The 72,089-nt window shown below is 37.9% G+C and overlaps 1 protein-coding gene, 1 long non-coding RNA gene and 1 pseudogene across 3 annotated transcripts; 2 read left to right on the top strand and 1 right to left on the bottom strand.

Moving 5' to 3' along the window:
- The first annotated feature begins 47,932 nt into the window (after window positions 1–47,932).
- Window positions 47,933–50,607, top strand: LOC145122440 (zinc ion binding protein). 2 transcript variants are annotated; one of them, XM_079058088.1, is made up of 4 exons: window positions 47,933–48,105; window positions 49,337–49,532; window positions 49,614–50,165; window positions 50,259–50,607. In XM_079058088.1, the coding sequence occupies exons 1-4, from the start codon at window positions 48,035–48,037 to the stop codon at window positions 50,448–50,450; spliced, it is 1,011 nt and encodes a 336-aa protein (XP_078914214.1). In that variant the 5' UTR covers window positions 47,933–48,034; the 3' UTR covers window positions 50,451–50,607. The 2 variants fall into 2 exon arrangements, with proteins under 2 accessions (XP_078914214.1, XP_078914180.1); XM_079058054.1 differs by lacking the exon at window positions 47,933–48,105 and adding an exon at window positions 48,311–49,079.
- A 136-nt stretch (window positions 50,608–50,743) lies between these two features.
- Window positions 50,744–56,763, bottom strand: LOC145113622 (pectinesterase QRT1-like; annotated as a pseudogene).
- A 275-nt stretch (window positions 56,764–57,038) lies between these two features.
- LOC145104605 (uncharacterized) lies at window positions 57,039–62,803 on the top strand. Its single transcript, XR_013707112.1, has 4 exons — window positions 57,039–57,335; window positions 57,458–57,684; window positions 61,963–62,017; window positions 62,565–62,803. It is a non-coding gene; the product is annotated as an uncharacterized LOC145104605 (long non-coding RNA).
- The last annotated feature ends 9,286 nt before the right edge of the window (window positions 62,804–72,089 follow it).

The raw sequence follows: 72,089 nt of genomic DNA, 5'->3' as shown, positions 1-72,089 counted from the left end.
GAGAGATACAAGGGACAATGAATCTCTATTGCAAGCATTAGCTGAAACTCGAGTTGAAGTCATAGAGCTTCGAGCACGCCTGACAGTGTATGAAAGGCATCTGCTTGCTATGGAGCGTCAAATGGCTGAGATGAGGTTTCATCTAAATGATACCCGTCGCCATTAGGAAATACTCTATTCGTTTCCTATTTCACTCTTTTGGTTATAGTTAAGTCTATGGATAGGTTTTAGAGTTATTTTTCAGGTTTTTCAGTAAGACCACGAAAATTTTATTTTCGATAGGTCTGTATGATGTCGATGTTTCTCTCAGAATTTGGTGTATTGTAGACCTGTCTAGGGTCAAGTTTTCCAGACTTATGTATTCAATATGCCAATTTAATCGACATGCATTTTCTTAGTAATTGAAAAATAACCATTCACTTTCATATTATTCAGTTACAAGTTGTACTTGTCATAGACTTCTATTTCCAATTCATTCCAAGATTCATATCGAACTATATGTTTTAGTTCAACGATATCACAATTCATATTCACTCTTGATATCTTATCATCTTTGTATCTTTTGACTTTTATAGAAAAAGATGCCTCCTTGTAGAAATCCAAGACGTCACAATGTAAATGAACCGCCAGTGTTGTTGGATTAGGTGTCTAAGCCCATAACTATAATTGGTATGTACTTGAATTGATAGCAGCATAGTCCTTTTGGGTTGCCGTCAAACCTAGTAACTGGACAAGGAAATTATGAAAGGAGAGATATTGATTTATTATAAGATTAATAAATTAATATAAATGATTTATTAATATGTTAAAAGATTAATATATTAATTAGAAATCATTATGTTTAATTAATAGTTAGCCAGAAATTAATCAGAATTAATTTTGGGGTTAAAAGTATTAATTATAAAGTGCAGGGACTAGTTTGCAATTATCTAATAGTTGAGTGGAAGGCTCCAGAACCTCCTTGGAAGGGGGTGGACGAAATCTATAGGGGAAACCCTAACGATTTCGTCCAAGGGGGCTTGGATAAGGCCTTTGGATTAGCTTAGGCCCCAAGCAAAGGAGTATTAGGGTTTTCCCTAAACCCTAGATCCCTCAGCTATATAAGGAGCCTCCTGGCTCCCAATATTGGCCACTCCTTCCTTGGTGAAACCCTAGGGCCGAAAATTACATACTCTCTCTCTCTCTCTCTCTCTCTCTCTCTCTCTCTCCTTCTAGTTTCCTTCTTGCTAGCTCTTGGGTGTGATTCCATTAGAGGCGTTACAATTGTGGTGCTAAGCTTCCAAGAAGATCAAGATCAAGAGGATTGTCAATTGTTTGCTATAACAATTGAAAGGTATGTAACTCTTAAACCCTAATTAGTTAATTTCAAAATTAGCCTCCTCCTCTAGGGTTCTTGTTTTGCAATTCAAAGTTATATGTTCAATAGTTAAAACATAGATCCAAAGTAGGTTGCATGTGAACTTAGGAATTGTTTTCTAGTTTATTTGTTTTACCTAAAACCCATCAGTGGTATCAGAGCCAGGTTTGTTTTAAATTGAATTGCTATAATAGTTGAATTGCAAATTAGGGTTTATAGCTATTAAACCCTAAAGGCCAAAATTTTCGATTTTTAGGGTTTTGGTTCAAAGGGTTTTCGAAAAACCCTAGCCTCCATGAACCCTAATCGAAATTAGGGTTAGGGTTTTGAAAACCCTAGCCTCCTCCCTTGAATTTCGAAATATGCTAGTCTTTTTAGGGTTTCTTTGTTTTGGATAATAGTTGCCTTATTGGATAATTAAGAAAAATAAGGAAATTATCCTATTCCCTAATTTTCGAAATCTAGAAGGGATATGGATTAGGATTAAATTAATTGTTTAATTTAATTAGATAATCCTTACAAGATTTAATAAATTAGTTAAAAGTTAATTAATAGATAAATATAAAATCTAGTTATTTGGTTTATTTTAAATTTAAAATTATTGGCTTAATTTTCGAAATTTATATATAAACCCTAAAGTTTTAAAAAGTTTAAAACACACCTTATATATATATATATATACATATATATATATATAATTAAAAGTTAAATATTATATATGTATAAGAATATGGTCAGTCAAATCGCTAGTATGTCTCATTCACGAAGCTAGTCTATAAGGGGGGTATAAGGAAACTGCCTATAAAATGGTAGTTGAATGGGTGTCCACTCTCACCCACCGCTTCCTTGATTAGTGGATGATCGTTAGCAGAACGGGTTTGATAGGACAACTACATCTCATTAAAAGTATAATGTTATTAAATAAAGTACTAGAACATTATTTTTACAAAATCCCAACTCTAGTTACTTTAGGAAAAATGTGAAAATTATGCTAATCCATGAAATTGCACATTATGCTTTATTGGTCGTTAGTGGAGCGTGTGTGGATTACCAGCACACTAATAGGCACTAATAAAGAGTAGTAATGGGTATCTCATAATTATCATTTTGGTGGAGCGTGTGTGGTTTACCGGCACATCAATAGTTAATGATAAAGACAATGAGGTTACCAAGCACATTTGCATGGTTATTCACATCTTGTTTGTGATCCTCGACATCCCAGTCACAAATAGAAGAGCATAATCCGAGATTAAAACATGCCATTGAATAGTTTCAATGTATCTCAAAAGGAATTAGGAATTTCACTTCATTTATTTCGTCTAATGGTGGAATTGGTGAATCGTCATTCACCTACCTTTATGAAATTTACACTTGGATCTCGGCATCCCATTTCTAAGTTGTGAATCTTCATAGTTGGATCCTAACCTCGATATTATATCTTTGGGTTATTATATTGAGGTATCTTGAAATCTAACTAAAACTTTCTTTCATCTCAGATGTCTACTCCTGGAAACACTTCTGCTTCATCATCCTCCAACCACAACTTCTCTTTGCTCAACATTTGCTCCAAAGTCGTTATGGATGGCTCAAACTATAACGATTGGATGCGTAACATCAAGATGGCGCTTCGATTTGAGGACAAAGAATATGTCCTTGAAAAGGAGCTCAAAGAGCTTGATGAGTCTAAAGCTACTCCTGAAGAATATGCTGCCTACAAGAAACACTATGATGATGCTACCAAAGTGGCATGCATCATGGTCGCAACCATGTCCCCAGAACTGCAGAGGTACTATGAGGACTATTGGCCCTTTGAGATGAACAAGGACCTTATGGAAAAGTACCATAAGCGAGCTCGTCAAGAAAAGTTTGAATAGTCAAGTCACTCATGGCTTGCAAGATGAAAGAAGGGGAGTCGGTTGTATCTCATGTGCAAAGAATGCAACGCTACATAGAGAGTTTGGTCAAGCTCAACATTCACTTTGATGAGGAATTGGCCATTGACATGGTCTTGAACTCATTACCTGATTGTTATGGTCAGTTTATCCTAACTTACCATTTGAACAACACTAAGCAGACACTGGCCCAATTGCACAACTTGTTGCAGACGGATGAAGCAGGGATGAAGGGTAAAAGTATAGCCTCCACACCTGCAAGTGCCCCTGTCTTGGCTATTGGACACGGAAAGGGGAAAAAGAGGAAAGGTCCTCCTAAGCAAAATTGGAAGAGCAAGGCTCAAGCTGGGTCATCTACAAATGGCCCAAAGGCTAAGCCCAATGCTACCATTCCCCATGTTTCTGATCCAAAGGATGCTGATTGCTTTTATTGCAATGACAAAGGGAACTGGAAGAGAAGGTGCCCAAAATATCTGCAGGATATCAAAGATGGCAAAGTGAAGCCATCTTCAGCAGGTATTTACACTATTTCTTCTAATAACTCATTATCTTCTCGTTCATGGGTCCTTGATACAGGATGTGGTTTTCACATCTGTTCTGATTTGCAGGGGCTAAAAGAAAGTGAGGAGATAGAGCGAGGAAGGATAAACTTGATCATGGGAAACAAGAAGTCTTCACCAGTGACCAAGATCGGAGTTTATCAACTTTTGCTTAGTAATGATGTTAGATTAGATTTATTGAATTGTTGCTATTCGTCTGAGATGACGAGAAACATTATTTCATTTCATGCATTGTTCAGACAAGGTTTTAAATATTCTTTTAATGATTTGAATGGTTCAATTTTTGTTTATAAGAATGGTGTTTTCGTGTTTGAAGCTTTACCTTGTGATGGTGTGTATGAAACAGTGACTTGTGTAGACAAGGCATGCTTATGGCATTGTCGTCTTGGACACATTAACAAGAAACGCATAGCCCAAATCCAAAAGGATGGAGTGTTGGAATCATTTTACCTAAAATCAGATGATATGTGTGAATCTTGTCTTTTGGGAAAGATGACGAAATCACCATTCACAGGGTCTTGTGAAAGAGGTGAAGGTCTGTTGGATCTCATACATACAGATGTGTGTAGGCCCTTTAGATCAACTACAAGGGATGCTAATCGATTCTATGTGACTTTCACTGATGATTATAGCAGATATGGTTATATCTACTTAATCAAACATAAGTCAGAAACCTTTGAAAAGTTCAAAGAGTTTAAGAATGAGGTCGAGAATCAATTGGGTAGGAAGATAAAGGTACTTAGATCCGATAGAGGCGGGGAGTATCTTAGTATCGAGTTCAACGACTATCTGAAAGAATGTGGGATAGTCTCACAATTAACTCCTCCTAGGACACCACAGTTAAATGGTGTAGCTGAGAGGCGTAATCGAACCTTGTTAGACATGGTTCGTTCTATGATGAGTCGTGCTTCGCTTCCTATTCACTTTTGGGGGTATGCCTTAGAGACAGCCGCCCACATCCTCAATCTTGTCCCTACAAAGAAGGTTGCCAAAACACCTCACGAAATGTGGACGGGGAAAGTTCCCTCGTTAGCACATATTAAAGTCTGGGGTTGTGAAACTTTCGTAAGATGAGAGACTCACGACAAGCTAGCAGCTAGAAGTGAGAAATGTGTTTTCATTGGTTACCCAAAGCAGTCTTTTCGATATTTGTTCTACAGACCTAGTGAAAACGTGGTCTTTGTAGCACGAAGAGGAGTCTTTCTAGAAAGAGAGCTCATATTCAAAGAGGACAGTGGGAGCACCATTGACCTTGAAGAAATTCAAGAGTTAGCCAATGAAGGAACCTTAGATGACACTAGCACTCAACCAGAGGATACAGTTCCTGTTGAACCAGTTGATAACTCATTACCTCTTCGAAGATCCACTAGGGTGAGTGTACCACCTGAGTTGTATGGTTTTCATATTACTTCAGATGGTGACACATTCATCAGTGATAGGACACTGGTAAATTTAGATGAACCAGTTACTTATAAGGAAGCAATGGCAGGCCCAGAGGCTTCCAAGTGGAAAGAGGCAATGGACAGCGAGATTAAGTCCATGTATGACAACCAAGTTTGGAATTTGGTTGATAGTGCACCAGGTCGTAAGACAGTTGGGTGCAAATGGATCTTCAATAAGAAGACAGACATGGATGGAAATGTGCACACATTCAAGGCTCGACTGGTTGCAAAAGGTTTCACTCAAACCCCAGGGGTTGACTATGATGAGACTTTTTCGCCAGTAGCCAAGATTAAATCTATTAGGATATTGCTCGCCATAGCTGCCTTTCATGACTATGAAATCTGGCAGATGGATGTCAAGACTGCTTTCCTTAATGGGAAGTTGGCTGAGGATGTTTACATGAATCAGCCAGAGGGTTTTTTTGATGCAAAGTTTCCCAATAGAGTGTGCAAGCTTGAGAAATCCATTTATGGATTAAAACAGGCATCTCGCAGCTGGAACCTTTGCTTCCATGAGAAAGTCAAAGAGTTTGGTTTCTCTAGGAGTGAAGATGAGTTTTGTGTGTATATCAAGGCTAGTGGGAGTATAGTGACTTTTCTGGTGTTATATGTTGATGACATATTACTCATTGGTAACGACATTCCAACCTTGAAAGAAGTTAAGTCTTGGCTTGGAAAGTGTTTTGCCATGAAAGACCTTGGAGAAGCTGCCTATATTCTTGGGATTAGAATATTGAGAGATAGAAAGAAGAGACTGAGTGGACTCAGTCAAAGTACATACTTGGATAAGGTACTAAAGAGGTTTAGTATGGAAAATTCTAAGAAGGGAGAGCTACCTATCCAAAGCAATACCAAATTGAGTAAGACTCAATGCCCAAGTACAGATGAGGAAATAGCTGACATGAGTCGCGTACCTTATGCTTCCGCTGTTGGATCGATCATGTACACTATGACATGTACTCGCCCTGATGTGGCCTTTGCTTTGAGCATGGTCAGTCGCTATCAGGGAAACCCGGGTAGAGCTTATTGGATAGCAGTAAAGAATATACTCAAGTATTTGCGAAGGACGAAAAACTGGGTCCTTGTGCTTGGTGGCAATGATACTTTGAGAGTAGATGGTTACAGTGATGCCAGCTTTCAGACGGATAGAGATAACTCCCGTTCTCAATCTGGCTGGGTATTTCTACTGAATGGAGGAGCGGTTACTTGGAAAAGTTCCAAGCAAGATACGGTGGCTGATTCTACTTGTGAATCAGAGTACATAGCAGCGAGTGAAGCGTCAAAAGAAGCAGCTTGGTTGAGGAACTTCATCGGAGATCTCGGAGTTGTTCCAACCATCCAGGAGCCTATGGAACTGTTCTGCGATAATGAAGGAGCGGTTGCCTTAACTAAGGAACCCAGAGATCATGGTAAAACCAGGCATATCGACAGAACGTACCATTTCATCAGGCATAGAGTAGAAGAAGGCCATCTTGTAGAAAAGAGGGTGTCATCTGAAGATAACCCAGCAGACCCCCTCACAAAGGGTCTGAGTAGGGCTAAGCATATTCAGCATGCTCGGAGCATAGGACTGAAAGATGACATTAGTTTTAGTAGTTAGATTAGTCTAGTTCAGAAACTCGTTACAAAGTAAATGTAATTGACTTTTGGTGATTAAATAATAAAGTATTATTTATGAGTTTGTTTACTGCCTTTTGTCAATTGTTTATTATTGTGTTTCATATTTTGCATGTTTTTACTTCCCGAATAATATGATTATTCAAACTCCACAGTCGCTCGTACTTTTGGAAGTAAGTAGTGAATTAAGACTGTCATGAATTGGATTGCAGATTGTCTAAGGATAGACATGGCAATAGAATTGGTGCAATGTTCATGAGTACTCAGAAATTGAGATTTGAGTATTGGATAAACCCTCGCTCAGAGTATCACTTCATGGGATTCATCACCAGTAATACTGAGACGGTAATATCTTATAATCTTGAAACGAAGATATATGAGTTGTAATTTACAAAGTCGGTTATACATTGGTGATACGAAAACGCATCTGTAACTTGGTGTTATAAAACGTGTTGTCATGTATAATTTGATGAGTAAAAGATACAATCATATGAGTCAATGTTTATTTGTTCCTTTTGCCCTAACCGGAAAAGCGATATCTGTGGGCCCCTCGATGATTTGGTGTTGACTTATGTGCTGGGCCCAGCCAGGACTATATTGATGTGTTCAATTAGAAGTCCTACATCATCACAAATCAGAAATTGGGAAACATAGATTCTGGACAAAGAGATTGATTACATTCCATGTCTTATGTCTGGGGATATCTTGCAGAACGAAGGATTATATGATCACTTATCTTAGGACATGTAACTGACTGGGTCAGAGTTCAGCAACGGCTTTTGGAAGCTATAATTTGTTGGTCAAATTTAGAAGTCATAATAGCAATTATAGTTACAGACTTATCCAAGTGGGAGACTGTTGGATTAGGTGTCTAAGCCCATAACTATAATTGGTATGTACTTGAATTGATAGCAGCACAGTCCTTTTGGGTTGCCCTCAAACCTAGCAACTGGACAAGGAAATTATGAAAGGAGAGATATTGATTTATTATAAGATTAATAAATTAATATAAATGATTTATTAATATGTTAAAAGATTAATATATTAATTAGAAATCATTATGTTTAATTAATAGTTAGCCAGAAATTAATCAGAATTAATTTTGGGGTTAAAAGTATTAATTATAAAGTGCAGGGACTAGTTTGCAATTATCTAATAGTTGAGTGGAAGGCTCCAGAACCTCCTTGGAAGGGGGTGGACAAAATCTATAGGGTAAACCCTAATGATTTCGTCCAAGGGGGCTTGGATAAGGCCTTTGGATTAGCTTAGGCCCCAAGCAAATGAGTATTAGGGTTTTCCCTAAACCCTAGATCCCTCAGCTATATAAGGAGCCTCCTGGCTCCCAATATTGGCCACTCCTTCCTTGGTGAAACCCTAGGGCCAAAAATTTCATACTCTCTCTCTCTCTCTCTCTCTCTCTCTCTCTCTCCTTCTAGTTTCCTTCTTGCTAGCTCTTGGGTGTGATTCCATTAGAGACATTACAATTGTGGTGCTAAGCTTCCAAGAAGATCAAGATCAAGAGGATTGTCAATTGTTTGCTATAACAATTGAAAGGTATGTAACTCTTAAACCCTAATTAGTTAATTTCGAAATTAGCCTCCTCCTCTAGGGTTCTTGTTTTGCAATTTAAAGTTATATGTTCAATAGTTAAAACATAGATCCAAAGTAGGTTGCATGTGAACTTAGGAATTGTTTTCTAGTTTATTTGTTTTACCTAAAACCCATCAGGTGCCACCTCCGCCACCACCTCCTCAGTTTGACCCCGCTATGTTCCAAGCGGCGGTCACGGCAGCTGTAGCTGCTGCCATGTCTCAGATCCATACTTCTGGTGCTAGTGGATCGGGAGCTGGTGCAAATCCTTCTAACCATGGCAAGAGTCATGGGCACTCGCGAGAGTGCACTTATAAAGATTTTTCCAATGCCAAACCCAGGACCTTTAATGGAACTGGGGGAGTTATGGCATTAAGGCAGTGGATAGAGAAGACAGAAGCAATTTTCGAAATCTGCTCCTGTCCTGACAGCAGCAAAGTCAAGTTCGCTGCTTGTACTTTTTCAGAAAGAGCTTTGACGTGGTGGAATGGTCACGTTAAGTCACTTACTCTGGTAGTGGCTAATTCGATCAGCTGGGAGAACTTCAAAGGTATGCTTATGCGGGAATATTGTCCACGAGGCGAAATCCAAAAACTTGAGAAGGAACTCTGGGGTCTTTCAATGGTTGGTTCTGATATATCAACCTATACCAGTAGATTTTGTGATCTAGCAATTCTGTGCCCAGAGATGGTTGCTCTGTAGAGCAAGAAGATTGAGAGATATATTTGGGGACTGTCGCCCCAAATTCAGTCAAGTGTTTTAGCTGCAAGGCCTGTTACTTTTGACAGTGCCAAAGAGCTGGCACAATCTCTTATCGACCATGGAGTCCATCAACACTCAGTGGTTGCTACACCAGAACAACCAAAGGGAAACAACAACAACAACAATGACAACAACAACAGCAAGAAGAAGGGTCGGAACAAGAGGAAGGGCAAGTTCTCACAGGATTCGTCAAAGAAGCAACAGTTGGTTACAGTTAATGCTGCTATTGTACCTACTGCTGTTCCTGTTAATCCAGCACCAGCCAATCCATATGATGGAAACCTCCCCAAGTGCAACAAGTGCAATTTTCACCATAATGGAAATTGCAGGGAAATGCAGTGTCGTAACTGCAACATGAAAGGGCATACTGCCTGATTCTGTAGAGCACCACCCCAACCACTTAACCAAGTACATGCTGCTGGAGTGGGTCAAACATGCTATCAATGTGGTGAAGTGGGGCATTTCAAGAGAGATTGTCCTAAAGATGGAAATGCAGGTGGAGTGGGGAGAATTTTATCCTTGGGCCAGGAAGAAGCAGTGGCAAATCCCGCAGTAGTTACGGGTACGTTCCTTCTCAACAACACTTATGCATGCATTCTATTTGATTGTGGTGCTGAGAAGAGCTTTGTGAGCCATAATTTCAAACAATTGCTAAATCAAAACTCCCAACCATTAAAAGAAACATTCACAATCGAAATGGCTAACGGGAAATCCGAATCCACCAACGAAATATACATAGGATGTACTCTTACCTTGAATAACTTTTCGTTCTCAATTGACCTGATGCCGGTCTCTATCAAGAGTTTCGACGTCATAATAGGTATGGATTGGTTGTGTCCTAACCGTGCTGACATCCTATATTATGAAAAAGCCATTCATCTAAACTTGCCAACTAATGAAACTCTTGTTATTTATGGCGACAAACCCAGAACGAACCTCCAGATCATTTCTTGCATTAAGGCACAAAAGTACCTTCGCAAAGAGTATTGTGCTTTCTTAGCTCACGTGGTAGACAAAAAGCAAGAAGTGAAAGATATCACGAAAATTCCTGAAGTCTGTAACTTTCTCGACGTTTTTCCCGATAATCTTCCAGGAGTGCCTCCCGAACGACAAGTCGAGTTCAGAATCGACTTAATTCCAGGGGCTAACCCTGTTGCCAAATCTCCTTATCGTCTTGCACCTTCAGAAATGCAGGAATTATCCAGCCAGCTTAATGAACTCCTTGGAAAAGGTTCCATAAGACCAAGCTTCTCACCCTGGGGAGCACCGGTTTTGTTCGTGAAGAAGAATGATGGATCATTCCGTATGTGCATAGACTACCGAGAGCTGAATAAACTTACCATTAAGAATCGATACCCTCTGCCTCGCATTGACGATCTGTTCGACCAACTTCAAGGTGCGAGCTTCTTCTCAAAAATAGACTTAAGATCCGGGTATCACCAGTTATGGATTTTGGAGGATGACATTCCCAAAACCGCGTTCAGAACTCGTTATGGTCATTATGAATTCGTAGTGACGCCATTCGGATTGACGAATGCACCTGATGTGTTCATGGATTTAATGAACAGAGAGTGTCGTCCATTCTTGGACAAATTCGTCATAGTCTTCATTGACGACATCCTTATCTACTCAAGAAGTGAAGAGGATCATAGCCAACATCTTCGTCAAGTTCTGCAAACTCTTAGAACAGAAAAAACTCTATGCGAAGTTTTCAAAATGTGAATTTTGGATTAGGAAGGTTGAACTCCTAGGTCACGTGGTCAGTTCTGAAGGAATACACGTCGATCCTTCCAAAATTAAGGCTATTGAAAACTGGTCAGCACCCAAAACACCTACAGAAATCCGTCAATTCTTAGGTCTTGCTGGCTATTATCGCAGATTCATATAGAATTTCTCTCGAATAGCTAAACCTGTTACCACTCTGACGCAAAAGGGGGTAATTTTTAGCTGGGGAGAAAAACAAGAAACAGCATTCCAAACGCTGAAACGAGCCTTGTGTAGTGCACCAATCCTGTCTCTCCCTGAAGGGACAGGGGATTTCGTAGTGTACTGTGATGCTTCAAATCAAAGGCTTGGATGTGTTCTTATGCAAAGAGGAAAGGTGATATCCTATGCCTCAAGACAGCTAAAGACACATGAAGTCAACTATACAACACATGACCTTGAGCTAGGAGCAGTGGTATTTGCTCTGAAGATCTGGAGACATTACTTATATGGCACGAAATGCACAGTATTAACGGACCATAAAAGTCTCCAGCACATCTTCAATCAGAAAGAGCTGAACATGAGACAACGACGATGGGTGGAGCTACTGAACGACTACGATTGTGAGATTCTTTATCACCCTGGTAAAGCTAACGTTGTAGCTGACGCCCTTAGCAGAAAAGAATACTTGGGACGCCGAGTAAAGTCGTTGACCATGACAATCCATTCACATCTGTCCACACAGATCAGAGAGGCTCAACTCGAGGCCTTAAAACCTGAAAACGTGGCAGGTGAAACTTTGAGAGGAATGAATAAAAACTTCAGAGTCAGGGATGATGGAGTCTATTGTTTCATGAATCGGATCTGGACACCAAAGTTCGGTGGTTACCGAGATGTGGTTATTAATGAAGCACACAAAACTCGATACTCTATTCATCCAGGTTTAGACAAGATGTACCTAGACCTCAAGAAACTGTACTGGTGGCCAAACATGAAGGCCAAAATTGCTACCTTTGTGGGCAAGTGCCTTACTTGTGCCAAGGTAAAGGTAGAATACCAGAAACCTTCAGGTTTATTGCAACAACCTGAAATACCTGAATGGAAGTGGGAGCGGATTACAATAGATTTCATAACCAAGTTACCCAAGACATCAGGAGGTTATGATACTATTTGGGTAATCGTCGATAGATTAACTAAATCCGCACACTTCTTGCCAATCAAAGAGACCGACAAAATGGAGAAGCTAACAAGAACTTACCTCAAGGAAATCGTTAGACTGCATGGTGTGCCAATATCTATTATTTCTGACCGAGATAGTAGATTCACTTCTCGTTTCTGGCAGTCTTTACAAAAATCTTTGGGAACTAGGTTGGACATGAGTACAGCCTACCATCCACAAACTGATGGACAAAGTGAGAGGACGATTCAAACTTTAGAAGATATGTTGCGAGCTTACGTGATAGACTTTGGTAAGGCATGGGATACTCATTTACCCCTGGTCGAATTGTCTTACAACAATAGTTATCACACTAGTATAAAGGCTACACCTTTCGAAGCTCTCTATGGCCGCAAGTGCAGATCACCTCTATGCTGGGCTGAAGTGGGTGATACGCAGTTAGCTAGAAGTCAAGTTCCTGACAGTACTCTCACTGGTCCGGAAATCATTCGTGAAACCACAGATAAAATCATACAAATCCGGGAACGACTTAAAGCTTCCAGAGATAGACAGAAAAGCTACGCCGACAAAAGAAGAAAACCTTTGGAATTCCAGGTTGGTGACCGCGTCATGTTGAAGGTCTCACCCTGAAAGGGCATGATACGCTTTGGAAAGCGTGACAAGTTGAATCCAAGGTATATAGGACCATTCGAGATTCTTGCTAGAATTGGTCCCGTAGCTTACAAACTCCGACTACCTCAAGAACTAAGTAACATACATCCTGTTTTCCACGTCTCAAACTTGAAGAAGTGTCTGTCCGACGAGACTCTTGTTATTCCACTCGACGAAATCGAGATCGACGAGAGCCTCAACTTCATGGAAGAACCAGTAGAAATCATGGACCGGGAGGTTAAACAAACAAAGCAAAGTCGTATTCCTATAGTGAAGGTTTGCTGGAATGCCAAGCGGGGACCTGAATTCACTTGGGAATGTGAGGATCAAATGAAACTAAAATATCCTCGTCTTTTCGCTTAGTTATTTGTAATTGCTTAATTGATTAAACTCTAATTTCGGGACGAAATTCTCTCTAACGGGGGGATAATGTATCATCCCGTTATTTTCGTATTTGTAAAGTCAACACAAGTCAACCGAAGTCAAATTAAAGTCAACTAAAGTTCTTTTTATTATTTGGATTTTTATTTAAGGTTATGATAATAACCTTTATTTGCTAAAATCTTTATAATATCCATAGTTGAATTTAGAAGGAAAAGGCTTAAAATCGAGAACTTCGCATCTTATTCTTGCCTCGGACCGTATACACTTCGGACCGTAAACTCCTCGCAGGCCGTAAACGAGGCTTCGGCCGTAAACATCAAACCGACTTCGGACCGCAAACTCCTCGGCCGTAAACCCTCGCATACATATATAGAGTTCCTTCATTTTTCTTCATTTCTCATATCCTTCAGTCAAGAACTCTCAAATTCTCTCAAGTACCACCAAGAACACTTCTAATTTTCACCAAATTTGTAAGTGATTCTTCCATTCCTACGTTGATATCCTTGCTTAATCTAGTGAAACTCTATGATTTCATCCATGAAATCATCTCTTTTGGTTATATCTTCAAGAACACCAAGAACACCAAGAACACATACTAGTTCTTTAGGTCGTGAACACCTCATTCAAGCTTCAAAACGTAAGTATACATCCTAATACTAGTTATTCTATAGAAATTCATAACTCACAACCTTGAAATCAATCAATTCCAAGAACAATGAGAGTTTACGGCCATGAGCATCTCCCTTGGCCGTAAACTCCTATGAAGAACATCTTAGGCCGTAAACTGTTGGGTTTTGAGCATTCTAACACTCCGATGGTGTACATGCAACCCTATAAACCTTGGATCTATGTTTTCTCTATTATACATGCAAATATTAAATATTCCAAGGTTTCATCCTAACTAGCATATTATGAAGCACCTATACTACAAAGTTCTAGTTAGATGACATACCTTTTGATGTAGCTTGATGTCTTCAAGTTTTAAGAGCTTAGCCCCAATAGTGTGGAAGCCTCAAGTGGAATCACAAATCACCAAAACACCTTGGAAAACCTTTAGAGAATATGGATACTTGGCTCACACTATGAAATCGGTTATTGCCCTCTTTAGTGTATCCACACTAGCCACTAGCATAATTTCATGAACCATAAGACCCTTTATATAGTGTGGAGGATTAGGGTTAAACCCTAATACCCATGACCTTTCATTTCCTAGGATCCATGGGTTAAAGCTCCATGGATTATCCATGAAGACTTAGCCCAACCTAAATGAACTTGGCCCACTACACATATATATATCTAAGAGTCCATATTTAATTAGTTCCTTTTGATCACATAATTAATTATAAATTAATTCTTGATCAATACTAATTAAATAATATGATTATATATTAATATATTAGAACTTATAATATATTAATATAAATCATAAATATACTATTCTCAAAAGACTATCCATATAAATTGTGTCGGTGAAGTGCAACCCAAATGGACCATGCCGGGTCGGGTCAAGTACATACCAAATATAGTTATGGACTTAGACATTAATCCAACAGTCTCCCACTTGGATAAGTCTAAAACTATTATTGAGTATGACTTCAAAAACCAACTGGCAATCATAGCTCTTAAAGCCACTGTCGAACTCTGATCTTGTCAATGAACTCTGACCTTTGTCAATGACTTGTCCATTAGATAAGGGATCATATATTCCTCCATTCCAGATATCATATGGACTGAGACATGGATTATCAATCATTCTCTCTGTCCATTTGTTGTTTCCCGATTTCCGATTTATGATGACTGACTGATTGAACAAATCAAATCAGTCCTGGCTTGGCCAAGCACTCACATGTGTCATCACTAAATCATCAAGGGGCCCACAGATATCGCTTTTATCCCGAAGGTAAAAGGAATGGATAAACTTCGACTCATATGGCTTGTTCTACTACTTGTTGAATCATACACAAAGGCACGTTTTATAACATCGAGTTACCAAATGCGTTTTCGTGCAATCAATGTATAACCAACTCATAGTAACAACTCATATCTCTAGGTTTGAAGAATATAAGATATTATCGTCTCATGATCACTCGTGATAAAATCCATGAAGTGATTCAAATGAGCGCGGGTTGAATCTAGTACTCAGAACTTATGAGCACTCATGAGTGTTGTAGCACAACTTTGTACACCAACTTGGACCTCTACAAGCCAACCCATGACAGTCTTGATTCATATCTACTTCCAACATATGACCGACTGTGGATGGTTTGAATAACTTAGTCATTCCGGAAGAATAACCTAGTTATTATGGAAGTCAAAACATGCAAAGTGAAACACAAGAATAAATGAATCAAATATGGTATCAAACCCTATGAATATAAATAGACCACTTTTATTTATCACCATACTGATTACTCATTATTCATTGTTTCGGTTTTATCAACTTTATACCTGAATTAAAAACACTAGTTGTCCCATGCTCCAAGCATGTACACTATGTTTTTCTAAACAATAGCTTTGCCATACACCAAGTATGCACTCTATGTTTATCTATGATCCTTACTTTGTGAACTAGATCGATTGAACATAATTTCAATGATTCTCTTTTCACACTTCCAAATCCTTGTCGTAAATGTAAGAATTCCTAACATTTATCGAAATCTGTTTAGATTTTAAACTTATATGCACTGTTCCTCTTGTAATGATTATGCACAAAGCCACAAAGACTTGGCAACAATCATTACAGAGTATTCCAATGGAGAGAAATTCCATGGAAACGATGTCTCAAATTCAAAGCGCATTGCTTTGAACATGCTTCTTGCATTAAGTTTCTTTAACCTTACACAGAGTGCTTCCACCTATGAAGACAACTCTATATTCCCATTTTGACTACCACTTCTGAACAAGAGTTGCCTTTTTTCAGACTATGTCAATATGGTCCTTCCAATATTAACAGTATACTTCCAACTGTCCTTGAGCAACCAATCTTTGGTAAACCTTAGATTGTCCTAGACAATTGCTTAATCACTTGAGTCATATCCAATTCTAGACATTTTCCTCCATAATGCCGCAAGGCATTTGGAAAATTCAGAAATGATAAATATTATAGCACATGTAATCGATCTTGTACCCAAAGCAAATGGGACACGATTCATGATGTCTCACATAAAGACATGATTCTAGACCAGTCTTTTGCTACAATATTTTTATTTGCCATGTTTCCAAAATTTGACCACGAAGAGGGATGTCGTAATCATAATCGAATTTTGAGAACACAATATATAGAGTTTTTCCTTATATTGAACCAATTCAACATGAAATTCATATATATATTCTTGACTAAAGATGATTAAAATCTCAATCTAAGCTTAAAATCCCACTCTAAGCCTTTTAGAATTGACATGAAGTATAATTTCCTCTCCCTTAATTATAGCAAAACAACTTTTTCAACCCCTGCAACCTCACGAATTGAAACTTTTGTTTTCTATAATTAACATTGCTAATATGCAATACTTATCATAATTATCATGCTCCCACTAACATGATGATTATTAGCATAACACTTATGCTCCCACTAGCTTTGACATGTATCCAGAAAACAGCTGGACCTCTAGAAGTCAATACTTTATTGACATTCTTACTAAAGTTCAGATTTCTGATACTAGATTGCTTTGATAAGGCTTTATCAAAATTATACACCTTATCTTAGATAGCTCACAGGTGTGTCTAAACAATTTCAGAACTATGAAAAGGGATGTCGTAATCATAGTCTCAATTGTTTAGACCTTTGCCATTTCTCATAAGTCCATGTTAGTGTGCCGGTTAACCACGCACACTCCACTAACGACTTTGAGAACTGCAAATATCACAATTGCTATCTACTTAAAATCTACTTAGTGAAATAATTTCCTCACCATCAATTTCATGAATCGGAGAGAAACCTTATGACACTTAGATTTTATGGTGTATGTGTTCTTATCCATGTGAATTTGTCAAACCATAATCACAAGACTAGGTTAGTGAAAAATCCTAACTCATATGGATTGAACTTGTGCAATATTAACCTCTTGCCACCTAGCAGCACAAGGGCCTACCATTGCTTCCAAGTAGTTATGCAAACAATTTAGAACATGTAGAACTCAAATATATATATAGCCAACTTAACTGGAATGGGCACAGAAATGTCAACACGATAGGTTATAAACCTCTAGTTGTGTGCTAGTGATGAAATACAAGTTTTATTCTTGATTACTTCTTGAAACCCTTTCAGGATCTTTTAGACTCCCACTGTCTCCTTGACCTATAATACTTTCTTTCCAAATATTCAAGAGATAGTGTGGATTCTAATCAAGACAAACACTTAACACAATTGGCCTAAGTTGGTCTCTGTTTTATCCAAAACATCACAACTTACCAAATTCAAATGTACAAGAGTAGAAAACCTTTTACTCTTACATTTCACTAGTGTTAATAAACCTTCTTTAAGATGTATCACTCAAGTTACATTTGTGGTGGGCTTGATCAGTGCACAAGAATGTGTACTCGATCCCTTGGTTATTTACTTGACTCACACATCCATGTGAACAAGTAATTAGTCTTAATTTTCCAATGCCTGAAAGTTCTCATTCATCATACTATACAACTTGCATGATTCGAAGTTTCTATCCAACTGAAACTTGGGTGATGAGAATCTTTCCTTATTTGGAAAATTTAGACACTACCACAAATGAAAGAATCAAATTCATATTTTCACTCTTGCTATTAATGGAATCATATAAGCAACAATTTTTTTTTCCTTTTCACAAATGCCATTGTAAGGATATTTTAAAATAAGTAATAACAAATTTTTTTTCTTTTATTTTAAAAACTTTGCGGAAAAACTATCCTTACAGTGCAAAAGCACATGAAAAACTTTGTTGTTATCTATTCCTAAGCAATATATCATAACTCCTAAGCAACAGCTCAAAATTCTGATGACAGAACCATGCGATCGAGATCCATCTTCGCGATCAGAATCAGCATATACTTTCTTTAAGTTTCTTCACTTTTCTTTGATTCTTAAAACGTCAACATGTGACCCAGTCACATCATGTAACAAGAATCTCAGAATAGAAACTTAACAGAGTTAGATAGTGGACTTTACCTGAAGTAGAGTCAATCTTCTTGACTTGATCAACCTTATGATCTTTCAGGTAAATAGGCTGCTTCGCAATCAATGGCCCTTCCTTTGGCAAGAGAAACATAGGGACTCTTTGGGAATGGTACATGGGACTATCGCAGACTTAGCATTTCTCTTTACCATTTGGTCAACCTAGTTGACTATGGTCAATCCCTTTCCTTGGGAAGAGAAGGCTTTTCTAGATATCCAATGTTACCATTGTCAATGTCCATGGTAGTTTGGGAAGTTGATCTACTAATCAAATTTGCTCTCCCAGTGCTCCAAATTATTGCTGATTAAGCAGCACCAAGCAAATAGATAAGATCATTAAGGGTCATGTCATAGTCTGTTTCATAGTAGTCCCAAAGGAATTCACTATGTGACTTAGAAAGTGATTGAACCACGAACTTTCTCAAGAGTTTGACACCGAACTCTCCCGGCTTGTCAATATGTGACTTCATCTCCAAGATGCGATCACACATAGACCTTGCTTGCCAATAGGGCTTGATTGACCTTGAACTTGTGGGTTAGGGAGAATAATTGGAGGAGGTGGAGGAAGTGAAGTTCCAAGAGATTTAGGAGGATCACAGATGTCTGAAACAGACATCTTTTTGGGAGATATTCAAGATAGTTGATCTAAAGTCCTTAATATAACACCCAATATGAAATATTAAGGCTAGGACCCAACAAACTATTTTATAACTTGGAAGAGGGATGCCGTAATCCAAGCTATAAAATATTTGAAGGTAGGTGAATGACGATTCACTAATTTCCACCAAGATAAACGAAATGTATTATTAGGTTTTAATTGGTTTTGAAACTCCTAGATTCTTTTGAGATTCATTGAACTGTTCAAAGGCATGTTTCAATCTCGAGTGTGCCCTTCAGGTTTTGTGACTGGGATGCCGAGGATCACAAAACAAGGTGTGAATAACCATGCAAATATACTTGGTACCCTTAATATTTACCCCTCAATCGATGTGCCGGTTAACCACACACGCTCCACCGATACTATGATAAATATTAAGTTACCCTTTGCCTACCTTGTTAAATCAAGCTAGTGTGCCGGTTAACCACACACGCTCCACTAACGACTTAAGCAAAGTGCAAAGTGTAATTTCATGGGTTAGCACCAAATTCACATTTTCCTAAGTAACTAAGATTGGGTATTATTAAGAGTTTAGTTACTTAGTATTTATCATTAATACTTTTAATGAAGGGAGAATTATAGTCCTTGTCCTACCCGTTCGGCTAACGACCCTCCACCGGTCAAGGAAGCGGTGGGTGAGAGTGGACACCCATTAAACTGCCATTTTATAGGCAGTAACCTTATACCCCCCTTATAGACCGGCTTCGTGAATGAGGCCTACTAATGGTAAGACGACTTTACTCTTATACATATATATAAATATTATTAACTTATAATATTATAAAGTATAAGGGTTGAATTTTAACTTTTAAAATTCTTAGGGCTTAACTTGGAATTAAAGGATTCATAAGTGAAAACTTTACAAATTCCAAAACTTGAGGGCAAGTTTTTGAAACTATTCAAAACTTTTCATTTCATAACTTATGAGTTTAATGATTCATTAAAATGAAGACTCTTCATTTTTATGTAACCTCTTATTCTTTAATAACACTTTTAAAGAAGTGACCCTTAAACATCCATAACTTGAGGACAAGTTATGGAGTCATAATACTATTTAATGAAAAAGACTCTTCATTTTTTTTATGTAACCTATGACACTTTTATGAGTTTTAAGATTCATAAATGTGACCTTTTATGTAACTTGAGGACAAGTTACAAAAACACATTTTATGAACTACCTCTAGATTAATTAGGATTGAAAACAACTAAAACACAAATTTTTTTTTCCATTAATCTAAACTAACTCATAAATCAAGGAAACATAAACACTTTTGGTAATCCATAACTTATGGAGTTAAATGCTTGTTTTATGATGAAACTTTTCATGTTCCATAACTTAAGAATAAGTTATGGAATTCTTTAAAACATTAACACCAAATTTTGTAACTCCATAAAAACTTTGAATCAATTTTTTTAAAACCTTTTCATATCCATAACTTATGGAGGTTTCAAAACACTTAAGATCACAACTTAAAAAAAAAACTTTTGAGCTTCAAAATTTTATGACAAAATTTGTAACTCCTTAAAACATTTAGATCAAACTTTTAAAACTAATAAAATAATCATATCATTTTATCTTTTACTAAATTTGACCTAATTCAACTCATATAGCAAATGATTCAAATTTTACAAATAATTAGTTTTTCACAAAACAAGTAATTATCTTAAAATTTGACAAACTTCATGTTTTTTTTCTTTTTTTTTCAACTTTAAAAATCAAACATTTGCATGAATATAACAGAAAACAACCTGGTTCTGATACCACTGTTGGGTTTTGAGCATTCTAACACTCCTATGGTGTACATGCAACCCTATAAACCTTGGATCTATGTTTTCTCTATTATACATGCAAATATTAAATATTCCAAGGTTTCATCCTAACTAGCATATTATGAAGCACCTATACTACAAAGTTCTAGTTAGCTGACATACCTTTTGATGTAGCTTGATGTCTTCAAGCTTTAAGAGCTTAGCCCCAATAGTGTGGAAGCCTCAAGTGGAATCACAAATCACCAAAACACCTTGGAAAACCTTTAGAGAATATGGATACTTGGCTCACACTATGAAATCGGTTATTGCCCTCTTTAGTGTATCCACACTAGCCACTAGCATAATTTCATGAACCATAAGACCCTTTATATAGTGTGGAGGATTAGGGTTAAACCCTAATACCCATGACCTTTCATTTCCTAGGATCCATGGGTTAAAGCTCCATGGACTATCCATGAAGACTTAGCCCAACCTAAATGAACTTGGCCCACTACACATATATATATCTAAGAGTCCATATTTAATTAGCTCCTTTTGATCACTTAATTAATTATAAATTAATTCTTGATCAATACTAATTAAATAATATGATTATATATTAATATATTAGAACTTATAATATATTAATATAAATCATAAATATACTATTCTCAAAAGACTATCCATATACATTGTGTCGGTGAAGTGCAACCCAAATGGACCATGCCGGGTCGGGTCAAGTACATACCAAATATAGTTATGGACTTAGACATTAATCCAACATAAACTCCATGGCCATGAACACCTTGTGTGGCCGTAAACCCCTTTAGAACAATCACATGTGATTGTAACACTTAAATTCAAGTGTCTTCTAGTCCGTAAAGTGGTTTCCTATCATAATTAATTGGTATATACACTAATTATATCCATATATGTATCAATATATGCTTAATAGGATCCGTTGTGTTCAAAACTTCACTTGACACTTAGCATCCTACACCAACCTTACATTTGAATAACTTACAACAGGTGAGTTCATACCCCCACATTTTCATAGTTTTTACTGTTTTAAGGGGGGGGGGGGAATACAAGTCTAACACAAATTATAATAGGGGTTGTTACCAACCCTTTGTAACAAGTTGAGCAAGGGGTTGTATTCATTAATACTAAGTATCAATACAGAAAGTACATATAAATTATAATAGGTATAATTTATGATTCACAGAACATTAATTCATGATTCAAGATACTAGAGTACATTGTTTTACAAAAACAAAGGTTTAATTCAAAACTATCCAAGTGTATACATTCTTTCAGATACAGGTTAAGAGTACTAATTCAAGAACATACTAGTAATCATTTATTTCAGAATGATTAAAGTTTTCATAATTATTATACATGTAACATTTATATGCTTTTATGAGTCAAGTAGTACAGTTTGTTTAATTCATTTTAAACAATATAGTAAAGTCCTAATATTATGACCAGAGTCTCCAGCAGGGGATCGAAACAATGTGTGTATAGATCTATATTGGGAATGACAATCCCGCACTCGGACTGCTAGCTACAGTCAGGCATACACGCCTGTGAGTGACAATTGTTATCATCAACTTTCAGCGCACTCATAGCGTTGGGTCGGGCCATCTAGTCAGTATGGTTATAATAACTCATCAAAAGATATTAACAATACGTTAGTGTATAGTTAACTAAACTTATGTACTATTTCAAAGTACTAGTTTACTAGATACAGTTTACAGTAATACATTACAGTTTACAATAACAGTTAATGAATTCAGACATACTCATAGATACAAGTTTACAAAAGGATTACTAATACAGAACATTGGTTTACAAATAGAACAGTTTTATACAACTAAAACTACTTTTCATATACAGCAAAAAATATAGGGTTTTCTGGAAACAGTTACATATTCAAGAAACAGAAGACATTCTTTCAAAACAGAAATACTTATGCACTCACTCAACTTTATGTTGATACTCTCTTTTCAAATTACTTGTATTCTCAGGGACCAGTAGGCAGGTATACCCCGAGCTTTTGAGAAGATGAAGTTATTTATGTCTTGTCTTCTTCTTTTGTACAACTATTTAGTTTCATAATACAAGTTCGAAACACATGTAAATATTTATACTTTCTAAATACAGTGGTTGTTTGTACTCTGATTACTATAATTCATGTGTTGTGATACTACAAATGAAGTCCTCCACCCCCGGACGTTTCCGTCGTCTGGTTTGGGGGTGTGACATAATTGGGTTAATTGTTTGATGATTAAACATAATAATTATATTATTGTGGGTTGAAAACCCTATGTACTCACCAGGTTTCCCAACCTGACCCACCAAGCTTATTTGTATCACAGGTGTCGATATGAAGCTACATTACACTGAGAGACTAAGGAGATGTAGATCACTGGTGTAAATGAATGTAAGGTCTGTTTATGCTTATGTTTCTGTATTGACGATGAAATCCCAATGTTTTAAAAAGGAATAAAATACATTTCTACGGAAATGGTTTGATAATATATTTATCATGTTTTTCTGGGAACAAATTCCGCAACATATTTCTTTAAAAGATACTCTGATTTTCAAAATAAAGCATAAACAAATCGGTCTTTTCTGGCCATGAAAATGGGGATGTCACAGTTGGTATCAGAGCATTAGTTTAAGCGAATTAGGAATAAGGATTTATTTCTAGACTTAAACTTAGAATGCTAGGCGATGATCGTGAGGAGTGTGTCTAATATGTTTTAGGAAGTATACCTGAATAGACACGGACACTAGCTCATTTAGGGAAGATGTCTAAATTTCTTTTATGTGCTAAATGATTTGCGATGCTTTATGATGTTATCGTTTGATCAGATCTATGGTTGGTTGCCGACCGGATCTGGAAACTTTATGTATTCAGATTTCTAAATGTTTAATTACGATATTAGAACTGACATGTAATTTTTCGAAGTAATAAGGAGGAATACGCGTCTAAACCTTCCTCTATCTATATTCTCGTCTCGACACACCAAACGACTGCTTTGGTGTGCAGAACATCATGGTGAAGACTCGTAGTGAATTGAGTAAATGCAGGAAATGAGAAGGCTTACGATACTAAATGGTACCTATCGGAAGATATCGTAAGAGTGATATCTTGCCTTTAGAATACGTCAAATAAATAGTACGTCTAGTACGGGAGAAATACACTTTCGATTAGCAGAAAGAAAGATTTTTGGTATAATACATGAAGTTATCCCATCGTCTGACATTTCCATCACCAACCGAGTTGAAGCAGAATTGATGATTGAAGGTATGCATGGAAGAAGTCCTAGTAGAGTCTAGGAAAAATTATATGATTGTTTGGACACATTTGTATGTGTTAAAATTGTTTTTGTGATAATAACTTGGAGAACTGCGAGACAATACTTGGGAAGAGTATGAGTAGGTGTGAATGGTAGTAGAGGCCTATACTACCGGAAGCACAGGACTCGCACTTGGATCAGGGAAGGTCACAAGGTTACCAAGAAGCTAGTAATTGATTCCGTTTTATTCAAGTATGTCGTTACCATCGTTTCGGTAATAACTGAGAAGATGATTGTTATTCCGACCCTAGAGGTCATATCATATCGAGTCTGACTAAGATGAGTGTGTTACATGGTTCAGAGAACCAAGATCGATGTAGCATCTGACTCAAGCCACACGATTGAAGTGAAAGATAATCGAAGCGATCAGTAGGAGTATCGCGATCATTATTGAAATATGAAACTTGTAGCTAGAAGTGATACATGCTAGAATGTGATTATATCACATTAGAACATGAAGGAAGGTATAGTCTATTCTGGAATTTGACTCTAAGAGACCTGAGTCTAAGCATTTCAACATACGATGAGAGGTCATTAGAACGAGACCCGTCGATCTATTGTAGAAATCAAAGAACTTATTCTTAAGTTGTTAAGAAGAAGGAGTCTCCAGTAAGGATCAAGATTGGGACTTGAAGGTCATAGTTTGGAGTTTAACATAATTTAGAGAGTGGGTGCAAGATCAAAGTTATGGTTATTACCTAGGATGAAGAAATAACATATGGAATCATTATACAAGCCCTGTTTCGTTGATGATTCCGGGACGTAATTATCCTATGGGGGGAGATAATTGTAACGCCCGTAGATCCGGACTAATCAATTTAGAGACAATGAGCATCAAAAATGAGTTTTTATGGAAGATTATTTAGAAGAAATAATCTTAACCAAGTGGTAGTATATGTTACAAGGGTTCCGTACATATAAAGAACGCCGAAATCCGAGTTATAACGAAGAAGTTATGGCCCGTCGAAGTTTTACGGCAAAACAGGCACGACACCGGGAGACGTAAATAGTGAATTTACGATAGATGACTTTTTAGCCTTAGTGATTTAAATCAAAGTTGTAGTATACGTTAAACCGAGAACATAAAAAAAACGCCCAAATCTGACTTTGTATGAGGAAGTTATGAATTTTCTAAGATTTGGCTTAGCAATGCACGACCCGAAACTCGAAATTTAGTTTGAGCGGTTTTTGGCTAACGCGACCTAAATGAGAGTTGAAGATCTCATTAATAGGAACTCAACGGTAAAAAGACAGACGAAAACGGAGTCCGTATGAAGGAGTTTGTAACATCCGGATTTCCAGGTATCATAATTTAAGTATTGATTTTGAGTTAAGAAGAGGAACTCGAGGAGTTGACCCTTAAACTCGTCGAGTAGGATCGCGACTGATGACTCGAATTAATAAATGGACTCGACGAGCCGGTGAGTAGACTCAACGAGTCCGCGCTGTGGACAGAAACCCTAAATCTTTGGACCTGTGCCCTATTTAAGGGTCCTTATGGCCTTCATTTGCAGCCACTCATACCATGAGATACACCATTCGAACCAGAGAGCATAGAGAGAGAGAGAGAGTGTGGGAGCTAATTTCTTCACCTTAGAGCATTCTTGCAAGGAAGGAAGGGAGATTCAAGCTAGGCTGCTTAGAGGGGGCCAGAACTTCTTCTACTTCATCAAAGGTTGTTGTTTGAGGTATGAATCCATGCCTATTTTCGTGTATAAAGTAGATCTCATGAATCTAGGGTTTCTTTACCCCTTCTTTAGTTGGAATGTGGAGCATGTGGAGTCCCATTGAGGAATAAACATTAGATCTGGACCTTGAGAGGTCCAGAGAGTCCCAATCATCCAGCTTTATGCAGTCCCATTGGGGTTTTGAGTCTAGGTTGTCATTTTAAGAGCTATTTTTTCAAATAGAGCTTGTTGTGTGGTGCATGGAAATAAAGATTGAACCTTTATGTGACTTTTGGGTGCTAGAAGGCCAGATCTATAAGTTAGAGAAACAGATCTGACCTCAGAAGGTCAAATGAGTGTTGCCATGGAGGAAACTCGCCGAGTCCATAAGAGGACTCGATGAGTCGGATCGGGTTGCCCCGCAATTCGTGATCAGTGGTAACCCGTCGAGTGAAAGGTTAACTCGACGAGTCGAGTGAGGCCTTAGGAGGATTCTGAGGACAAGCATGGACTTACCGAGTCACCTTAGTGCACTCGGCGAGTCTGGTCAAAGTTAGACCGTTGACTGGAGTTGACCTTAGGGTTGGTCAAACTAATTCAAGAGGGGCTATGGAGGGGTAGAATGGTCTTCTACCCATTCTTTAGAGATGAGGATATAAGGTGAGTATTGATTAGAGATATTATCATTTTGATAGGCGGAGGCTAGATCGGGGATATCGAGCACGAGAGTTTACTAGACATCATACGAGGTGAGTCTTCTCACTATACGTTACCTAGAGTGGTATCTATGTGCAGACCGGAGGGTCTTATGTGTTATGTGTATGTTTGAGATTATGTCCATTGTGATATATGTATGTTATGTGTTATATAGACCGGACCGGAGGGTCCAACGACTTACGAGGCCAGAGGGTCCTCGAGTAGACCGGACCGGAGGGTCCAGCGATTTAGACCGGACCAGAGGTTCCAACGAGCTAGACCGGACTGGAGGGTCCAACGAGTTACGGGACTAGAGGGTCCCGCTGAGACACATTGACCGGAGGGTCATACCAAGTTATAGCCTCGAGTGACTTATGTGATGTATGTGGTATTTTGGGGAACTCACTAAGCATTTATGCTTACCGTGTTATGTGATATGTGTTTCAGGTACTAGCGAGGATCGCGGGAAGGCGCCGACATGAGTTGTACGCACTGACAGAGGATTTTGTATTTGAGATTCTGGGATATGTTTTACCGTGATAACATTTGATACACTTGAGTTTTGAGATGATTTATATGAGATATGTTATGTTTGAAAAATGAAAAATTGTTTGAAAATTTACGTCGTTACAAGTTGGTATCAGAGCCTTGGTTTGAGGGATTCGGATGCACCTTCGGGCGTATCTGAACTCAAACTGAGGATTTGAGAAAGTTTTTCATAAAAGAAACAATTTTTCTAAAAAGAGTAAAAGATTTTCGAGAAAAGCAGAACGGAGCAGTGTGTACGATCAGCCAGCGCCCGAATGGTGATTTCCCAAAATACCCTTACATTATATGTTATGAGATATTATGTGATATGCTATGCATGCTAGAGTAGGCTAGGTATTCATATCTAGGACTAGGGTGGCCTGATTTGTGATGCCTTAGCCTAGGAGATTACTGCTGCTATGAGTTACTTCGAGAGTGAGTAGGTAGCAGCGAGGAGCTTATGAGTGGTCTACTGGAGGGTAGCCTGTGTTCAGCGAGATATAGTGTAATTGTGATCTGGGATCCTAGGAGGAGGACTTGGGGTGAATACTAATGCGGTGTGGAAGGTAGTATAGGGCCCGTACTACTGGAAACACCGGATCAGTGAGCAGTCCAAGTAAGAGTCCTTAGGGTACTAAGGAACAAGTAGGGTTGAGTAGCGAGTGCGAGTATACTCGAGCGAGTCTCTGATTTCTTTGTGTTGTGTTTCAGAGACATCATGGTTGGGACACGCCACACACCAGAGGGCAGCAGCGTTAGCGACGAGGAGATTCGTCAGATGATTCATGACGAGGTGGCCGCGGCGATCCGGGAGGCCATTCCAGAGATGTTTGGGTCTATCAAGACCACGCTGATTGAGACGTTTGACGAGAGATATGCTGTTGTTACTGAGGCGGCTGCTGTTGCAGCCATTGCAGCTGTTGTTGCCGCGAGGCCACAGGGGGGTGACTCGTTGCTGTACCGAGAGTTCAGCAACACGAAGCCACCAGAGTTTGATGGGACTCAGGATCCTATAGTCGCGATGAGATGGATCTCTGACATTGAGGGATGCTTCTACACTTGTTCTTGTCCGGAGCATCTGAGGGTACGGTTCGCGCTGAACTAGCTTCGCTTGGGAGCGAAGGACTGGTGGAAGTTTGTGACGGAAGACTTCACTCCTGCAGAGATTACAGCGGTGACCTGGGAGAGGTTCACCACCATGTTCCGAGATGAGTATGTTCCCCCGCTGGAGAGGGAACGGTTGGCGCATGAGTTCTTGTCCCTCAAGCAGGGGACAAAGTCTGTGACTGTGATCACACAGATGTTTCATGAGAGGGCGTTGTTCTGTCCTGAGCATGTGTCCACTGAGCAGGCACGTATGAGCCGATATATGTGTTGGGTTATGAGCATTCTAACACTCCTAAGTGTACATGCAACCCTAAATACCTTGGATCTATGTTTTCTCTATTATACATACAATTATGAACATCCAAGGTATTATCCTAATCTAGCATACAAAATAATAAATATAACAAGATAGAATACATACCTCTTTGATGTAGAATGTCTTCATGAAGCTTGAGTGCCTAGTGCCCCAAGTGTGACACCTCAAATGGTTCACACAACACCAAATACACTTGGAATAACTTGAGAGAAACTTGAACACTCCTTGAAATCGTCTAGCCCTCACACTCACACATTAGTGCACGATTTCTTGAGCCATGGGATTCTTTTATATGGTGGCTATTAGGGTTACACCATGTAACTCATAACTTTACCCATTCCTTATGCTCCATGGATTTTAACCTCCATGGAGTATCCATGGGTCACCCCATGGACTTAGTCCAACATAAGGAATCTTGGATCACAAGCCCACATATATAAGAATGAATGATTTACACAATCAACCCATATATTTAATTAGTCTCCTTTTGATCACTTAATTAATTCCAAATTAATTCTTGATCAATACTAATTAAATAACCTTATTAATATATTAGAACTTATAATATATTAACCAACCTTAAGTGTTATTTCTCTCATTATAGTCTATCCAAATGCATGATGCCATGCAACCCAAATGGACCATGCCGGGTCGGGTCAAGTCTTACCAATTATAGTTATGGACTTAGACATTAATCCAACAGTCTCCCACTTGGATAAGTCTAAAACTATTATTGCGTATGACTTCAGGAACCGATCAACAATCGTAGCTCTCAAAAGCTTCTGTCGAACTCTGACCTTGTCGATGAACTCTGACCTTTGTCAATGACTTGTCCATTAGATAAGGGATCATATATTCCTCCATTCTAGATATCATATGGACTGAGACATGGATTATCAATCATTCTCTCTGTCCATTTGTTGTTTCCTGATTTCCGATTCATGATGACTGACTGATTGAACAAATCAAATCAGTCCTGGCTTGGCCAAGCACTCACATGTATCATCTTTAAATCATCGAGGGGCCCACAGATATCGCTTTTATCCCGAAGGTAAAAGGAATGGATAAACTTCGACTCATATGGCTTGTTCTACTACTTGTTGAATCATACACAAAGGCACGTTTTATAACATCGAGTTACCAATGCGTTTTCGTGCAATCAATGTATAACCAACTCATAGTAACAACTCATATCTCTAGGTTTGAAGAATATAAGATATTATCGTCTCATGATCACTCGTGATAAAATCCATGAAGTGATTCAAATGAGCGCGGGTTGAATCCAATACTCAGAACTTATGAGCACTCATGAGTGTTGTAGCACCACTTTGTCCACCAACTTGGACCTCTACAAACCAACCCATGACAGTCTTGATTCATATCTACTTCCAACATATGACCGACTGTGGATGGTTTGAATAACTTAATCATTCAGGAAGAGCGACTTAGTTATTCTGGAAGTCAAAACATGCAAAGTGAAACACAAGAATAAATGAATCAAATATGGTATCAAACCCTATGAATATAAATAAACACTTTTATTTATCACCATACTGATTACTCATTATTCATTGTTTCGGTTTTATCAACTTTATACTTGAATTTAAAACAATAGTTGTCCCATGCTCCAAGCATGTACACTATGTTTTCTAAACACTAGTCATGCCATACACCAAGTATGCATACTATGTTTGTCTATGATCTTTACTTTGTAAAATAGATCAATCGAACATCACTCCAATGATCCTCTTTTCACAGTCCCAAATCCTTACTGCAAATGCAAGAATTCCAAATTCATGCCATTTACTGAAATCTGTTAGATTCTAAACTTATATGCATTGATCCTCGTAATGATTATGCACGAAGTCAGAAAGACTTGACAACAATCATTACAGAGCATTCCAAAGGAGATCAGCTCCTTGGAAAACATCCTTCTTTCATTAAGTTTCCTAATCTTACACAGATTGAATAATCTTACCTTAGATTGTCCTCGACAATTGCTTAATCATTTTAGTCATATCCAATTCTAGACCTTTTCCTTTCATAATGCCCCAGGCATTTGGAAAATTTTAGAAAGGATGAATATAGCACATGTAATCGATCCTATATCTGAAGCATATGGGACACGATTCATGATGTCTCACATAAAGACTAAACCACTCTTTTGCTATAATATTTCCATTTCAATTTGCCAAGTTCTCAAAATTCAGATTATGAAAAGGGATGCCGTAATCATAATCGAATTTTAGAACGCAAATAATGGACCCATATATAGAATTTCCTTATGTTGAGCCATTCCAACATGAAATTCATATATATATCCTTGATTAAATACGATTAAAATCTCAATCTAAGCTTTTAGAATTGAAATGAAGTATAATTTCCTCTCCCTTAATTATAGCAAAACAACTTTTTCAACCCCTGCAACCTCACGAATTGAAACTTTTGTTTTCTATAATTAACATTGCTAACTTGCAACCTTTGTCATAATTATCATGCTCCCACTAACATGATGATTATTAGCATAACACTTATGCTCCCACTAGCTTTGACATGTACTCAGAAATCAGCTGACTTTCTTAACAAAGTTCAGATTTCTGATACTAGATTGTTTTGATAAAACTTTATCAAAATCATACACCTCTCTTAGATAGCTCACATGTGTGTCTAAATAATTTTAGAACTATGAAAAGGGATGCCGTAATCATAGTCTCAATTGTTTAGACCTTTGCCACTTCTCACAAGTCCATGTTAGTGTGCCGGTAAACCACACACGCTCCACTAACGACTTTGAGAATGCAAATATCACAATTGCTATCTAGCTAAAATCTACTTAGTGAAAGTGTTTCCTCGCCATCATTTTCATGAATCGGAGAGAAACCTTATGACACTTAGATTTAATAGTGTATGTGTTCTTATCCATGTGAATTTGTCAAAACCATAATCACAAGACAAGGTTAGTGACAAATCCAAACTCATATTGATTAAACTTGTGCAATCTTAAATTCTTGCCATTTGGCAGCTCAGGTGCCTGCCATTGCTTCCAAGTAGTTGTGCAACCAATTGAGAACTCTCAGAACTCCTATGCAAAGCCAACTTGAATAGGCACAAAAATTGCAACACGATAGGTTATAAACCTCAAGTCGTGTGCTAGTGAAGGACTTTAGGTTTTATTCTTGATTAAGTCTTGAAACTTTCAAGAGCTTTAAGACTCCCACTGTCCTCTTGACATATAAGACTCCCTTGTCAAATATTCAAGAGATAGTGCGAATTATTTATCAAGACTAACACTTTACACAATTGGCCTAAGTTGGTCTCTGTTTTATCCAAAACATCACAACTTACCAATTTCAAATGTACAAGAGTAGATAACCTTTTACTCTTACATTTGACTAGTGTTAACAAACCCTCTTTAAGATATGTCACTCAAGTTACAATCTTGGAGTATGACTCTAAGAATTGTTTTGGAACGAAGTATGACTCATCTTTTTGATTTAACCATTTCAACAATTCATGACTCCTCTTCTTAGTCATAAGAATGCACTAAGATGACTTTAGAGGACCAATTGTGATATGGTATCTTAATCATTAAGATGATCATAAACATGATACTAAAGTACTCTCCCATCTTTTCAGATTTGAGAAACTTTTATCTTTCTGCCATACTTTGATTCTTCTTATTCGTTCTGTCTCACATTGAAACTTCTCCAATGCTACAGACTTATACTTAAACTTATAAGTATAATCATATTTAATGAACTTAAGTAAATCATGACGAATAGTCTTCTTGATCTTTTGTGGTGGACTTGACCAGTGCACAAGAATGTGTACTCGATCCCTTAGTCCTTTCCTTATTCACATAAGGAATTAGTCTTAATTTTCCAAGCTGAAAGTTCTCATTCATCATACTATACAACTTGCATGATTCCAAGTTTCGGTCCAATTGAACCTTGGGTGATGAGAATCTTTCCTTATTTGGTAATATTAGACACTACCACAACCGAAAGAATCAAATCCATTTTTCCAATATTGCTATCAATGGAATCTTATAAGCAACAACTTTTCACAAATGCCATTGTAAGGATACTTAAAATAAATAAAATCAAAACCTTTTTCTTTTATTTTAAAACTTTGCGGAAAAACTTATCCTTACAATCCATATGAAAACCTTGTTGTTATCTATTCCTAAGCAATATAAATATCATAACTCTTAAGTAATAGCCCAAAATTCTGATCACCAAACCATGCGATTGAAATCCATCTTCGCGATCAGAATCAGCATGTACTTAATAGAGTTAGACAATGGACTTTACCTAAAGTAGAGCCAAACTTATTGACTTTAACATCCTTAGGTAAATTTGGCAGCTTCGTAACCAATGCCCCTTCCTTTGGCAATAGTTACCTATGGACCCTTGATAATGGGACTATCTCAGACTTCGCCTCTCGCTTTACCATTGGGTCAACCGAGTTGACTATGGCCGATCTCTTTCCATTGGGAAGAGAGAGCTTTACTGGATATCCAATGTCATCATTGTCAATGTCCGTAGCGTTTTAAAAAGTTGATCTTAGCAAATAGATAAGATCATTAAGGGTCTTGTCTTAGTCTGTTTCATAGGATTCCCAAAAGAACTCACTATGTGACTTAGAAAGTAGTTAAGCCACCAACCTTCTCAAGACTTTGACACCCAACTCTCCCGGCTTGTCAATATGTGACTACATCTCCAAGATGTGATCACACCTAGACCTTGCCTTGTCAATAGGGCTTGAGTGACCTTAAACTTTTTAGGAACTTGTGGGTTAGGGAGAATAATTGGAGGAGGTGAAAGAAGTATGATATCCATGGGACATCATCTTCATTTAGGAAAGCTTGTTTCAAGAGATTTGGGAAGATCATAAATGTCTAGACCAGACATCATTTTAGGAGATATTCAAGATAGTTGATTTAAAGTCCTTAATATGACACCCAATATGAAATATTAAGGCTAGGACCCAACAAACTATTTTATAACTTAGAAGAGGGATGCCGTAATCCAAGCTATAAAATATTTGAAGGTAGGTGAATGACGATTCACCAATTTCCACCATGAAAAACGAAATAATTTATTAGGTTTTAATTGGATTTAAAAGTCCTAGATCTTTGAGATTCATTGAACTGTTCAAAGGCATGTTTCAATCTCGAGTGTGCCCTTCAGGTTTTGTGACTGGGATGCCGAGGATCACAAAACAAGGTGTGAATAACCATGCAAATATACTTGGTACCCTTAATATTTACCCCTCAATCGATATGCCGGTTAACCACACACGCTCCACCGATACTATGATAAATATTAAGTTACCCTTTGCCTACCTTGTTAACTCCAGGTTAGTGTGCCGGTTAACCACACACGCTCCACTAACGACTTAAGCAAAGTGCAAAGTGTAATTTCATGGGTTAGCACCAAATTCACATTTTCCTAAGTAACTAAGATTGGGTATTAATAAGAGTTTAGTTACTTAGTATTTATCATTAATACTTTTAATGAAAGGAGAATTATAGTCCTTGTCCTACCCGTTCGGTTAACGACCCTCCACCAGTCAAGGAAGCGGTGGGTGAGAGTGGACACCCATTAAACTGCCATTTTATAGGCAGTAACCTTATACCCCCCTTATAGACCGGCTTCGTGAATGAGGCCTACTAACGGTAAGACTGACTTTACTCTTATACATATATATAAATATTATTAACTTATAATATTATAAAGTATAAGGGTTGAATTTTAACTTTTAAAATTCTAAGGGCTAACTTGGAATTAAAGTATTCATAAGTGAAAACTTTTCAAATTCCAAAACTTGAGGGCAAGTTTTGAAACTATTCAAAACTAATTAATTTCATAACTTATGAGTTTAAAGTAGTTTTAATTAAAACTACTTTAAACTAATTAATAAAAAAAATAACTTTTTTTATTGTAACTTATGGAACTAATTAAGGTTACATTTTTTTTTTAATTTAATGAAGAGACTCTTGAACCTCCATAACTTGAGGACAAGTTATGGAGTCATAAAACCATTTAACTAGAACTAGACTCTTCATTTTGTAACCTTTGCCAACTTTTATGAGTTTTATGATTCTTAAATGTGACTTTTCATATAACTTGAGGACAAGTTACAAAAACACACTTTGGAATCAACTCTTAGATTAAAATGGATTGAAAACAACTATTTCACACAACTTTTCTATTAATCTAAGAACCTCATAAGAACAAGATAATTCAAATCATCAATCTTCAAGAAATTAGCATGAACATACAAACTAATACAAATCTTGAAATTATGACAATTATCTTAGAAATTGGATTAGCATGAACATTACCACATCAAAAACAAGTTTATAAGTCCAAAAAACATCTTAGGGTAATGTTCCTAGTCCAATTCCAGCCAAAACAATCGAATATATGCATCCAACTCGATTTTTTCAGCTACTTTTGCAAGTATAACAAGAAAACAAGCCTAGTCTCTGATACCACTGTTGGGTTATGAGCATTCTAACACTCCTAAGTGTACATGCAACCCTAAATACCTTGGATCTATGTTTTCTCTATTATACATATATTTATGAACATCCAAGGTATTATCCTAATCTAGCATACAAAATAATAAATATAACAAGATAGAATACATACCTCTTTGATGTAGAATGTCTTCATGAAGCTTGAGTGCCTAGTGCCCCAAGTGTGACACCTCAAATGGTTCACACAACACCAAATACACTTGGAATAACTTGAGAGAAACTTGAACACTCCTTGAAATCGTCTAGCCCTCACACTCACACATCAGTGCACGATTTCTTGAGCCATGGGATTCTTTTATATGGTGGCTATTAGGGTTACACCATGTAACTTATAACTTTACCCATTCCTTATGCTCCATGGATTTTAACCTCCATGGAGTATCCATGGGTCACCCCATGGACTTAGTCCAACATAAGGAATCTTGGATCACAAGCCCACATATATAAGAATGAATGATTTACACAATCAACCCATATATTTAATTAGTCTCCTTTTGATCACTTAATTAATTCTTGATCAATACTAATTAAATAACCTTATTAATATATTAGAACTTATAATATATTAACCAACCTTAAGTGTTATTTCTCTCATTATAGTCTATCCAAATGCATGATGCCATGCAACCCAAATGGACCATGCCGGGTCGGGTCAAGTCTTACCAATTATAGTTATGGACTTAGACATTAATCCAACAATATGAGCATACTGAGGAAGACATTCGTGAGTTTGTGGAGAACTCGACGTACCGGACATTTGCCGAACTCCAGGCAAATGCCCGGAAGAGGGAGATTGAGCTAGAGACTCAGGACAGGGAGGAGGCCGAGTCTCAGAGGAGGGATAGGCGGCCGGCACAGTCTCAGTCAGTAGCCAAGCGGGCAAAGCCCGCTGATTCGAGATCTGGAGGTCCGAGGGGCCGCACTTGCGGGAAGTGTGGCAAGAGCCATGAGAGAGTGTGTAGAGCAGGGGTGTGCTACAAGTGTGGAAAGGAGGGGCATTTCGCGAGGGATTGCCCCAAGGGGTTTGCAGTTTGCTTTCACTGCAACCAGACTGGCCATCGGAAGGCCGAGTGCCCACAGCTACTTCAGGGATCAGCACAGGGATCTGCACCTGCTGCTAGAGCAACTGAGGCCCGGCCAGCGAAGGCCGAGGCACCGAAGGCTCGCGGGAGAGCCTTTCAGTTGACAGCGGAGGAGGTCCGCGCAGCGCCCGATGTCGTGGCTGGTATGTATTCTTTTATTTACTTATACTGAGTTTGAGATTTTGTGCTTATATGGTGGTATGAATAGGTACTTTTCTTGTGAGTTCTATACCTGCTTTGGTGTTGTTTGACTCGGGTGAGAGTCGATCTTTCGTGTCATTAGCGTTTAGTCAGCACATCAGTATCCGACGAGAGGCATTGATTCGACCTCTGCGAGTTTCTATAGCCGATGAGCGAACGGTTTATGCTACTGATGTGATTCGAGCATGTGTACTCGAGATTTTCGGTGTTGAGTTCCCGATAGATTTGGTACCGATTGCGATGGGGGATGTCTGTGTCATCGTGGGCATGGACTGGTTGAGTCGATTCGGAGTTGTTATCGACTGCGAGCGTCAGTTGGTGACCATATGAGACCCTAGTGGGGGAGTACTTACGGTGTATGGCGAGGTTACCCGATCTGGGTCAACATTTTGCTCGACTGCCAGAGCGAGACAGAGTCTACAACAGGGTTGTAGAGGGTTTGTAGCCTATGTGATGGATACACGAGTTGCCGCAGAGAGGCCGAGTTCTGTCGGTGAGGTACCGATAGTGCGAGAGTTTCTGGATGTTTTCCCCGAGGAGTTGCTGGGTGTGCCTCCCGAGAGGCAGGTGGAGTTCCGCATCGATTTGGTTCCGGGGGCAGCGCCTACTGCCAAGGCACCCTATCGCCTTGCGCCACCGGAGATGCAGGAGTTATCCTCGCAGCTTCAGGAGCTGTTGGGGAAGGGATTCATCCGACCGAGTAGCTCGCCGTGGGGAGCGTCGATCCTTTTTGTCAAGAAAAAGGATGGTTCACACCGGATGTGCATTGATTACCGGGAGTTGAACAAGTTAACGGTCAAGAACCGTTATCCATTACCGAGGATCGATGATCTGTTCGATTAGTTGCAGGGTGCATCTTGGTTTTCCAAGATAGATTTGAGGTCTGGATATCACCAGATGAGGGTGCGCGATGAGGATATCCAGAAGACGACATTTAGGACTCGTTATGGGCATTACGAGTTAGTGGTGATGCCTTTTAGGCTCACCAATGCACCAGCGGCGTTCATGTACCTCATGAACCGAGTATGCATGCCGATGTTGGATCGATCGGTGATTGTGTTCATCGACGATATTCTAGTGTATTCGAGATCCAGAGAGCAGCATGAGGAGCACCTGAGGGAGATCCTTGGAGTGCTGAGATCGGAGAGGCTTTATGCCAAATTCTCCAAGTGTGATTTCTGGTTACGAGAGGTCCAGTTCTTGGGACATCTTGTTAATCAGAATGGGATATTGGTCGATCCGGCAAAGATTGAGGCTGTGATGAGTTGGGAGGTGCCGAGATCCCCCACCGAGATCAGGAGTTTTCTGGGGTTGGTCGGCTACTACCGGAGATTTATTAGAGATTTCTCCAAGATTGTCGTTCCCCTCACCAGATTGACCCGGAAGGGCGTTGCTTTTATTTGGGGTCCCGAGCAGCAGACCTCGTTTGAGACTCTTCGCCAGAGATTATGCGAAGCCCCGGTGTTAGCCCTTCCGGAGGGAACGGAGGATTTCGTGGTGTATTGTGATGCGTCTATATCGGGATTGGGTGTGGTGCTTATGCAGAGAGGGCACGTGATAGCATACGCATCGAGGTAGCTGAAGCCTCATGAGACGGGGTATCCCACTCACGATTTGGAGTTGGGGGCAGTGGTGTTCGCCCTCAAGATATGGCGCCATTATTTGTATGGGGTTCGATGTACCATATACACGGACCATAAGAGTTTGAAGTATCTGATGGATCAGCCCAACCTGAATATGCGCCAGAGGAGATGGTTGTATGTGGTAAAGGATTACGATTGTGAGATCCTATACCACCCGGGCAAGGCTAACGTGGTAGCCGATGCTCTGAGCCGCAGGGCGGAGAGTGCCCCGATTCGAGATATATGTATGAGGATGACGGTGATGACTCCGGTGTTGGATACCATTCAAGAGGCCCAGGCAGAGGCTGTGAGACCGGAGAACCGCAAAAGAGAGCAGGTGATTGGACAGGTATCCGAGTTTGCGACGGATAGCCGAGGGCTTATGACCTTTCATGGTCGGATTTGGGTGTCGTATACGGGCAGGACACGTAGCACTCTGATGGAGGAAGCGCATAGATCGAGATTCTCGATCCATCCCGGGGCCACTAAGATGTATTTGGACCTGAAGAGAGACTACCGGTGGCCCTGTATGAAGAGGGATGTTGCATGGGTAGTAGAGAGGTGCTTGACCTGTCGCCGGGTTAAGGCCGAGCACCAACGTCCGCATGGCAAATTGCAGCCATTAGAGGTTACCAAGTGGAAGTGGGAACAGATTTCTATGGATTTTATCACCAAATTGCCGAGGACCGCGAGAGGTGTTGATGCAATTTGGGTGATTGTGGATCGGCTGACGAAGAGCGCTCACTTCCTTGCTATCAGTGAGAGCTCTTCTGCAGAGAGGCTGGAAGAGATATATGTGAGGGAGGTGGTGCGCGGCATGGAGTGCCGATCTCAATTGTTTCAGACCGAGATGTACGTTTCACTTCCAGGTTCTGGAAGAAGTTCCATGAGGATTTGGGTACGAGATTGCACTTCAGTACTGCTTACCACCCACAGACGGATGGACAGAGTGAGCGGACGATACAGACGCTCGAGGACATGCTTCGAGCATGTGTTATGGACTTCGGGGGAAGTTGGGACACATACCTACCTTTGGCTGAGTTTTCTTACAACAACAACCACCATTCGAGTATATGTATGCCTCCCTTTGAGCTTTTATATGGGAGGAGGTGTCGAACTCCCATCTGTTGGGGAGAGGTAGGGCAGCGAGTGATGGGTAGCACTGAGATAGTGCTTAAGACGACTGAGCAGATACAACAGGTCAGACAGAGGTTGATGACAGCCCAGAGCCGCCAGAAGAGTTATGCGGACAGGCGGCGATCCGAGCTCGAGTTCCAGGTTGGAGATTTCGTACTCCTGAAGGTATCTCCTTGGAAAGGAGTGATCCGATTCAGGAAGAGGGGTAAGCTGGGGCCCCGATACATTGGTCCGTTCAGGGTGACCGCGAGAGTGGGTAATGTAGCATACCGTTTGGAGCTACCTGCGGAATTGAGCCAGATTCATGATACCTTCCACGTATCCCAGTTGAGGAAGTGTATAGCCGATGAGACGACAGTAGCGCCGCTAGAGGATATTCAGGTGGATGCGAGCCTGAATTACATTGAGAGGCCGATCGCGATCTTGGATCGAAAGATCAAGGTTCTGAGGAACAAGGAGGTGCCTCTGGTTCAGGTCCAGTGGCAATATCGGAGAGGGTCCGAGCTGACTTGGGAGCCGGAGACGGAGATGCGGGAGCAGCATCCAAAGTTGGTTGCAGAGTAAGACTTCGAGGGCGAAGTCTGATTCTAGTGGGGGAGAATTGTAACATCCGGATTTCCAGGTATCATAATTTAAGTATTGATTTTGAGTTAAGAAGAGGGACTCGACGAGTTGACGCCTAAACTCGTCGAGTAGGATCGCGACTGATGACTCAGATTAATGAATGGACTCGACGAGCCGGTGAGTCGACTCGATGAGTCCGCGCTGTGGACAGAAACCCTAAATCTTTGGGTCTGTGCCCTATTTAAGGGTCCTTATGGCCTTCATTTGCGGCCACTCATACCCTGAGAGACACCATTTGAACCAGAGAGCATAGAGAGAGAGAGTGTGGGAGCTAATTTCTTCACTTTAGAGCATTCTTGCAAGGAAGGAAGGGAGATTCAAGCTAGGCTGCTTAGAGGGGGCTCAGAACTTCTTCTACTTCATCAAAGGTTGCTGGTTGAGGTATGAATCCATGCCTATTTTCGTGTATAAAGTAGATCTCATGAATCTAGGGTTTCTTTACCCCTTCTTTAGTTGGAATATGGAGCATGTGGAGTCCCATTGAGGAATAGACATTAGATCTGGACCTTGAGAGGTCCAAAGAGTCCCAATCATCCAGCTTTATGCAGTCCCATTGGGGTTTTGAGTCTAGGTTGTCATTTTAAGAGCTATTTCTTCAAATAGAGCTTGTTGTGTGGTGCATGGACATAAAGATTGAACCTTTACGTGACTTTTGGGTGCTAGAAGGCCAGATCTATAAGTTAGAGAAACAGATTTGAACTCAGAAGGTCAAATGAGTGTTGCCATGGAGGAAACTCGCCGAGTCCATAAGAGGACTCGACCAGTCGGATCGGGTTGCCCCGCGATTCGTGATCAGTGGTAACCCGTCGAGTGAAAGGTTAACTCGACGAGTCGAGTGAGGCCTTAGGAGGATTCTGAGGACAAGCATGGACTGGCCGAGTCACCTGAGTGCACTCGGCGAGTCTGGTCAAAGTTAGACCGTTGACTGGAGTTGACTTTAGGGTTGCTCAAACTGATTCAAGAGGGGCTATGGAGGGGTAGAATGGTCTTCTACCCATTCTTTAGAGATGAGGATATAAGGTGAGTATTGATTAGAGATATTATCATTTTGATAGGCGGAGGCTATATCGGGGATATCGAGCACGAGAGTTTACTAGACATCATACGAGGTGAGTCTTCTCACTATACATTACCTAGAGTGGTATCTATGTGCAGACCGGAGGGTCTTATGTGTTATGTGTATGTTTGAGATTATGTGCATTGTGATATATGTATGTTATGTGTTATATAGACCGGACCGGAGGGTCCAACGACTTACGAGGCCCGAGGGTCCTCGAGTAGACCGGACCGGAGGGTCCAACGATTTAGACTGGACCGGAGGGTCCAACGAGCTAGACCGGACTGGAGGGTCCAACGAGTTACGGGACTGGAGGGTCCCGCTGAGACACATTGACCGGAGGGTCATACCGAGTTATAGCCTCGAGTGTCTTATGTGCTGTATGTGGTATTTTGGGGAACTCACTAAGCATTTATGCTTACCGTGTTATGTGATATGTGTTTCAGGTACTAGCGAGGATCGCGGGAAGACGCTGACATGAGTTGTACACACTGACAGAGGATTTTGTATTTGAGATTCTGGGATATGTTTTACCGTGATAACATTTGATACACTTGAGTTTTGAGATTATTTATATGAGATATGTTATGTTTGAAAAATGAAAAATTGTTTGAAAATTTACGTCATTACAGAGTTACGAATTTTTCGCGGTAATTTAACAGTCTAATCTTCTCATACTGTTAAATTTAAGATCGGTCGAGAATTAGCCGATAGAGTCTAAACGAAAGTTGTAGATTATGATCCCGCCTACGCGTGGATATAAAGAACGTCTAACACGGAGCTCATATGCGAGAGTTATGATTTTTCTAAGTCGGGAAGGTGCTGTGCGAAATCGGGTGACGTGGCGCAATCCTGGCCGTTGCTTCCTCCCCAAGGTTAGCCACCAGATGGTGACACCTGGCCTGGAACTCGACGAGTTGGAGGCCAACTCGACGAGTTTTGGTGATTTCCAGCCTATAAATAGAGTGTCGGGGCACCCTCATTTCTCACACCTTCCAACTTCTCTTTCTTTCTCTAGAATCTCTCTCTAAGCCTTCCTAACCCCCCTGAAGTCTAGGTAAACCCCCTAGCACCTGAAGGAAGCCCCGAGACTCCTGAAGCCCCGAGAAAAGAGCCTTTCGGCTCGGGAACGCTGCTCCAGCGAAGCCCGGTTTTGAGAAAAACTCGCTGTAAGTGAGCTACACATACCCTAACTTTAGTATAGCTTATGTTTCAATATAGTAATGTTATTAGGACCTTATAATAAGTATTTGGGCTATTATTATGAGTTATATAAGTGTCGTTATAATATCTTTTTAACCACTCGCGGTATGGGGAATCTGGTTTGGAGGGCCGCTTGGGTTGCTGGATTTCAGAAGTGCTATATGCCAAAATGATTCTGCCCTCTGGTGTTCCATGTCTGGCCCCTGTCTATACATAGTGGGTGAAGAGTATTGTTTAACGCTTATATAATAGTAATAATAACTAGACTATTAATTAGTCTCGTCAAACATTAGACTAAACTCTAGTGGTAATGATACTAGGTTTTGTCCGAGGGAAATTGTTTTAACAGTAACGAAGTGTTGTCCGAGTACCGAGTCACCACCTTATCAAGTGAGTGCATAGTTTCTTTCATCTTACACATAGATATGAAGTATTTTATATAAATTACGTGCTATGTGTGCATATAACCTGTATACTTGCTATCTATGCTGGATGAACGATTTTATACATGTTTTAAATAATTTAAACTATATATGTATTTTATATTTACGAATATGTTGGGTAAAACATGGGTAGATGAATGATGAGAGATGAAATGAGTGAACATTGGCAGCTATAGACTTAGTGTCTAATAAATAACATCGGCAGTTATGGACTTAGTGTCTATTGGATAAACGCTGGTAGCTATGGACTTAGTACCTGTTAGATAAATGTTGGTAGCTATGGACTTAGTACCTATTAGATAAACACTGGTAGCTATGGATTTAGTACCCGATGAATGAACTTTAGAAGCTATGGAATTAGTGCTTTACGAACGAGCATTGGCAGCTATGGACTTAGTGTCTGTTGTATAAACCCTGGAAGCAATGGACTTCAGATTGAAGGAATGTAGGATAAATGATTCTTAGGGTAGACCCTTAAGAATAAAGAATATATTGGGGATGGGTAATTGGGTTAATTGTTTGATGATTAAACATAATAATTATATTATTGTGGGTTGAAAACCCTATGTACTCACCAGGTTTCCCAACCTGACCCACCAAGCTTATTTGTATCACAGGTGTCGATATGAAGCTACATTACACTGAGAGACTAAGGAGATGTAGATCACTAGTGTAAATGAATGTAAGGTCTGTTTATGCTTATGTTTCTGTATTGACGATGACATCCCAATGTTTTAAAAAGGAATAAAATACATTTCTTCGGAAATGCTTTGATAATATATTTATCATGTTTTTCTGGGAACAAATTCCGCAACATATTTCTTTAAAAGATACTCTGATTTTCAAAATAAAGCATAAACAAATCGGTCTTTTCTGGCCATGAAAATGGGGATGTCACAGGTACCTCCATCTCTTTTGTTCTAAACCTTAATCCATTCATTCAATCTATACCAGAAAACGTAACCATATCGAATCGATCCTATGTGTTATCATCGAATCGATACAAGAAATCAGTACCTCCATCTCTTTTCTGTAAGGCCATCTGCGTTCCGTGAAATTGATTCTTCTGTTATTCTTGAATTCCCTACAGTCGGATGAAACTGTATTAAAGAGAGGAAAAACGAGCATCTTACCACAGGAGATAGTTGAGGTCATAGCACAGAGCATTGGCATAAATAATTTGTCTCCAGACGCTGCATTAGCTCTTGCTCCTGATGTAGAATACCGAATGCGTGACATAATGCATGTAATTCATGTTTATAAAAATGTTCCTTTGGCTCGCATAAGTCGAAAGGTTTCTGGTATTTTATCTTCTGAGGGCTTGAAATTGCGGATTGCCTCAATAGGGTTCTTTGTATCTTAGGTATCTTCATTCAACTCAGTCTGTATGTAAAAGTTTGTATGTAAAAGAGGAATACATAAACATAATTCATATAGATTCAATAAACCATAAAAAAAGGAATTTCCCTATTAGTAATACCATTGTATGAGCCATAACAAATAAAAAAACAACACTGTTTATTTGTCCAGATTAAGTGTTGTCCCCCATTAATTAAGTCCATTAATTCGAAAAGAAAAAAACAACTTAAACAAGGGAAGTTGCAGTACTATAATTTTATATTGTTACACCACTGTTTGACATCACAAATATATTTTTGTATACTGCATTTATTCCGTCCATAATCGTATTGAGTATTTGATATATAATATTCTTCACTCATGGTCAGCTGTTTCTCGCGTGACAAGTAAAAAATGCTTGAAGATACTCATATATGATGAGGAAGGTCGTCCAATTAATAACACAAAAAATATTGTCTACAAAAAGGACTTTCAACAATTATAGATAATCAGACATTTCGTTTTATTTTTTTAGACATTATAATCAGGGCCGGTCCTGAGGATTCAAATACCCAGGACGAGGCGAAAAAAAGGCCCTTAGGCCCTAACGTGTAACGAATTAAATTATATAAAACTGAAATGTGCATACCTCCTTCTAAGCCTACATCTGCTAAAGCTGAAAGACTGTCTATTTTCTCCATTGTGTAACCTGGTTCTTTTTCCGAAATTACCCTTGAACATCGAGCATTTTCCAAACTAAATCTAGGTCAGGTTCGTCTTCTTCATCCTCACCATCACTTCCTTCATCATATTCATCTTTATCTTCCACTTCAAAAAAACCAAGAACATAAATGCCATTGTCATCTACATTTGTATTATTGAAAACAGTTTCAAACATCATTGATGTGCGTTATGAAGATTTGAAGTACCTTCTTTAGTATTGCTTTATTCAAAGTAGTTTCACCACTTTCTGCATATTTAGTGAACCTTTTTAGTGGATTCTTTCTTGGAAACAGTACTGAGACTAATGGATCAGATTCCTCTTGAGCATTGTATTGAAGTAAACATCTGTATTTATAATATGATCTCACACATTCAGGTGCAATCTCGACATAATGGGCAGCTCTGATACAACAACCCAAAAGAAAGAAATTTCATCATCTTTATCTCAAAATAGATGTGTTCAATTATATCACACGCACAAAGGAAATTAACATAAAAAGTTCAACATATATCATAGATTTTCTGGTTCAAAAGCAAATTCTTCTTAATGAAAAATACTTAGTTAATAGAACTACACCAAAATTGTTAATTGTAACTATATAATTCTCAAACAAACAAAATTACACTTGTAAACATGATTTGATTACTTTCAACAAAGCAGAATACCAGATGATTCGTATATATCAATAGGATGAATAAAACAGCCTGTAGAGTTAGAAACCCTAACCTGATTTCTAGGGCACGGCTGATGCAATAAGTTGCTTCGACATAGTTAGCCGCCGATCCTCTCTGCATCAACTCTTCAGCGTACTTGAAGCCTCGATGTCTCGACAATGTTATTGTTGTTGTACGAAGAGGTTGTGCCACACAGACCTGTTGAGTTGGTATGTAGTCGATCATCGATCATCGCTTGAATGATCGTTTTTCTGCCTTTGGGTGTGGACTCTGACCGATTCCTGAACATAGAATACAAAAAAAAAATAGGGCCCTTAAAATTTTTGGGCCCTGTGCACATGCACAGCTTGCCCCCTTCGTCACCGGGCCTGATTATAATAATCAATACCACAAAATAATATGAAGTCTTTTTTGTTACTTTATCTGTCATTTTATCTTTTTTTTATGTGCTCCCAACATTTAAACGGTTCATGATGTAGTTATATACAAAAACTTAATTACTTAGGAAGCGTACCTCTAATTCACGCATGGCATCTTTTTGGGGCGTGAAACCATGTTCTGCTCACTCTCACCGCCTGCATAACCCAATTCATGAGCTTTTCCACTTGGTGCTTGAACATGACATAGCAAAAGCTTTGTCACTACTCTGTTTCTTCTAATGCTTGGCATCTGTACCTCCACCTCTGTCAACCGGACAGGTGACTTTCACCGCCAATTCAACTCTTCACCTAGAACTTGTTTTCCCAACACATACGGCTTTCAATCCACTTTTGATATCACCGATATCCTCTTCTTCTTTTTCTCTTTACACATGCAACGGAAGATAATAGAGAATATTGGCCATACCACCACCATTCCTCTCTAATCGATCAATCGATGGCTTATGTTTTACATTCGACACTTCATAGTATAATACCTCTATCCCTCGTTCATCTTCCTGAAGCCCAAATTGATTTGTGCTATGGCGGTGGTTCACCTGACTGCAGTGGTTCTCTACCATATTGTGGTTCGTGGTGGTGAACCTACCCCACCTCCAATAGATGAAGCAACCCAAAAAAATTCCCACCACATTGTGGTTAGCGGTGGTGCATCTCCCCTCTCGACCTACGCTTAATTCATTCACCACCATCGTCCGATTATGTGAACCTAGGAATTGACGGAGACCGACGAAACTATGGATCAATCGATACAGCTCAAGTCTTGGTAATTAGTCTTCTCAGTTTACACTATTTCTCTGTTTTTTCTTAAAATTTGTTCTTTCCAGTAATCCGTCTTACGTGGTTTGTTTGTGACAAAATTTGTTCTTGATCATGAACGAGGGGTAAAGAAAGAAGTCAAATGGGTAACGATATTCTTCCAGTGAGAGACTCTCTGCTTCTCTCTATTTTATGGTTTTTTTTCCAAAAGATGTATCAATAAAACTGTTATGGGATGTATACTTCCCTTCCTTTTCTTTGGATTTCCTGAAGTTCCTCTTAATTAAGAGTTGGCCACTATTTTTTATACTTACAAAAGTCAACCTCATTTGATTTGCCTTTGATTCTTATTGTGGTGCCTTGGTTTTCTGTAACAGGGGTTGGAGCCTGAAAAACCCATTATTGGGGTAAAGTAGCCAATTCATGCCTTTACAGACACATGTCACGACTAAAAGATGAACTCGGATATTCACTTGGCATTGGTACACTTCTTTCAGATGATCATTCTTCACCTTATTAGAGATCATCGATAACTTAAAGGGTGTCCGTCTCAGTGGATAGATTTTTTTTTTTCCATTCTTTGCATTCTAGAAAATTTAGAATTCAATATCCAGATGATAGATTAAGAATCGTGTTGCTATTTGTTTCTGTTTCATGCCTGGGAAATTGGATGCAGACATTGGTTTCATTTAATGATGGTTTGAAAGCAATTAACCACCGGATGAAAGCATCTTTGACATAAATTTAGCTTCTACTCGAATTCCATTTTGCCTTTTTTTTGAACGGCTGAAATTCCATTTTGTATAAATTTGAATATGATCGGTTTTACTATAGTTGTTGTATAAGGAATCGCGATGGGGACTTAACTTCTTGATAAACTTGCTGCCTTACTCTTTGAGAGCATGACTCCTCCATCTTGAGCACTATTCGTACCCATTTATAAGCAAATTTATACATTTTTGTTCTGTTTAAAGCTCCTAACACCTTACATATGTGTCGTTTTTTAACATCAGGTTTGGTACCTTTCAAATTCTATATTTGGCATATCTTTTTAGACTCTACAATAAAAGTGTTATTGTTCTCGCACTTTTCCTGAAAGCAAAACAATCTTATCACTTATCAGATTTTCATTTAGATTTATTACTGCAAATTTTAGAGTAAACAGTTTAGGGTAATTCACAAAAATTGATCATGATTTCAATTTTGAGATTATTTAGGAAAAAATAATCAGTAAACACCTTGTATGTGACTTTAAGCACCTATTGATTATTTGATTTTAATTCTTCAACTTGTATTGTAGCAACCACTTTGAAAACGCCGATCAAGACACTCCTTTAGAACTTTAAAAGATCCCCTTTGAGACTCGAAAATAATACTAGTACTCAACTGGCACACCTTTGGAGCAGTCTTTACTATTTTTATTTCAGCTTAATTCGTTTGGGGTATGGCCATATTCATAAAATGGTTAGGGAATTTATGCTATTTGCTAGGATGTCTATGCTAAGATGGAGGGGTACTAATGCATTACATGTTCAGGGGTAAATATGGAATTTCCTCAGGCTTACACCCCAAGGAAAGGAAGAGGAATTTAAGATACCAACTGAATGGAAAATATTACCTACTAAAGATAATAATATAATGCACGAGGAAGGCACCATTTTAAGAACTTTGGCAGGGCGTGATTTGAGTGATAATAGATCATATGTTGAAAGAAATGATGTTGTTACTTTTGTTAATTGTCATGCAACAAAAATACGGTGGGTAAACTAATACGTATTTTTTTAGAAGCATTTGCTCAAGTTCAAGAGATGTTTGTTAATGTGGATGTCTTTGCTCCTAAAATTTATTTTCCACCAACTGTTCTCCCACCAGGTCGCTCTTAAAAATAAGTAAGTTTGATCAATACTTTTTCTAAAAATACTTATGTGTCACCTTTGATTTGAATTTCACTATTCCAGCAATGCCCATGGTTTTATGGAAAAAGATTACACGGATATTTATTACGTAAAGGTGCTTTCATATATTTGTAGAATTTCCTTAAGAAACGTTCGTGGGCTGTGTCGTGCTTAGCATGACCTTATACGTTCCTAGTATATTTAATATGAAAAAATATATTTAGATCATAATTTTAGGGTTTCTATTTTCCAATTAACTTCTCACAAAAGCTTCGTGACCTTCGTCGTCCGTCGAAACTCGATTGTCTGTTCGTCTTCACCGAATCACCGTCTCCGGGCGTCTTCCTCGTCTCCGTCTGCCGAGTGCCGACTGCCGACCTGCTTTCCCGTTTAATTAAAACCCCATTTTCCCTCTCTGAAGTTTCAATCATCTCATTCTTTCTTCCATTTCAGTGATTATCGATTTCTGGTACAACTGAGTAACTGAGACTACATTTTGCCTTTGTCGATTACATTCCACTGAGTTTGGGTTTGATTCTTGGGTTTATCGAGACTACATTTTGTCTTTATCATATGAATGTTTGGGGCAGCTATTTCCGCTCCCGTTTGGTTCCATTCACACCCCTAGGAGAGAATGACAAAGGGGTTTTGGGACTAGGGACTGGGGCCTGGGGGGTGTTTTGATTTTGAACCCTTTTGGGTTCCTCATTCTGGAAGCCTATTTGATTCAATTCTCTTCACACGATCGGATTCGAAATTATTTGAATATCAGGCACACTTTCAGATTTCGGATTTAGTGTTTGATTTAAGATGAATGTGAACGATCTTCACAAGGTTTGGGAAATCAGAACGTTGAAGAGGAAGGTTGGCGGAGATGAGGCTAAGAGATTCCTTGAGAAAATCGCCAAACAGGTCCAACCCATCATGCACAAGCATAAATGGAGGGTTAAGGTTCTATCCGAGATGTGGTATCCTCTTCCTTCTTCTTCTTCTTCTTCTTCTTCTTCATTACATTAGGATTTTAAATCCCTAAATCTATTTTGTCCCGATAATTTCTCTGTTTCCCCTGTATGTGGTTATGACAAAATGATGACTCCACTCTAAAACAGTAGGATGATCATACAATTGCTGGGAATGATAACAGATTGAATGAAACTTAAATTTGTGAGCAACTATAAGCTGGCTTAAGATTAGTTTAGTGATTGAAGATGTATGTTTTTTGTAGTCCAAAAAACCCACGACTTCTGGGTTTGAACGTGGGACATGGTCTTCATGTGAAGCTGAGACTTCGAAAGCCAAACACGGATTGGGATTTTTACCCTTTTGATCATGTTCTTGATACAATGCTACATGAGCTGTGTCATAATGCCATTGGCCCTCATAATGCCGGGTTCTACAAACTTTGGGATGAGCTTAGAAAGGTATTTACATCTCCATCATTTTACATGGCTATTTGTTGTGGTGAGCAATTCAAATGTGGTGATGTTATATCATATATGTAGGAATGTGAGGAGCTGATGAGTAAGGGAATATCAGGTTCTGGAGATGGGTTTGATCTTCCAGGTAGACGCTTAGGTGGCTTCTCTCATCAACCTCCTCTCTCATCTCTCAGGCGGACTGCACTTGCTGCTGCAGAAAACAGAGCACGCCAGGGACCATCAGGTCCTAAACGTGTTGGTGGTGATAAATCTATTATGTCTGCCCTAACACCTACACAAGCTGCTGCAATGGCTGCAGAAAGGAGATTGCAAGATGATATATGGTGTGGTCTAGAGGAAGTAATTGAGGAGGAAGAAAGTAGAGCACAGGTGCAACAGAATGAAACCTCTTCTTCTAGTGCCAAGACTCATCAGAAAAGAGGTCCTCATTCAGAATCATCCTTTGTTGATTTGACATCATCACCTAAAAGTAATAAACGAAGTCGCCATGAATTTGATGATCTTGAGAGAACTTGTATTGATTTAACGAGCAGTGCCTCTACAGGAGGATGTGATAATGATGTCCATGAGTCGTCCTCTGGGTGGGAGTGCATGATGTGCACATTGTTGAATCCGGTAAGAACTGTTTTAAATTCTTCCTGTTCAGTTTTTGCATTAATCTGTTGTATTTATAAGACATGTTTGATTATGATTTATGATTTATGGCAGGTTTTGGCTCCGGTGTGTGAGCTCTGTGGAACCCACAAACCAAAATCTGTTGAAGACAAGTATAAGACATGGTCATGTAAATTTTGTACACTGGAAAACAATGTGACGCTAGAGAAATGTGGGGCATGTGGGCAGTGGAGATATTCTTATGGCCAACCCATAGCAACCCCATCCCCAAATGTGGGTACTTAAAACAAACAAACGTACACAAATTTAGAATTGTTTTTCTAATGTTTTGACAAGCAATGGACTTGAAGAATATGATGTTTAACTTGTTTTGTTCAGAACATGTAAAGAGAACAAGAATCCATCTCTTGATGTTAATTTCATTTTGATGTTTCGTATTTTATCTTTTGGGTTGTTGATGTTGACTGTTGACTGTTGTATTCTCATATGTTTAAGCTCGGGTCTCTAGTCATCCACCAATTTAAATCATGGCACAGTCACAGGCACTCTAATTCATTAATTCTTCGGTGTAATGTATGCCTGCGTGGTTCTTCATCTCATGACTCATGAGAATTAGATATGCCTCTCCTCTCCTTGAGCTCTGATTCTCTTCTAGTCTTGTACTTGTATAGATAGATTAGAGTCTCAACCACTCATGTCCACAAATGAAGTTTGTATCAAGAAATGGCATTGCCTCTACATGTGCCAATGACTTGGACTGTGATACCCGATTCTTTCTGTCTGCACCTCTTCCTCTGCACTCATTCTCCAAGGGTATGGGTGAGCAAAAACCGAACCGACTAAAGAAAAACCGACAAAACCGCAATAAACCGCAACCGAAACCGATGCAAAAACCAATGGTGCGGATTTAATTTTTGCAAAAACCGAATGTCATCGGTGCGGTGCGGTTTCTATCCAAAAAACCGGTCCACCAAAACCGAACCGCACCGCAAGCGTGTATAGTAATAAATCAATCAATGTATATTATATACATGCTATTTAAAATACTTATAAACGATAATATATTTATTATATGTTTGTTTTGTGTTTGTATAAGACTATATGAGGTGCAAAAGAAATGTTCTATTATTAGCCAAACGTACTAATCGATTACATGAAATAAGCTTGTAACAAATTACGTCAGAATCAACCAACTTTCAATTATTAATTAGTTTGTGAGAGTAATCACATGTTGTATTTTAAGCGACTTACAATTTTTGATTATGTATTTTTATTTTGAGCTGAAAATGAATGGTTTAAAAAAAACAGCACAATACAAGCTTACATGCACATGGTTTTCAATTCTTACAATTTTAAAAAACCGCACCAAAAAACATAAAAAACTACACCAAATTGTAAACACGGTTTAAAACTGAAACTGCACCGATACAAACCGAAACCGCATTTAAAAACCGAAAAACCGAACCATTGCAAAACCGCACCCAACGGTTTTAAGAATGCGAAAACCGCACCATGCGGTTTGCGGTTCGGTTTGGCCTTAAAACCGCACCAAACCGCACCATGCTCACCCTATCCAAGGGTACTGATATTGCCACGGCAATTTTTGATACATCCACTGAAAAAAAAATATATAAATTGACAAAATTGCCCTTATTTACTTAATTAAGAGAGATAAATACAAATCTTTATTCAATAAAACACACGTTTACACCTGGAACTCCAAACGCCTCCTTCTTCCTCGGTTCCTCCTTCGGCGCTGCTATTACGTCGGCGGTTCTCGTCAGTCGATTCTTCTTCAGTCCACGTCATCGGTACAAACAGTAGCCATAAGTTGACGGTGCCCATGGCTTGCAGCAGATTCTTTGAACGGGTTTGATACCTTCATTGGAATCTTTAATTAACAGAATCGTGGTGCATGGGTGGTGGTGGTGGATCTTTGTTTTTCAACTGTGAAGACACCTACATCAGAAGAACCAAGATTGGTTTCTTGGCTGTTAGTCCATGATGGGAATACAAAGATGTTTTCAAAGATGATTACGATTATTAGATATGCTGCATCGGTTTCTTGGCTGTTAGATTTGAATCATTATGGCTCCGGTTAAACCAAGACATCCTTGAGAAATTTGAAGAAATAGTTTACTTCAGTAAAATATTATCTTATTGTAAGATCAAACAGTAGAATTATTATATTCATAAGGAAGAAACCAACAAAGATCTGAATAGCTCGGCCATGTAAACCACAGAAACACCTGGCGCGATATGAGACGAAGATAGATGTGCTTCGCTTTTGTTATCGGTGACGCTATACCAAACTTGAAAAGAGACGTTGCAAGACCAAGTCGGTCAAATAAATTGGAAGATTTCTTCCTCTAGTATTTTGGCTTTGTTTGTTATCTGTTCTAGTTATGGGTAGGTTGGTTTCCTTGATTGTACTTGGTATCTTAACTCAGATTAATAAACGAGTATTTCTCTACCATATACTCTGTTTCCAACATTGTATTTGCGCCAATGTCCTTGAACACGGAGACGATGTAGAGATTGGATTCCGAAGGCTTAGGAAGCACCACAACTGCCTATAGGGATTTTCGTTTATACTCCGCCTTTATAATAGCCATGGAATCAGATTGGATTTGAATGATGGGGCATTGTAAGGACCTGTGTGTGTTTTTGAAACAAAAATGTAGTTGCTATCTTTAAGTAGGGGCATAATTGTAAATCTATATGTTTTTCAGTGGAAGCATAAAAAATCACCGTGGCAATATCAGTACCCATTCTCCAAACACATCCGTCATAGGAACACAAATATATCCATCAACATTCAAATAAATCACTTTGTTTTATGTATATATAACAATGATAATGAAAGTGTGGGAGGGATGGATGGATGGATACCTTTGTCTCCATGGGTGGTTTCGGTTGCTTTAGTCGGAAGGGTCTATGATGTTGTCGATATCACAGTAGGAGTAGACTGCCCTTGTATAATTTCCCCAGGCTCTCTCGAAGTAGATTTTCCCTCCTCTGCTTCCGGTTATTGAACAATTCAGAAAAGAAAATCCAGTGTCCTCTTCTTCTGAGTTCCTGTGATGAGCTGCAATGGCTCCATATTTATCAGCAACAGAATGCATATTACATTCCTGCATGCATCAATCAAACCCAAACCCGAACTAAAACCCATCATCAGTTAATGAATGAATGTGAGTTTCATATATTATATAGTATATATATGTTTACCCACCCTGTAGAGCGACCTAGATTCGCCAAAGAAGAAATCGATGGATCCTTGTATGTAACACTGGTAAAAGTAGTGAGATCCATTAGAGTCCAATAGAGTGTCTTGGGTCCCCAATATCCTTACTCTATAAAGCACCGCCTTGTCCCCTACAAGCCTCGATGTCACTGCTTGCTGCTTATACCCTCCAGCTACTGCAACAAGCGTATTCTGCATGCATTGCATTGCATTGTAGATCAATATATACTACTACGTACAATAATCATCATGCATGTATATTGTACAATACCTTAATAGTGATCCCCAAAGCACAAAAGCATTCAGACTGTACATCAACATAAGTGGTTCTATACGTTCCGAGTTCAGAACCATCTTTGTATTTGTCAAAGGCTTTGTCATTCCAACTCAATATCGTTTCTAAAGCCTTCTTTTCATCTCCAATCAAAGAGATATATGGTTTGGAAAGTGGAACAATCACTTTTTCTCCGCACCATAAATCTCCATCATATCACATTCACTTGAGAGATCCATAAATTAACAATGAATGAATTAATCTCGCTTAATTTGCATAGATGCATGTATAATACGTACTTGCAAGTAAGTACCAGGAAGAATGTAAATCTTGACCCTAATGGAATTGTTGAAAGGGACCATATCAACACCATCTTACTATTGATATGTCTTAACTCTTAGCTCACCTTCGAAAACTAGCCAATTGACCAAAAGTCAACCAATTCAAAAGTCAACGGTCAAAGTCAAAGTCAACAGTCAAAATCATCATTAGTTGACTTCGATGTCGTGGCCAGTCCATGGCCACGTCGTGGCTAACAAACTCACTCACGATCCAACAACTCAGTCGCGAATAATTCGATCCCCACATCGTGGAACATATGCCTCCAAATCGTGGCTAACACCAGACAAAATCCCTCATTGCCACGTCGTGGTACCCTTCACGCCACGTCGTGGCTACTGTCTGAGATCAAATAATAGATTGAGTCCTTAATCCATTAAGCCTTAAACTTCAACTTTCCAGAAAGTTTTTAGGGACTCCAAAGGCTCATAAAATCCAAACTTTATGGACATGTATGTCCAATGCATGTTTCTCTCTCTCTCTCTCTCACACACACATACACACACATCTAGGTCAAAAATGGTATAATGGGGTCAAAAACCCGATGCATGAACCTAAGACTACACAACTCTTCATATCTAGAACATCAAACCATCCAGGGACCTCAATGACCAATAAGGTTGCCAACTTTATTGAATCTAACCACTCAAAACATCATGACCATGAAGAAGAAGCATATAAACGATCTAGAAGAGGCTAACCAACAAGATCAGAAAAAGGAACCTCACAAAGGTCCAAAAGTTGCTCAAATGAAATCTCTAAGCTTGCCAATAGATTCTCTATACCACAAGGGTCTTCTTCTTCTTTAAAAATGCACCAAATCACCAAAAGTAAGCTCAAAATGGCGGAGGGATTTTAGGGTTTGCATTAAGGTTCTTGGAGGTGATGAGGCCGAAAGTAATGCCCTAAATATGATGTTAGAGGCTTAAATACGGAGAAAACCCTAAAGTTATGAGCTTTGACCAAAACAGTCACCACGTCGTGACCCTTCTCTCGCCATGTCGTAGGACTCATCAGAAGGACACGATCATTTAAGCCATGCCACTTCGTGGGCATCCTTGCGCCACGTCGTGGCATAAAGTTTTTCCAAAATTTTTTTATCATGTTAAGTCTTTAGTTAAACGATTATGAGAAACGAGTGTTACATTTTTGCTTCCTTTCAGTGTATGTTTAAATTATATTGCATTATTTTTTTAGTATATTTTATAATATATACTTAAAGTTTGAATGAATAAATTGTTAGGTATGAATGTTTGATATGTTTCCTCTTTGTCGAGAGAGATGCATACAAAAATACGGTTGAAGTATGATATCTCGGATGCGAGCATGGACACCATTACAATGATGAAATAGGAGGACATACTTAAGCTTATCAGCATGATGTATGTTCGTTCTGCAAACATTAGCCTTATTTTTTGTATAATATGAAATATATTTAACTATAATATTAATTTCAGGATGTACATCATGCATATACCAGTAAGACATCGGTGAATGTGGAAAGATAACCACAACCCTAGTACATATCGAACTTGTTGGATCGACTATATGATATTTTCTTAAACTTAATAAAAAGGATGAAAAACATATAAGTTGGTGTGCTTTACGTGATGGATTTAAAATTATTTATAATGTTAGGTATAGTTAAATGAGATTTATAGAAATTAGACATAGGTGGAAGAGTTTATAAATTTTGTTAGATTTTTCTAATAAATTAACAAATAAATAAATTCATATTTATTGGGGTTAGGAAACAACTATTTATTTTAAAATTTAATATCAATGTTACGTCTAATTATATATAAAAAATTAGTTTTTGGTGTGAGAGTGTATATAAATAGATTTTTTTATAAAAAAAATACATGCATTTTTGCGAAGCAGGACTGCAAAATAGTTATTTCGTAGAGTCATTTTGTAAAGTTGACCTGTAAAATGGTAAAAATGAAGCCATTTTCGTGTCAAATTGCTCATTTCGTAGGCCAAAACGAAATTCATTGCATAGTTCATCCTTAATTGGTGTTCAAGGAAATGCTCATTTGAAAATCACCTACTATCAATCTTAACATGCAATGTACTAATGTTTTAAATGAGTGTAGGACGTCCCATAAATTCATCTATTTGTATTATGCTTTCGATCCATTTTTCATCAGGTTATTTACTACCTTTTGGACTATTTTCATGACAAGGTTCATTTAAAATACTTAAAATGTTTTTTTACAGGGGTATGAAATAATAATATGGTATTTCTATGACATTTAGGATTTTCTATATTTATTTTTCTATTATATAATACACTAATCTAGAACTCCTTGGTGAACAGGACTTCTATCTGATTGGCTGTTTTTTTCCCTTTTTGGTTTGGATGGTTTTTTTATATGTTTTTTTAGACAGTGGATTACACGTGCAATCAGCTCTGTGTGCTTGCTGGTACTCTGCTCTGCGTGTTATCACCTCAACAACCCACCGCCATTGACACTTCCACCACCGTCTCTCCCTCTACCTCCTTGCCTCTAGCTCTCCATTTCCTACCCGCCCCCAAACCACCGCCTCACTCTGTTCTATTTCTTCTATTTCTTCTATAAACCCATGATCGGACCACCACATCTTCTACCTCCTGCAAAGGTTCGCAGGACAACTTCCAACAGGTCTGATGCCTTCCCCAATCCATTTGCTTCCCTCTCATCCCACCTCCACCGTCGCCTACCTCCGTTAGGGTTCGCCATATGATCTTCAGGCATGTGTTTTAGATAACGGTTTGGATTGAGGCAAGCTCATCCACTCTACCTGTTTCTTCTATTGCTCAATCGAGATGAATATCATATACGGTGAGTAAAATATGAATTTCAACCCATTTTTGTACATTTTGCCAAAAAATTCAACCATCTACAGATTCAATTTTGTTCCAATATACTTCAACTTTTGCAGATGAGTTTCTCTTGCTAACTACCTATTATAATACGATATGATCGGAGATGAATACTTCTGACTAATTGTTTTGGCAGATTTGGTTATTACCGGTGGTTTTTCGCTGGTTAAAGGGGGTATGCCAGGGTTCAAATTAGGGTCCATGAATTATAGATTTATGAAATTGTGATGATGAGAAGATGTCGAGCAGTGAAGATTCAGAAGATTTTTCATATGGTGGCTGTAGATTTCAAAGGGTGAAGCAGAGGCTAAAAGATTGATCGACGGTTAGTACTTCTAATGGAGATTCGAAGGCGCTGTGTGGAAGAATTACTTGGCCATATCCGATCCATCACAGTTCCTGGACTGTACAACACCTGTTGTACCCTCTCAATTCCTCTCCAAGGTATGATTCTACTGAAATTTCCATCGATTTATGGAAATCTCAGATGAGTAATTTGTCAATTCCGCAAAACCCAAGTGTAGATTTGTTTTTGATTGCTGAAATTGCGATGAATTTTGGTGCAGAGTGAGGCTTCAAAGCTTAATCGGCTATGGCATCCATGGGAGAGAGAAAAAGTGGACTTATTCACGTTGGGTGATCTTTGGATTAGTTTTGATGAATGGAGTGCTTACGGCGCCGGAGTTCCGATAAAAGTCGACACTGGAGAAGATGAAACAATCATACAGTATTACGTGCCGTACTTATCTGCTATTCAAATCTTTACAAGCAATTCAGCCTTGAACTATCTAAGGTAAGTTGTTCTTCGCAAACAATCCTCAAATACTAAAAAATACATATTAATAATTATTGCCTATTTTTTATTTTTTTAATTTATTTGACTAAAGAATGAGTAAGTAATATCATGTCATCTATATGATAGCAGCAGACCTCCATCCTTATTTCTTTTGTTTGCTCGATTAGTCTTGATGCTACTTTTACAATTTGGCCCCTCAACAATCTTCATAAGTCCAAAATAGAACCCAGAATTAGTAACACAAAAGAACAACATAATAATTCTTTTGTACTATCAAAGTTAAGATTGATACATTGACAGATGTATATTTCAACAGAACTAATTAAATTTTGTTTGAAAACTAAATACAAAAAGAATTTACAAAGATCCCTATATAATTTAAAAACCAAATGCAATAAATAATTAGAAAAAACAAGATATGCATGAAATTGATTCATAATTAATTAGAATCCAACAGTTGGTGCTATACACTTAGGGGCTGTTTGGATTGGTGTAATGCTGAGGAATGTAATTGAATTCTGTTGTAATTGAAATCTGAAGGAATTGAATTCTGTTGGATTTGAATTCTGCTGCGCGTTTGGGTGCCAAATTTTGAGTTGTAATTGAAATCCATTCCCATGTCTATTTCTGTTTGGATTGATGAATTGTTGAAGGAATTGGAATGGAATTCTGTCAAATGACAATAATACCTTTTATTTGTTTTTTTTTAAATTGCTTTATAATTCACATAAAAAAATACTTCTAAATAAACCAACAATCAAATTTAATACCGATTGTAAACATATATTACCTAACAATCAAATATAACTTCCATTCTAGAGCGTTTTTCGTACATCTTCCAAAATGATAAACCAAAATAAATACATGTTAGATAAGTTTGGAATATAAATGATAGCCATGATATCACAAATTACAAAAAATGAGCAAAGTATCTCAAACTGATACACTGAAATACTATGTGGTACATATCATTCTTCCAACATGAGCTTCACAAAAGTTTCACGTTCTTCACCTTCCAAGTTCCAAAAGGTCAACATTGCTTCCGGTTCGCGCATTATCTTTCGACTTGCTTTAAACTTATCCCTTTGATCCATTGATGGAATCTTCAAAATTTCAGAAGTCACCATAGAAGTTTTCTTTTGTAACTCCACTTCAGCATTTAAAGATTGAGACATGGTGGCCGATGCTTCCCGAAGATCTTTGCCAAGTAACGCGGCGGCTTTAGATATTCCCTCAATGAAAGGATCAAATTTACGTTTCCTTTTCTTAGTACTAGCACTTGAAGTTTCCTCACTTTGCCCATTTGTTGTGGGTGAAATTTCCTCACTTTGTTCATTGAAATCATCGTCCATTTGCAATAATTCTTCTTCCACATTTTCATTATGTGACATATCCTCACAATTTTCGGCTCTATTCCCTTAAGCCCTATCTTTTCCAAAAATGATGCACAAGTCATCATAATGAGGAAATGATTTATCTCTCCATTTTTCAGCTCCTTTATGCACCTATCACATGCAACAACAAATTATAATTTTGAACAAGAATAAAAATAGATCAAAGATATATATTAAATATACCTTTACATAAGAATCCAAAACCTCAGGTGATTCAACTGTTCCACATCGATTAACACTATCATAACCAAACCCACTTGTGTTATTATCGACTTTAAACCCACCCGCATTTACCATATTTAACATCGCCTCCACAAGCTTAGCATCTTCATGTGTTGTCCACGTCCTATAATTTCGACTTTTTTCAGCCATACCTACAAATAAAATACAATAATAATATATAAAAAACCAAAAACAAACACCAACTTCCTAAAACAAGTATCATGAGACTTTTGTCCCATACACAAAAACAGATTGATAAGGTTCAAATAAACTACAATGTAATACAAATAACAGATTGATAAGGTTCAAATAAACTACAATATAATAGTAATAACGTACAAATAAACTACAAATAAAATACAAATAACAGAGTAATAAGGTGCAAATAAACTACAAATAACATCAGTTTGTTGTATTCCAAGAATCAAACATTGTTTGTGCTAAATTATCTCTAAACGTAGTCCATTCGTCTGAAGTCTCGATGGTTGTGACATTATCATCATTTCCACCCCCATTGTCGCCGGTTCCCTCATCTGGTGAAGCATTGTCTTCAAAAGGATCAATTGCCATTTCTAGCCTTATATAATTATGAAGAAGACAACATGCCATTATGATTATGTTCTTTATAACAACCGGATAATACAAGTTATCTCTTAAAACTCCCCATCTTGCCTTTAAAATACCGAAACATCTTTCTATAACATTTCGTGCAGAAGAATGCCTCATATTATATAATTCTTTTGGAGTGGTTGGTTGATGTCTGTCACGCCAATCATTCAAGTGATACCTTTGACCTCTATAAGGGGCAAGGAAACCTTCTCCGTTTGTATATCCAGCATCTACTAAGTAATAGCCTAAACATACATTATAGTTAATGTAACATCGATGTGTAATAGATAGTTAATTTAATATTGATAAGTACCTGGTCTTTGAATTTTTAATCCATTTGGTCTTAGCAAGGCATTTCTAAGCACTCTACTATCCGCAGCTGATCCTTCCCATCCCGGTAACACATAGATAAATTGCATATCTTGTGAACAAACCCCCAACACATTTGTAGCTATATCATTTTTTCTTGTTCTATACCTAGGTTTATCTTCAAGTGGCACTAAACACTTTATATGTGTTCCATCTAAAGCCCCTAGACAGTTCTTAAACCACTTCCATCTTTGATTCGTAGAGTCTTCGGTAATAGGTTCGGGTCTCTTAAGCAAATAAGGATGCAATCTTATCACCGCATGACATACTCGAGTGACAAGTCTACTAATTGTTTCTCCCGAACGATGAAAACGACAAGTAAGGACTCGATTCTTAACATTATGGGCAATCATGTGAAGGAATATGGCAACTTGTTCATCAACATTCATATATCTAGTTGCTTTTAATCCACCTAATGTTTCTAGCATGCAACACAATCTTGCAAAACATCTCCTATTCATCCTAAGTTGTGATAAACACATGGTGTCACTCTCATAAGCATACCTATGCAATATGGTGTATCGATCGGTATGTGATGCTATACCCCAGATACGTAGTCTACTGCATTTGTATTTGGCTATTAAATTGCATAAGGTAATAAAAAACCATACAACCGATACCATAACTTGGTTCCAATATGCCACAACAACTTTTCTTGTCCCTAACCTACGTCTACATGTTAAACTAAGTCGAGACATAACCTAACCTGTAACAAATTCAAGTAAAAACATAAAAAACAGGTTCATTAACAGGAATTCAAAAGCCATCTCGTAATCTGAGGATAAACAACAAAAACTAAATAAGAATGCAAGTGAGGAAAGGTCGACAATTTCCCGTGGATTTTTTCCAAGAGTCGGCGTCGTCGACTTTTTTCCAGGAGGCGTCAATTTTCCCGCCAACATAGAAGATGACGAAGAAATAGAAAGCATGAAGAAGAAATCAGATTGGAACATTGTGATAGAGACCGGAACGATTTGAAGGAACTGATTTGAAGGAACCGATTGGAAGGAACTAATTAGCGAATCAGATTGAACGAAGATGACAAAGAAATTAAATAGAAAGCATGGTGAAGAAATCAGATTAACATACCTGTATGATGAACGAAGATGAAGAAGATGGCAATGATCAGTTCGTCGCTGGATTGGAGGTCCTCCTACACGAAAGGAAGGAAAGAAAGCGAGCAATAAACTGGAATTAGGGTTGCGTTCTTTTTTGTTGAAAGGAAAGGGCTAGCGGCGCAGCTTGTTGCCCGTTTGCCTTCCATCGATATGTATTAAACTATCTTCATTTATATTAAGTAACTAATTTCCCATTAAAAAAAAAAAATATATGGAACATGTGTTGTATTTGAAATCTTCTCTCATAGCCAAGGAATCTGACTACACTAGAGAAGGGCATGTTTTTTTCATTTAGTAATTCAATTCCTTATAAAAACCTAGCCAAACACTTTGTAATTGGAATTCAATTCCAATTACAAAGGAATGCAGCCAAATACATCACAACAAACACGCCCTTAGGAATTTGAGTTTCCTTCTTGTATTCATTTATGAGTGTGATGACCTGTTATGACTTGAACTGGTGAAACTATCACTAGAAAATTTTGAACTCCCGATGAAGAACGAGTAAGTAATATCATGTCATCTTCATCTTTAAATATAATTTAATGTATTGTGTTTTTCAGGCCTTAATGCTTGAGTGAATATGGCTACTGAAGCCTTATGGGGATGTTGGTCAAGGTAAGAATAAGCTTCCAAACTTCATTTTATTGTTAAATTTAATAATCAATTGTTATTTAATTAATTAGAATCTAACAGTTGGTCTGCTATACACTTAGGAATTTGAGTTTCCTTCTTATATTCCTTTATGAGTGTGAGGTACTATGATTTACAGATTCTTAATTTAGATTATATGTATATTTATCTCACAATTACTATTCATCAGGGAACAATGAATCAGCATTGTTGCAGCAAAAGAAAAAAAAACAAATTTGATTTTCCTTGATGTTTTAGAAGATAAGGTTAAATAGATTATTACAATCTTTAATGAAAAAAGTCCATGCATCTGACTTTTTCAAACACTACCACTTATTTGGATAACATTCTTGAATCATAGATTCTCAATGCAAGAATATTCAACATAAATAGTTCCAAGTTCCAACTAAACATCATAGAATTATAAAGAAAACTCCTATTTAGCTTAGAGAACATATTACTTTTTAGTTTTTAGTCATTTCATCTTCAAATTATTTTCCATTTTTTTTCTGATACCTATGTGCAATTGCAGCATCTTATCCCAATGTATGTGATTAAAAACTCTTAACCATCATAAAAAGGCACACGAACTTGGGTGGCAACATTACAGTAAGTTATTCAATCATTTTATAAAAATTTAACAATTTCATTGTAAATTAGGTTACTGATGTATGCTTTTATCCTTTACACAAACAACAGTGCAAAACAATTGGTATTAAGGGCTCATAAAGAGGCTGTGAACTCATTAGTTGGAAATATTTACGGATTTACCCTTGGGTTCATTTTCAAACAACTGAGGCACTTTCATATGTGTCGGCACTTGAATTGCCTTTGAGGTTGTACTTACAGTGTGCAGAGGTAAACTTATTATTACCTATTAAGATCCTTTGACAAATCTACCCTCAACCTTTGCATCAATTATATAAGATTTTTTCTTTTTTCTTTTTTCAGGCTGTTAACGACTTTAATTTGGAACCAGTTGTATATGAGTTTTTCACCCAAGCATTTGTTTTATATGAGGAAGAAATTGCAGTAATTGCTCAATCTCTTTACATGCATAAACAAAGTTATTTGAATAGAGTTTTTTTATTCACAAAATTAAAGGATGATATATTTTCATTTGTCATAATTAATTTTTATTGATGTCTTCTATTTGTTTCACAAAATATTAGCTAAGAGATGACCATCATTTGAAACATGGAGGGAAGATGGAGTTGGGATTGTTTCTTAAGAGTTGCTTAAGCTAAAGCTAAAGTATTGTAAAGTTTGTTACTATTTCCTGTTTTTTAATAAAAGACTATGAAATACCCTCCAATCCCCACAACTCCAACACCCGCAACGTGGGATTCTTCCCTAGTTGTTTACTAATTTTAAGGGCACATTTGTACAATAAAGATGCATGATGATCCACTTAATGCTCCAAATGATGGTCCACCACAATGGGTAAATATCATGAAATTGCAAATGGTTTTATGTTATTTATTTAATGTTTCTTGATGTGGTGGTCTGTTATTGAAAACAACCTTTGTGACGTTTAGAGGGGCTGCTAGAAAAGCTTGTGGCAATTCAGTTTTAAGTGCAAATTTCATGGATGGGTTTAGGATATTAGAAAATGCAAATGTCATTATTTACAAAATTGTTCTTCATCGTTTTGGGTTTCACTTTTTTATCCATCTTCATGGTACACCTTCAAAGTAAAGTATTTTCCAAAAGAGTGACATGATTTATATGAACTTTACATTTTCTTAAAAAATCTTAAACATCATTTAAAAAAAAACATAAACATTGCACAACCGACAGATATTTGAATTATATGAAAGTCATGTCTTCCGATCATTAGAGCTTGGTTTAACTCTTTCACCCCCTTTATTTACCTCAGGTGGATTCATAGGTTAAACATTTTAAAAAAGTTTAAAATAAATTAATAATTTGGTAGGTGTAATTTGGTTGATTTTTGGGGTGAGCATGAGTCAATTTGGACCTAAAACTGAACCCAAACTCAAATACTTCAGTTTTAAAATTAAACCCAAACCCAAACCAATAGGTTCGATTTCTCGGTTTTGGGTTTTTTCATTTTGGTTTCGTTCAATCAGTTTTTATAACCGAAACCTTTAAATAACTAACAAGACCATAAACCTGTTAATGATGGCTTAGTCGATGAACCAAACCAACTTGAGATGAAACCTACTGTAACGCCCTGTTTCGAATTGTTTTCCATTTTGGGGTGGTGATCAGGGATTGGGTATTAGCAGACTTCGGACCCTTGAAGAATTGAGTTTTGGGCTCATTTGGAGGTGGATGATGTAATTTGGATGATTCGGGTATTCGGTTTGTGTTTTGAAGTCAAAGGGTATTCTGGTAATTTGTCAACTCGGGATTTTATGGAAATTGGAGGTTTGTTCGGGAAATGGTAAGGCATGTACGAGTTGATTAGAGTGTAGAGCTTCTCGTTACCTTTTCATGTATATACGGATCGTCGGAATCAGATTTATAATGAAGAAGTTATGGCCATCAGAATGTGTTAGGGTTTGAGGGGAAACCCTACTACGCAGGGCGTACCTAGGGAGTACGCGAGGCGTACTGATGCGAAGGGAATTCCGTTGGGCGTAATGTGGTGTATGCTAAGCGTACTGCGAGGGTTGGATCGGGGGTACGAGGCCTCATACGCAGGGCATACGAGGGGTAAAGTGAAAACCCTAAAATTTTATGTTGTACCTTATATAAGCACATTAAGTCTTTAGGTCTGGCCTCTTTACCAGCCTCCAAGTCCCCAAAACCCTAGAAATCGACCCTTAGCCTCCATGGTTTTGATTTTTGAGCTCATTATGTGCATTTTGGTGTTTTTGGGTCATTTTCAAGAAGATGGAGTTGGTGCAAGGTTGTGGATTGTCACACCCCCAAACCAGAACGGCGAAAACGTTCGGGGGCGGAGGACGTCATGTACAGTATCATAACAATTGCATAATAGTAAAGCAAGCAAGAACATCCATTGTATTTAAAATAGTTAATACATGTGTGTTCTGTGTATTGATTGTAAGACACCAAAAATGTATAGCAAAATAAAAGAAGAGTCTTGAATAAGCTCCGTCTTCTCAAAAACCTGAGTGCGTGTACCTGTCTACTGGTTTCTTGAGAATACAAGTTATTTTGAAAAGAGAGTATCAACATTTAAGTTGGTGAGCTCATAAGCATTTAGTATTTGAAGTTTGTATTTGTTCCCTGAAAATGTTAGTATGTTACCCAGAAAATCTCATATTTTCTATAATAAATGAAAAGTAGTCTTAGGCCTTAAGACCAAAATGTTTGTATGTTTTCCATAAATGTATATTTTCTTTGGTAGAAAGATAGTGTACTGCACTTGTATGAACTCTATTGTGTATTAGTGCTGGAAAATAATGATAGGTAGTCCTATTACTTAAAATAAAACCACTGAAGAAATGTTTGTTTTGTAAACCAAAATGTTTAGTTAATGCTTAATGTGAATGAGATTATAACCATATTGAACTAACTAGTGGCCTACACGACTTTCTTCATGCGTCGGAATGTTATGACATTTGTCACCTCTAGACATGCCGGTCCAACTGTAGCTAACAGTCGAGGTGCGGGATTACACAAATACACGCTCTCCCTCCAGGAGACTCTGGTTATAAAATAGGACTTTAGCATGTACCTTAGTAGGTACCATGAAGTAGTGGCTCACATTCTAGTATTAACTCGTTTACGTATAGTGTGTATATGTTTTCTTGTTCTTGTAACTGAATAGTATATTTGTAATGAAAAGTAATTGTACTTGTGTATTTGTTCATGTAATGTATCCTTGAACTAGAAAATAGTGTGAATTGATACCTAAACTATATCTATTATAGTTTATAAGTTGTTATGTTTGTACTGAAAATGATTAAGGAAATACCCCTTTTGCTCGGCATGTACAAATAGGTTAGTAATTGTTATTGAAATAAGTTTTATACTTATATATATATATATATATATATATATATATATATATATATATATATATATATATATGTTGCATGTATAATTATAATCTAAAAGACAGTCGGACAAGCATTCCTATCCTAAGCCCACAACCAAACAAGGAACAGGATTTAAGGCAGAAATACTGGTACTAAGCCTGTTAAATCATAATTATATATATATATATATATATATATATATATATATATATATATATATATATATATGAATATATTTTGATAAAACAGTAATTTAAGAGGTTGAAAAACAATTTAAAATGGTTTGATAAGTTTATAAAAGCATTAAATATCTTAAAATGATTTGTAATCGTATGTAAGTGTTAACACAACTACTTTGTGTTTTGCTTGTATTCTCCCCCTAAAAGCATTTGAAAAAGGTAAAACATAGGGGTATGAACTCACCTTATGTGAGTGTTTGCAAGGGGTACTGAGTAGTAGTGTTATTTCCATGAGGTAGAACCCGTAACAAATCCATATCCTAATAGCTTTTAATGCATAATACATGTATAATTAGTGGAAATAATAGTAATTATGCTAAAGACGACTATTTATGTAAGGATTACGTACAAAGAAAGAGACTTAGAAGTGAACCGTGAGGGCTGATAGGCGTTTTCGGTTGGTCTGGGCATTTTCGGTCACATGAAGATGTGAAGTGTTCTTGGTGAAAACAAGGAGATAGTGGTGTTTTCGGTCCAAGATATGAAGATTGGAAGGTGTTTTCGGATGATAGTTGACAGAAAAGGGAGGTGTTTTCGGTTGTGTTCTTGAGAGGGGAAAAGGGTGTTTTCGGCCAACAAGTGTAAGAATGAAGGGTTGATTTCGGTCCATATATATATATATATATATATATGACCGAAATCATGATGGGACACATTCGTTGGGACTTGCAAAACACCTAGAATCTCGAGCCAATGGATAGAATTTGAGCTGTTTTCGGTCAGGAACTCTATTTGAGAAAACAGTTTTCGGACGAGAACGGGGCATCATGCGAAGGTTTGTGGTCCGAAGGCAGTTTGCGGCCGAAAAAGGTTTTCGGTGCGAGGAGAATGGCCAGATGCGTGGGTTTGCTGCCTTGACCGAAATCTCATTTTTGGTCCGAGACTAGTGGTTTGCGAGACTTCTCGGATTTCAAAGAAAAGGCATTTTTGATTTCCTTAACAATTACACATAATTACTTCATTATAATTATGATTAACTCAAATAGTTTCTAATATTTTGACCTTGCTTGACCTACATTGACTTTAGTTGACTTTTACAAACTTGAAAATAACGGGTTGTCACATAGATCAAAGAAGAGCTTGTGGATCTTAATTATGTGCTTCATTTCCAGCTTGTTTGAGGTAAAAAGCTTTGATCTTGTTCATTGTTGGCTTAGATCTATTTGTATGAGTTTTGGTCCCTTTTTGGCCCCAAGAATGAGATCTAGTGGTTTGGTACCACTCTAGGTGCTATGATTTGCCACTTTTGGTGTTTCTGAGGTTCTAGATGCATAAAGTTGTCTCCTTTAGGGTTTGAAATCCCCCATGCATGAGATGGTGTCAATTTGGTGAAAGTATAATGCTTTATCTTGAAGATTGGTTCTTTTTGGGGCATGCAAAGTCACCAAGTTAGTGACTTTATGGTTCTAGACACTTGTGTGGACTCACATATGTGGTTTGGACTTCTGGACTTGAGCATTAAGAGCTTAATGTCAATTTTGGCTTAATGGATGAGTATGTTGCACGTACAAGTCTGTACGCGCAACGTACAAGCCAAATAGCGAGTACGCTTAGCGTATAGCTGAGTACGCCCCGTGAACTCAATAAGGAGGATTTTTGCGTTTGGGCTTTCTGTTGGGCTTGGGTGTTTAAGTTATTAATGGGTTATCTTAGTACAAGTGTTTTGGACTAGGAAAATTGGTTGGGCCTTAGGGTAAGGTCCATGTAAGGGGTTTGGGCCCAATTTGGAAAATTGGGCCATAGTTGGGCCTTGGTTGATTATTTGGTGTTTGGGCTTTTTGGATTGTGAGTTTGGGCCTTAGTCTTGGACCATGCTAGGTGAGGGGTAAAATGGTCTTTTTACCCCGAATATGGGTTATGGATATGGATGGGGACCCAATTGTTAATTGGATATTGTTTTGATATTGATAGTTCGGGGATCTGTCAGCCAGCAGTCAGGGATCGTCTGTATGATTCAGCAGTGCGAGGTGAGTACTCTTCCGGTGCTCATGAGTTGAAGGCACCAATGTCGGCTCACTAAATTATATATGTAGGATGCCAACTGTCTCTGTGACTCTTGTATGGTTGTATGAGCCTGTATGGTAGAATAGTTGTATCTGTGATGACCAACTGGGTCTAGCTATTATTATTGTATTATGTTGTTTGCATGTGACTGAGACTGCTGATAGTCTCCAGGGTTGCTGATAACCCACCAGGCGTGCTGTGTGACATCCCCATTTTCATGGCCAGAAAAGACCAATTTGTTTATGCTTCGTTTTAAAATCAGAGTAACCTTTTAAAGAAAAGTGTTGCAGAATTTGTTCCCAAAAGATAAATGTGATAAAGATTTATCAAAGCATTTCCGAAGAAATGTATTTCATTATATTAAAACATCGGGATGTCATGTTCGATACAGATCAAAAGCATAAACTAAACAACATAGGGTTTTCAACCCACAATAAATAAGTTTATTATTTTCATCAAATCATTCAACCCAATTACCCGATCCTGTTATCCTCATTTTACGTCCCTAAGGCATCTATTATATGGGACCTAGCCTAAGGATTTTCATCGGGGTGACAACACTGCATAGGGGATACCTCAACAATTTATGTCAAATAAGGAAACCATGAGGGGGATGGAGTACTGCTGGCAAACACTAAGTTCAAATAAACACCTACAGGTTGCGAGCCTACTAGCGTTCCACTGGACTATCTAGAATAGTCCGTGGACGTCATCTATACTCCGTTAGATGACTGGATCATCGTCAACATCGAGGCCTCTCATCATTTTATCACACATCATCTATTTCATCTACCCATGTTTTACCCAACATTTTTGTAGATATAAAATACGTATACAGTTTAAATCATTTAAAACATGTATAAAAACATTCATCCAGCACAGATATCAAGTAAACAGATAATATGCACACATAACACGTAATTTATATAAAATACTTCATATCTATGTGTAAGATGAAAGTAACTATGCACTCACTTGTTAAGGTGGTGATTCCGGACTCAGACAGCGCTTCGCTTAATTTATTTTCCTTCGTCGAAACCTAGTATCATTATCATTAGATTTTAGTCTAATATTCATTGCGACTAAGTCTAGATTCATCATTAACCCATAGTCTACTTCATTATCTATCAAGTAAGGATCAGCCAGGCAGGACAGTTGGGAGGCAGGACCATTTCAGCATATAGGTTTTTTGAAACCCAACAACCAAACCCAATGTGACCATTCTAGACACCTCTCCCGTAAGTACTTCAATCAGTATAACGACTTTGAATCACTGATAAATTTTATTTATATGTTCACAATAACGATATTATAAGCTATATTTAAAGTAGGGTAGCATAACTTACTTAGCTAGGAGTCGGGCTCTGCAAAGGCAGAACTTCGTCGCTGAATCTTTCTAAGAAAGATTCTTGCAGCGCTTCATCGCTCACCTTACTATACTAAAAACTACAGAAAGAGAAGTCGAATCACGAGGGACCGAAATGCTCGCGTGATAAGAAAAGAAAGACTCTTGAATAAAAAGAATGGTGCAAGAAATATGAGAGCCTAGAGACTCTTATTTATAGTAATTGAATTTTCAAAAACTACCCTCTATAGTTACTTAGTGACCTTAGACCATCTCCAACCCATCTCCATTTTTCCCCCCATAAATGGAGTAAAAAATGGAGTAAATAGTGTTTCATCTCCAACCCTACTTCATTTTCTACCCCATTTTTTACCCCAAAAAGTATATTCCTAGAATATTCAATTTTTATAACTTATATATATTGTCAAATACACCCCTCTACTAATTAAACTCTATATTTATGATTAATTAATATAAATTAGTATATAACATGATATTATAAATATTAAATATTGCATTTAAATTATAATTAGTAAATAAAATAAACTAGAAATATATAAAATAAAAATTAGAGGGACTAAAATTGACAACCAAACTTCACCTCAATTTTTGGAGATATGAATAGTATTCCCCCATATATGGGGGAATACTATTCATATCTCCAAAAATGGAGGTGAAAATGGGGTAGGGTTGGAGAAGAATGAGGGAAGAAATAGGGTGAAAAATAGAGTTTGGGGTGGGTTGGAGATGCCCTTATAGTTATATAAATGACTAAACACCTCTTTATAATATTATTTTAAATAGATTTAACAATATTTGTATTAAATTAATGTCGAAAGTACTCAACACTAGTCTTATAACGACCGCATCGTCGATACCTTTCTAATGATATATATATATATATATATATATATATATATATATATATATATATATATATATATATATATATGTGTGTGTGTGATTTATACTTTATTTTAATACGTAAATATGCTATTAAAAATTATAACTCGTTCATACGAACTCCGTTTTTGACGTTCTTTATATCCACTCGTAGCTATCGACGAGATCTACAGCTTTCATTTAAACTCCGTCGACTAAATTTGAATTTATATTTTTGTCCATATTTTTATAAAATTAAATGATTGTGCTAAAATCATAACTCTCTCATACGGACACCGTTTTTGACATTCCTTTTCTCAAAATTCTTATTTTAAGGAGTACTATGATTTTCTTTTTGGCGGTATTAGCTAAAAGTCAATCATTCTCTTCGTAGCTTTTTACGTCACACATTCCTTGTGCGCGGCTGACTTTTATATCTTATAAAAATCATATTTAATTCATACGGATTCAGATTTCGATAAAATTTATATTTTCGGGATCGGGAAGACGTGTACTTTCTAAATATTTGATTATATATATATATATATATATATATATATATATATATATATATATATATGTTTTGGCGCACTTATTTTTACGATTTACGGGCGATTCGGCTGATTTTTCCTATTTTATTATATTATAATAATCATGAAACACATAATATTCACATAATTCTTCTTTATTACGTCAAATAGGTTACAATTGTTGACCCTAACCATTACATCATCACATTAATGCTTAGCCTAGAAACACGAGCGTTACATGCTGTTAGCCCACTAGGACTTTTGGTAGTCCCCGGGGTTGCTGATAACCCATAACTGTTTAATTGTGTCGTGTTGTGTGTGGTATTGTGGGGAACTCACTTAGCTTTGTGCTTACGGTTTTCAGTTTATGTTTCAGGTACTTCTGTTTTCAAAAGGAGGATCTCGGGATGATTGTAGAGCATACACCACCTCGTTTCGTATTTTCTTAACTTACTCTGATATGATGTGATGATTGGCTCATTGGTTTTATTTGGATCCTTATAATAATGTTTATGGAATACTGGTTTTTATTAAATTAAAAATGAAATTTTTGGGTCTTATTTTGGGATGTTACACCTACGTGTGATCCTCTATTTATAAGAGGAAGACTTCATATTTTTTTGTTCCATTGGGCGATGTAGGATCAACTCCCATCCTCAGGGGCTGATATTGGCGAGAGTTTCATCCCATCACCGATGTGGGATGAATGTATTGTACATCTAAAATTCAAAATACTAGAAATAAAATGCTGGAAACAAGAGTCGAACATGTGACATCAAAGTGTAAAGGTAGAGCATTGAACCAACCGAGCTACAAGTTACTTATAAATTGGGTTATGATGAATTTGGTTCCTAGGGGGGTGTATTGATTAACAAGGTAATGCTCATTCATCTAAAGCCCTACCGAACCTAAGAAAATAGATGACGTTTATTGGACGTTGAACCCGGGATAACACTCTGATGCTTAAGTCGGATGCAAGATATGGGTGATCGTTATTAAATTATGAATAATATGTGGTTGCCAAGAGCATACATGTTTGTAGTCGAGCTAGTCTGCCTTTATTCTACCTTTGCATGGGAAAAT

This window comes from Lactuca virosa, chromosome 1 (assembly GCF_052849685.1).
Source record: "Lactuca virosa cultivar CGN04683 chromosome 1, Lactuca_virosa_CGN04683_v6, whole genome shotgun sequence".
NCBI lineage: Eukaryota > Viridiplantae > Streptophyta > Magnoliopsida > Asterales > Asteraceae > Lactuca > Lactuca virosa.
Note: the sequence above shows the minus strand (reverse complement) of the source record. Positions and strands in the feature narration are given on the sequence as shown.

What these genes read in the sequence shown, in the direction of transcription:
- LOC145122440 (XM_079058054.1), top strand. Translation starts at nt 48,922, where the DNA reads ATGAATGTGAACGATCTTCACAAGGTTTGGGAAATCAGAACGTTGAAG. An exon ending in TTTGGGATGAGCTTAGAAAG is followed by an intron (nt 49,533 to 49,613) that starts GTATTTACATCT and finishes TCATATATGTAG; the next exon opens with GAATGTGAGGAGCTGATGAG. An exon ending in TGTGCACATTGTTGAATCCG is followed by an intron (nt 50,166 to 50,258) that starts GTAAGAACTGTT and finishes GATTTATGGCAG; the next exon opens with GTTTTGGCTCCGGTGTGTGA.